Here is a 72,089-nt window from a genome sequence, read left to right as displayed (position 1 = left end):
GTGCTGTGACATTACGAAAGGATCATTGCATAAAATGTTAGAATCTAACATATTCTAATAATGTCAAGAATTTGGTATTCTTACACTTACGATAAGGATTAAGAGTTGTGAAATGAGTATCGTTGGAAATGTGTTCAATTGATCTATTTCACAAAGTATGGACCATAGGTAAACATAGTGTGCATGCTTGGAGCATGGGACAACTGTTGTTATAATTCAAGTAATAAGTTGATTATCCGAAACATTATACAATGAATAATGAGTAATTAATATGGTGATTAAATAAAAGGTGTTTTATTTATACTCAAGATTTTGGGACCATATAGGATTAGTGTTATTCTTGTGTTTCACTTCGCATGTTTTGACTTCCAAAATAATAAGATTATTTAAACTATCCACAGTCGATCATACTTTGGATGTAGGTATGAAAGAAGACTGTCATTAATTGGTTTGTAGATTGTCTAAGTGTTTAGACATAGCAAAGGTTTGCTGCAACGTTGATGAGTTCTCCTGAAATAAGATTTGAGTATTGGATTAAACCCATGATCACGTGAATCACTTCATGGATTTTATCACGAGTGATTAGTGAGACGATAATATCTTATATTCTTGAAACGGAGAGTTGTGAGTTGTAGTTTGCAAGTCGGTTGCACATTGACATATGTAAACGCACTAGTAACCTGGTGTTATAAAGCATATTGTATTGTGTGATTTGATGAGTAAGTACAAGAGAGCATTTTAGTCAAAGTTTATCCATTTCTTTTACCCTAAGAGGGATAAAAGCGATATTTGTGGGTCCCTCGATGATTTAGTGATGACACCATAAAGCGCTTGGCCAAGCCATGACTGATTTAATTTGTTCAATTAGTTAGTCGTCATAAATCAGAAATCGGGAAACAACACATGAAAAGAGAGAATGATTATAATCCATGTCTCATTTCATACGATATCTAGAACGGAGGAATATATGATCCCTTATCTAAAGGACGCGCTTCTGATAAGATCAGAGTTGACAGCGACTTTTGAAAGCTACGATTGCTAATCAGGTTCTGAAGTCGTACTTGCAAAATAGTTATTAGACTTATCCAAGTGGGAGACTGTTGGATTAGGTGTCTAAGCCCATAACTATTTTGGTATGTACTTGACCCGATTATGAGCATGGTCCTTTTGGGTTGCCTTCACTCATGCAACTTGATAGGATGACAAGAGGAGAGATAGTAGAATTTATTATATGAATAATAAATTCATACTCAAAATGGTTTTATTAATATATTATTTAGAAATCATATTATTTAATTAGTATTGATCAAAAATTAATTTGGTGATCAAAAGAGACTGATTAAATAAAGGGGACTGATATTGCAATTAATTGTTAGTTGCTAGTTGGGCTATGGATTCCTAATAGAAACAGATTGGACGAAATCTATTGAGAGTCCAAGAAGATTTCGTCCAAGGGCTTTCTAGATGAGCTCCATGGATTGCTTAAGCCCTAAGCAAGGAAATTAGGGTTTCCACCATAAAACCCTAATAGCCTCAACTATAAATAGATCCCTTAGCATATGGAAATCAACCCTATGCTTCTTGGAGTTGCCCTAGCCGATTTCCTCCTCTCTCCTAAGTCATCTTGTTGTATTGGGTGTTTGTGATTCCATTAGAGGTGCAACATTTGAGGCACTAAGCTTTCAAAGGTCAAGGAGTTCTTGTTATTACTACATAAAAAGTTGAGGTAATCATTCTAACTTGTTTATTATGTCTATTTCGAAATAAGCATGCTAGATTAGGGTTTATTGATTTGGTATTCAATGTTGTATGTTCAAATTAGAAAAACTTAGATCAAAGCAATTAGGGTTGCATGAACACCATAGGATTGATGTTATGCTCATAACCCATCAAGTTTGTGAGTGGAATAATCCCGTACATAAGGGTAAACCTGACATTCCAAAAACCCAAAGTTTGTCATAATTAGGTGGAAGACCATAAACGAGTTCAACTGGGGATTTGTTATTCAAAACTCTTAATGGTAATCAATTGATGACATGAGTTGCGACATCAATCCAAAACGAGGCAGGAATGTGGGCACCAAATAACATTGAAAGAAAAGGTCTTGTGGCATGCTTATGCTTACGTTCTGCCCTACCATTTTGTTGAGGTGTGTAGGGGCATGAAACTTGATATGAGTACCATTTTCAATTAACAAGATTTGTACTTGATTATATATAAATTCACCGCCACCGTCACTTTGAAATACTTTTAGTTTGGTAGAGAATTGAGTTTGTATAAAGGCTAGAAATGACTTTAGTACCTATAGAAACTCACTTTTGGCGTAAGAGGATAAAACCAAGTGAAGCATGAGAAGTCATCAATAAAAATTACATAATAACGAAACCCATCATTAGATATAACTGGTGTCGGTCCCCATAAATCATAATGAATCATATCTAAAACATGTAAATACTGTTTTGCATTAATATCAAATGATAACCAATGTTGTTTAGAAATTTGACAAGAAGAACAAACACCCGGTTTGGGTAAACTAAAAATCACAGATAAACAACCAGTCTTATTGAAAACAGAAATAGTATCATAATTCGCATGGCCTAATTTGGTATGCCATAATTCAAAATATGATTGTAGCTTAGATGAGGTAGCTAAGAGATCTTGGAATGTATGGTTGAGAACATAAATACGATGCTCATGTATACCTTTTCCCAGTATTTTCCATATCATTCCATCCTAGATATTGAAGAATTTGGGAGAAAACAAGACATCAATGGTATAATCATTTGAGAATTGGCTGACCATAAAGTAGCTTCTTTGCTAAAGAATATTACCATTACCGAAAACCACAAGAATATTTTTTGAAGGAATATGTGGTGAAATATGTGCGATTCCAATATGAGAAACGGGTAGAATATTACCATTACCGAAAACCACCTTTTCGTGTCCTGCATAGGGATGTGCTTGATCTAGATGGAACGTTGAGGGTGTCATATGAGCCATAGTGTGACATCCCCATTTTCATGGCCAATTTAAAACTTTTTATCTATGCTTATTTATTTCAGAGTATAAAACTTAATGCAGAATTTGTTCCAAAAACATAATATATTACTGAAGAAACATTTTTCATTTATATATACAACCTTAGGATGTCATCGTCAATACAGATACATAAGCATAAACATTGTCTTACAGAACTTATAACATTTATTTATACTAATGGACTACAAACTCTTCAAATCACTCATCATCCTTATGCCTTCGTACCGCTTCCTGTGATACAAAGAAACTGGGTGGGTCAGGCTTGGGGCCTGGTGAGCACATAGGGTTTTCAACCCACAATAATTAAGTTCTTTAATTATATAATTCACAACAAATATTTCACCCGATTACCCATTCCCGTTATTCTCACATACAGATCCTACAATACTAATCTCAAGGGACCTATCCTAAGGATCGTCATTATCAACGGGTAGACAATACTGCTTAGGGGATTCATTTAGAAATATATGTCAATAAGGCAACCATGGGAGGATAGAGTACATCAAATGTACAAATAGTTCATTAACACCTACAGGTTGCGAGCCTGCCAGTGTTTCCACCGGTTCATCAATAATCAAGTCCTCTTATCATCATCTCATCATTTTTATCACCCATCACTGCCCAATATGTTTTATATATGAAAATACATATAAAATTAAATCAAGTAATAAAAATATAATTCATCTAACACATATATCAAGGTTAACATATAATAGGCACACGTAACATTTAATCATCTACATACCTTATATCTATGTGTAAGTTGAAAGTAACTATTCACTCACTTGTTAAAGTGGATGAGTGGAAAGTTGGGCAGCGCTTTGCTTCAACACTTAGCCTTTCTTTTGATCTGACCTAGGTTCAATTATCACTAAGTCTTAGTTTATTATTTTTTATGACTAATGATTAGTCCAGATTCCTCAACAATCCCAATGTGTACATCAATATCTATAAAGTAAGGAGCAACCAGATAAGATCATATCGGAGGTAGGGTCTGTTTGGAAATCTCACTTTAAATACCTCACTAAATCTAGCGTAGACTTCACCCCCATAAGTAGTTCAATCAGTAATATGATTTGGAATCACTGAAAAATCTTATTTATAAATTCATAATAACGACTATAAATATAAATATAAGTTACTATGAAGACAATATAAGTGTAGCTTAACTTACAGAGATTTCCTGACAAAAGTCCGGAAATTGAATTGGTAGAACTCAGGATTACCGGGCTCTCAGGGACCTTAGGGCTTCGCCAAAATATCCTAAATACTCAGAGTTTTAGGGCTAAGGAAGTAGAAATTTTGAGAGAGAATTGGAGAGGTGTGGGGGAAAGAATGAGCAGAACAAGGCTATTTATAGGAAAAAAAATTTATAGGCGCATTGCGCCTCTTAGAGGTGCATGTTGTGCCCTTCGTACACGATGATCCATTCGCTTGCTGACACGTATCCCTCGTTGGCTGGTGTTACATGGCATCTTCTAGAAGGCCGGGTCACACCCATTTGCACGTGGCGCACTAGGGAAACTTCAAAATTTTGTAACTTCAAAAATCTGTAACTTCTTCATACAAACCCCGTTTTTGACTTTATTTATATCCACATGTAGCTATCGACGAGGTCTACAACTTTATTTAGACGTTGTTGACTAATTCTCACTTTATTTATTATTTATTATTTTAGAAGGCTTAGACTGCTAATCTCCATTTAAAATTCCTATATTTTTCATACGACATCCGTTCTCGATTGTATTTATATCGACAGACTCCTATTGACGAGATCTTCGACTCTCATTTAGATTGTTTCGGATACCAACCAACCGATCTAAAATTCGATTTATATGCTAACATAGCCGCGTTGAAACTTTGAAAAATCATAACTTCCTCGTATGAAGTCAGATTTAGACGTTCTTTATAGTTACACTCTCTGTTTTAAGATTAGTACGACTTTCGTTTAGATTGCTTAGGCTAATAGGCAACTTTTTAAAAATTTAGTATTGCGACGCACTTTGCCGTGTCGGGTTGAACATGAAACTTCAAACTATCATAACTTCTTTCTATGAAGTTAGATTTTTGCGTTCCTTATATCCTTGGAATCCTCACCACGACTACTTTAACTTTCATCAAGGCTATTTATCATAATTAATAATTTTTTTAATATTTTCTTTAGCCCTATTTATTAAGTTTTCGCCTAATATTATATACATATAATATAAGCACATAAATCATATAGATTTAAACAATTTCCTTTTATTTATTCACGTAAGGATTACAATTATGGACCAACGTTGGTTACATATTCTAATAATTCCTAGCGAGAAACACGAGTGTTACACTTATCTTCCCCTTAGGATGATTCCATCCTGGAATCATGCATCAGCAAACAAATATAGATAGCGACTCCTCACTTCGCTTTCTGTCTCCTAGGTGAGATTCGGCCATGCCATATGTTTCCATCGCACAAGCACCAATTCAACCATCTTATGTCGTAACTTCTTAATCTTTTGGTGAACAATCGCTTTGGGCTCTTCAATCAACCTCTTGTTTTCATCGATCCTCTTTTCTGAAAATGGAATTACATCCGAAACTTCTCCCGTTAACTTCCTCAAATAACACACATGAAAGGTTTTATGGATTCCTTCCAGTTCTTCTGGCAACTCCAGCTTGTAAGTTTGGTTTCTAATTCTCTGAAGAACTTTAAACTACCCAATGAATCTTGGACTCAACTTTCATCTCTTTCCAAATCTGATGAGTCCCTTCCATGGAGAGACTTTAAGAAACACTTGGTCTCCAATTTCAAACGTAATCAGTTGTCGATTCTTATCTACATATCTCTTTTGACGGTTTTGAGCTGTTAACATCCTTTATATGATCACTTTTAGTTTCTCGACGGTCTGATGAACAATCTCAGGACCCATAAACTCGTTCTCTCCAGCTTCAAGCCAGCAAGATAGTGTACGAAACTTCTGTCCGTACATTTCTTGATAAGGTGTCATCTTAATGCTCGAGTGGTAACTATTGCTGTAGGAAAATTCCACCAATGGTAGATGCTCATTCCAGTTACCCATAAACTCTAAGGTACAAGCTATCAGCTTATCTTCTAGTGTTTGAATCGTCCTTTTTCTTTAACCATCGGTCTGTGGATGGTAAGCGGAACCCAAACACATTTTTGCACCCATTTCTTCATGTAAACCCCACCAAAATTGAGAAGTAAAACGACTATCACGGTCTAAAACAACTGTCAAGCGAACAGTGTGGCATTCACTATCTCTTTCACATAAAATTTTACAAGCTATTCCATAGAACATCTCTCATTAGTTGCTATGAAATGCGCACTCTTCGTCAATCAGTCTATGATTACCCAAATCATGTTGTGGCCTTCCTTCGTTCTGGGCAATTTGGTCACAATATCCATGGTGATGTCTTCTTATTTACTTATGGGTACTGGTAAAGGTTCCAAATTCCTATATGGTTTTTGATGTTGCGCTTTAACTCTTACGCAGGTCACACACTCAGCCACATACTTTGCAATATCAAGCTTCATCATTGGCGACCAGTAATATGGTTTCAAATCCATATACATCTTAGTGTTGCCATGGTGAATAAAGTATATGGTTTTGTGAGACTCTTCCATGAGAATATCTCTTATACTTCCCATCTTTGGCACCCAAATTCTATTTTGGAATACCTTCAACCCATGGTTGTTTTTTCCGAACACTAATGTTTTGCCCAAATGTTCTTCCTTTCGGTTTTCTCCTTCCCATGCTTCTTCATGAGCTTTCTTGATACTTTCCACAATCATCGAGAAAATTTCAATTCTCAATGCTCTTGGCCTTTTCCTCTCTAGGTTTAATTTTCTACTCAAAGCATCCGCTATGACATTCGCTTTACCAGGGTGGTAAAGTATCTTTCAGTCATAATCCTTGAGTAATTCTATCCAAAGTCTTTGTCTCATATTCAAATCCTTTTGATCGAAGAGATACTAAAGACTCTTATGATTGGTGAAAAGCTTACACTTCGTGCCATAAAGATAATGTCTCCATATCTTTTGCACAAAAACCACCGCTGCTAACTCCAAATCATAAGTAGGGTAGTTATATTCATGCATTTTCAGATGTGTGGATGCATATGCTATCACTTTATCTCTCTGGGTAGAACACAACCTAACCCAACTCCATATGCATCACTATAAACTTCAAAGTCTTCAACTCCATCGGATACATCAATGATTGGTGCTTCACACAATCACTTCTTTAGCTTTTCAAAAGCTTCATCGTGCTTCTCACTCTATGTATTGGTAGCTCCTTTATGAGTCAAAGCTGGCAATGGAGCAGTTATTGAAGAAAATCCTTGGATAAACCTTCGGTAATATCTAGCTAATCCTAGAAAACTATAAATCTCAGTGGGACTTTTTAGTCATTCCCACTTCATTACAACTTCAATCTTCATTGGGTCAACCATTATGCCTTCTTGGTTAACCACATGACCCAAGAATTGCACCTATCAGATTCAAAAATCACATTTGGAGAACTTTGCATACAACTTCTCCTTCTTTAGAACTTTGAATACTTCTCATAAGTGTTTTCCATGCTCCTACTGGCTCTTTGAGTAAACCAAAATGTCATTGATGAACACTATTACAAATTTATCAAGGAAAGGTTTACAAAACCTATTCATCATATCCATAAATTTTTTTGGAGCATTGGTTAGTCCAAATAACATAACAAACAACTTGTAGTGTCCATATCTTGTTCTGAAACTTGTCTTGTCGACATCTTGCTCTCTTACCTTCAATTGGTGATACCATGATATGAGATCAATCTTCAAAAAGTAGCCTGCGACCTGCAATTGATCAAATAGATCATCTATCCTAGGAAATGAGTATTTATTCTTCACCGTCGCTTTATTCAGCTCTTTGTAATCTATGCACATCCTCAAGCTTCCATCCTTTTTCTTCACAAATAACATCAGAGCTCCCCAGGGTGAAGAATTAGGTCTAATGAAACCTTTGTCCAACAACTCCTGAAGTTGCATCATAAGCTCCTTCATCTCTGTCGGTGCTAGTCTGTAGGGTGCTTTCGATATTGGTGTTGTTCTGGGCAAGAAGTCTATCCGAAAATATACTTGTATATCAGGGGGCAATCCGGGAAGATCTTTGGGAAATACTTACAGAAAGTCACACACCACTGGTATCCTTTGCATCTCTTTTTTCTCCTTCTTCGCATCGATCACAAATTCCAGATATGTTGTACATCCTTTGGCCAAACACTTTCTGGCTTTTATCGTGGAGATAATTCTAGAATTTACTCGGCGTTTGTCCCCGTACACCAAAAATGATTTCCTTCCAGGAGGGTTTACTCTCACCATCTTCTTTCTACATAGTATCTCTACATCATTCACACTAAGCCAATCCATTCCTAATACTATGTCGAAACTGTTTAGCTCAAAGGGCAATAACTCTTTGTGAAACTTATTCCCATTTAGGTTGATGACAATGTTCTTCATGCATTTGCTAATAGGTACAAACTTTCCATTAGCTACTTTGACTATTAAGGCATTATCTAGTCTATCTACAAACAATGCTAGTCTTCTACCAAATTTATGATAGATAAATGAGTAGTTTGCTCCATAATCAACAAAATATTGGCATGCAAATCATTCACTAGAAAGGTACCTGAGTCGACATTTTCTTCTTCCTTTTTTGCTTCCAGAGTGATCTGGAATGTTCTCGCATTTGGCTTCAGCGGTACATTTGGCTTTGCATCCTCCTTCTTCTTCGGACAATCCTCCCCATAGTCGTAACACACTTTCGTGTTGAATGTTCACTCATTAGAGTAGTGAATGGTCCTTCCATATTTGTAACAAGCAAGGTTGTAAAAATCGCTCGGTGGTAGCTCGGCGGCTGACTGGGGTCAAGCGATTAATTGGTTTGGTGGAGATTAATTAGGGACCCTATTTTACTAATAAAACTATTTTAAAACTTAATATATCCTATGAAAAATAGTATTTGAAAATTTAAAATTTTGAAATATTTGTTATAATATTTGAAAATTTGAATAGTTAAAAATATAAAAATATGAAATTTTATAAATTTTGGTTTAGTATTTGAAAATTTGAATGTTTTAAAATATTACCGCCTAGGAGAGCCAAGGACCGCCTAGATCGAGTTTGACCGATATTGACCAATTTCCGCGAAGCACCCCTAATCGCAATCAGTTGCAAACTGCCTAGCGCCTAGGCGGCCACCTAGACTGATAGTTACAAAACTGGTAATAGGTCACTTCCTCACTACATCTTCCAAAGTGCTTATTGTTTCACTTCTTTCACTTCTCGCACCACTTCGCTTCCTTGTTTACCCTAAACTTCTTGTCATTGGGGCCAGTCTTTAAAAATATGCTTTTCTTTTTGGATCTTGAAGATCCCTCAAACTTCATATTTTCTCCTGACTCAACTCTCTCCAGATCATTCTCTCTTATTTGGGTCTCAACATTCTTAGCTGCCCAGATGACGGCTTTCAAGATGGTTGCTAACTTCACCGTTGGACCAAAATCTGCTGGTAGTCCACTAGCAAACTTGTTGATCTTGGAGAGTTCAATTGGAACCAAGTAAGGAACTAGCTTCATGTTTTCTGTAAAACTTGCAGCGTATTCGTTGACGCTCATCTTGTAACGCCCGTGTTTCTAGGCTAGACATTAATATTGACATAATAGTCTAGGTTAACCTTTGTAACTCATTAAGAAGAAATGAAAAGGAATTATGTGAAAATTATGTGTTTTATGCTTAATTATTAGGGTTTAATTAATTAAGAATAAAAATGAGCGTCGAAAATAAATATTAGATAAAGCCAATATCTATTAAGAAACTTGTAGTAGGCGTGACAAAGATTACGGATATATAAAGAATACCGAAATCCGAGTTATAACGAAGAAGTTATGACCTGTCGAAGTTTCACGACAAAACCGGCACGGTGCCGAATGTCGTAAAAAGTGAGTTTTTGATCAACTACTTTTTAGCATTGGTGATCTAAATGAAAGTCGTACTATTCGTTAAACCGAGAGTATGTATAAAAAGAATGCCTAAATCTGACTTCGTATGAGGAAATTATGATTTTTCGAAGTTTCAGCTTAGCAATAGACAGCTAAAAACTCGAATTTTAGATCGAGTGATTTTTAGCCGACACAACCTAAACGAGAATCGAAGGTATCGTAAATAGTAGTACAACGGTAAAAAGACAGACGAAAACGGACGTCGGATGAAGAAGTTATGAATTTTTAACGGATTTCCTGTCCTGGTCTGTTAAAAATAATAATATAAAAATTAAAGTCAAAATTAGCCAACGAAGTCTAAACGAAAGTTGTAGAGCGTAATTTTACCTACGCGTGCATATAAAGAACGTCAAAAACGAAGCTCGTATGCGAAAGTTATGGATTTTAGAAGTTTTGGCACGAAAATCGAGAAATTATTTCAAAATCCGAGAAATTTCGCATAGGCCACGTCACCTTCGCTGTATGAGTGACACGTGTCCGAAATCGGTGAGTCATGCGAGCCACGTGTCCGAAACCACTGAGTCATCCGAAGCGGTCCACTGAAAATCCGACGCGTGCCCCTTTCCTCGTGTCCGAGCCTTCGCAGGAGCTACGAGCCACCCACCTCGGACCCGGACTTTGGTCCAATCAGAAGCCTCCAGCGAGGCCCTCGCATGCACAGCCCACGTGCGAGCAGGTGCTGCCCTCTTCGGATCTGCTGCCGCGTGTCTCCTTCTCAGCCGTTGATCCTCGGTCTCGCACACTATAAATAGGAGGGTGCGAACCCTCCCGGCAAAAGTTGGAAAATTGGCAATTTTGGCCCCTTTTTCAATATTTTAGCTATTTTGACCTCCCCCGATGCCCCGAGATCATTTCCAACGCCCGGAACACGTCCCGGAGTTCCCGAGAAGCCCGGGAAATTTATTTTTTTCGGTTTCGAAGCCCGACCCTCGCAGAGCCCGGTTTCTCAATAAAACTCCCGGTTTTATTAGAAACGATCGTTTTAGGCAACGAAGTGCTGCCCGATTATCATTAAATCATGTGAGTGTGTAGTCACTTTCACCTTACACATATATATGAAGTATTTTCTTTAAAATACGTGCTATGTGTAATTATATTAATTGTTTATTTAAGGTGACTGTTGAATAGATGTTTTATACAAGTTTTAAATTGTATATGTATTTTTATCTACAAATATGTTGGGTAAAACATGGGTAGATGAATTAGATGATGTGTGATGAAATAAAAAGTGATGAAAGATATCGATGTTTAAGATGATCTACTCATCTAGCAGAGTATAGACAACGGCTACAGACTATTTTAGATAGTCCAGTGGAACGTTAGCAGACTCGTAATCGGTAGGTATGTTTGAACTATATGTTCATAAGGTGTTCTCGAACTATATGTTCATTAGGTGTTTTTGAACTATGTGTTCATCCGATAGTTCTTCTTTTTGACACTATTATGTGTCGGGGTACGGGAGCGTACGGGAGTACTTTATTAGTATGTTTCCTATACTTTTATTTTGAAGAGCTTTGGAGTATTCGTTTCTTTTATGAAGTGATCGGACGAGCTTCATTAGTCAGTATTTCCATTCTCGATGTCGGATAGGACGCGTCTGGAGGTTATATACCTCACGATATTCAGACCACAGCCTAGGCATTAGTCAGTATTTCCATTCTCGATGCCCGATAGGACGCGTCTGGAGGTTATATACCTCACGATATTCAGACCACAACCTAGGCATTAGTCAGCGTTTCCATTGCCGGATAGGGTGCGTCTGGGGGTTACATACCTCACGATATTCAGACCACAGCCTAGGCATTGATAACTACCCCTGACTTAATTGTCTTGTGGTTCTTTCTTTTACGAACAAAGGTTCGTGGTTAAACTTATTCCATTCATTTGATGTCTTCTTCGATCCTCGTTTGCTGCTAGGGAATTTCCGAAGCAGTTTCGTTAGTTGATTGTTTGTATCGATCCTTTAGGCTAGATCTAGTAAGATCACTGTATAGGATCAATATGTGGGGATCGACGTTGTTAGTGCTTGTAGTATAAACCTTGGGCAGCGATGGACTTCGTGCCTATTCCTTAGGATGAATCCTTAGGAATGAGTGATAGTTGATTCTTAGGGTAAATCCTTAAGAAATAAATAAGATAATGGGGATTGGGTAATTGGGTTGATTGTTTGATGTTTAAGCATAATAAATTTATTTATTGTGGGTTGAAAACCCTATATGCTCACCAGGCTTCCAAGCCTGACCCACTCAGCTTTTTATATTACAGGTAGTGGATCCTGAGCATAGTCGGATGATGATGAGTGATTTATGGATTATAGGCCAGTAGTTGTAAATAACTGTTGTAAGGCTTATAATGTCTTGTTTATGCTTTTGATCTGTATCGGAACATGACATCCCGAGGTTTTAATATAAAAGGAAATTATATATTTCTTAAAGAAAGGTTTTGATAAACTTTTATTATGTTTTGTTTTGGGGACCAATTCTGCAACATCTTTTAAAAGATTTCTCTGATTTTATTTTAAAAAGCATAAATTAAATCGGTCTTTTCTGGCCGAGAAATTAGGGGATGTCACACATCTTGTTGGGTTTTGTATACTACAACATCCTATGGTGCACATATAATACTAAATGCCTTGGATCTATGTTTTCTATAATTATACATGTAATAGTATTTCCAAAGCAATAAGCCTATAACTAACATGCAATTGACATAAACAATATAAAATGCTAGTTAGGATGACATACCTTTTATGTAGCTTGAAACCTTGTTGTATTTGGCTTGAAGAGCTTAGCCCCAACAGTGTGGATGCCTCAAATGGAATCACAACACACCATGGACAAAGGTGGCTCTTGAGAGAGAATCTCCATGCACCAAAAACGCCTCCATGAACTCCAAGAACATGTGTAGGCGTTTTTTTAGCTATAGAGCACATATTTATATGTAGGATTCCAAGGGTCATGGGTATAACCCAAATCCATACCCATGGGTTTTATGATCCATGGTTCATGTGGCCCAACTCTTTATGTATCCATACATAAACTTAGTCCAACATGGATCATAAGCCCAACACATATAAATATAACTAATTACCATAATTAGTCCCCATAGATTTAATTAGTCTCTTTTGATCATTAAATTAATTCCAAACTAATTCTTGATCAATACTAATTAAATCATATGATTTCATATTAATATATTAGAACTTATAATATATTAATAAATCATATATAACCTCTTCTCAAAAATCCATCCTAACAAATTGTCCTGATGATATGCAACCCAAATGGACCATGCTACTCACGGGTCGAGTACATACCAATAATAGTTATGGGCTTAGACATCTAATCCAACAGTCTCCCACTTGGATAAGTCTAAAACTATTATTGGAAATATGACTCCAAAATTCCGACTAGCAATCGTAGCTCTTAAAAGCCGCTGTCGAACTCTGACCTAGTCAATTACGTGTCCATTAGATAAGAGATCATATATTCCTCCATTCTAGATATCATATGGACTGAGACATGGATTATAATCATTCTCTCTGTCCATCTGTTGTTTCCTGATTTTTGATTTATGACGACCGACTAATTGAACAAATCAAATCAGTCCAGACCCAACCGAGCACTTAGGGTTGTCATCACTAAATCATCGAGGGGCCCACAAATATCGCTTTTATCCACATGGGGTAAAAGTAACGGATAAACTTCAACCCAAATTCTATCTTGTACTCACTCATCAAATTATACACAACGATATGTTTTGTAACATCCAAGTTACTGGTGCGTTTACATATGTCAATGTGCAACCGACTCGCAACTACAACTCACACGTCTCCATTTGAAGTATATAAGATATTATCATCTCATGATCACTCGTGATAAAATCCATGAAGTGATTCAAATGAGTGTGGGTTTAATCCAATACTCGAATCTTATTCTAGGAGCACTCATGAATACTGCAACTATGTCTAAAACATCTAGACATACTACAGACCCATTCATGACAGTCTTGCCTCAATACCTACTTCCAAAGTATGATCGACTGTGGACGGTTTGAATGACCTAGTTATTCGGGAAGTCAAAACATGCAAAGTGAAACAAAAGAATAATACTAATCCTATATGGCCCCAAAACTTTTGAGTCATATTGTTTACTCATTATTCATTGTATAATGTTTCAAATAATCAACTTAATACTTGAACTAAAATAATAGTTGTCCCATGCTACAAGGATGCACACTATGTTTACCTATGGTCCTTTCTTTGTGGAATAGATCAATTGAAAACATTTCAATGATGCTCATTTCACAATTCCAAATCCTTATGACAAATGTAAGAATACAAGATTCTTTGCCAATCTGTTAGATTCTAAACTTATATGCAATGATCCTCTTGTAATGACTATTCACAAAAGTCACAAAGACTTGGCAACATACATTACAAAGTATTCCAATGGAGAGTAATTCCATGGAAACGAAGTCTCACATTCAAAGTACATTCCTTTGAACATCCTTCTTGCATTAAGTTTTCTAATCTTACACAGATTTAAAGAATAACTTCCAATTATGGAAACATTTCCATATCCCATTTTGACTATCACTTCTGAACAAGAGTTGCCTCTTTTCAGAATATGTAAATATGGTCCTTCCAAAATTAACACTATACTTCCAACTGTCCATGAGTAACCAATCTTTGGTAAGCCTCAGATTGTCCTTGATAATTGCTTAATCATTTTAGTCATATACAGTTCTGGTCCTTTTTCCCTCTTAATGCCCTAGGCATTTGGAAAATTCAGAACACATAGAAATATTATAGCATATGCAATCGATCCTATACCCGAAGCATATGGGATACGATTCATAATGTCTCACATAAAAACATGATCCTAGACCAGTCTTTTGCTATAATTTTTTATGTTAGCCATGTTCTCAAAATTTAGACTATGAAGAGGGATGCCGTAATCATAATCGAATATTGAGAACGCAATTAATATTTCCATATATAGAATTTCCTTATGTTAAACCATTCCAACATAACATTCATATATATACTTGACTAAATTTGATTATAATCTCAATTTAAGCTTTTAGAATTGGAATGAAGTATAATTTCCTCTCCCTTAATTATAGCAAAACAACTTTTCAAACCCTGCAACTTTGCAAATTGAAACATTTGTTTTCAATAATTAACATTGCTAACTTGCAACACTTAACATAATAATCATGCTCCCACTAACATGATAATTATCTTCTTGTCAACATAGCACTTATGCTCCCACTAGCTTTGACATATAACCAGAAATCAACTGGACTTCTAGAAATCAATACTTTATTGACTTTCATTACCAAAGTTCAGGTTTCTGATATGAGATGTTTCGATAAGACTTTATCTAAGCTTCCCAAAATCATACACCTTTCCTTAGATAGCTCACATGTGTGTCTAAACAATTTTAGAACTATGAAAAGGGATGCCGTAATCATAGTCTCAAATGTTTAGACCTTTTCCATTGCTCACAATTCGAATTATGAAAAGGGATGCCGTAATCATAATTGAATTTGAGAATGCAAATATCACAATTTCTACCTCCTTAAAATCTTCTTAGTGAAAGCGTTTCCTCACCATCATTTTCATGAATCGAAGAGAAACCTTATGACACTTAGATTTTATGGTGTATGTGTTCCTATCCATATGAATTTGTCAAAAACATAACCCCAAGAGGAGGTTAGTGACAAATCCAAACTCATATGGACTGAACTCGTTCAATCTTAACTTCTTGCCACCTAGCAGCACAAGGGCCTACCATTGCTTCCAAGTAGTTATGCAAACAACTGAGAACTCATAGAACTCACATGCATAGTCAACTTTAACTGGAATGGGCACAAAAACAAAAATATGTCAACACAATAGGCTATAAACCTCAAGTTGTGTGCTAGTGATAAACAATACCCTTGATTAGTTCTTGAAACTTTTCAAGATCTTAAGACTCCCACTGACCTCTTGACATATAAGATTCTCTTGTCAAGAACCATTCCTTGACAAAGCAAATATTCAAGAGTTAGTGCGGATTCTTATCAAGACAAACACTTCACACAATTGGCCTTAGTTGGTCTTTGTTTTATCCAAAACATCACAACTCACCAATTTCAAATGTACAAGAGTAGAAAACATTTTACTCTACATTTGATAAGTGTTATAATCCTTTCTTAAGATTATGTCACTCGAGTTACAATCTTGGAGTATTACTCTAAGACTCAATTTTGGAACGAAGTATGATTCATCTTTTGATTTAACCATTTCAACAATTCACGATTCCTCTTCTTAGTCAAACAAATGCACTAAGATGTCCTTAGAGGATCAACTGTGATATGGTTTTTCATAATCATTAAGATGATCATAAACATGATACTCAAGTACTCTCCCATCTTTTCAGATTGGAGAAACTTTTTTCTTTCTGCCTAATTTGATTCTTCTCATTCGTCCAGCCATACATTGAAACTTTTCCAATGTTTCAGAATTATACTTAAACTTGTAAGCACAACCATATTTACTAAACTTTAGTAAATCATGACGAATAGTCTTATCGTTCTTTGTGGTGGACCGATCAGCGCACAACCAAGTGTACCCGATCTCCTAGTCCTTCACTTGACTCACATATACATGTGAACAAGGAATTAGTCTTAATTTCCCAAATATGAAAATTCTCATTCATCATACAATACAAGTTGCATGATTCCAAGTTTCTATCCAACTGAAACTTGGGTGATGAAAATCTTTCCTTATTTGGTAAATTATGACACTACCTCAAACGAAAGAATCAAATCCATTTTCCAATATTGCTATCAATGGAATCATATAAACAACAATTTTCACGAATGTCATTATAAGGATACTTAAAATAAATAAAATCAAAATTTTCCTTTTATTTTAAAATTGCGGAAAAGCTTATCCTTACAATGCAAATACATATGAAAACTATGTTGTTATCTATTCCTAAGCAATCTATCATAACTCTTAAGCAGCAGGTCAAAATTCTGATCTTCAAATCATGCGATTGAAATCCATCTTCGCGATCAGATTCAACATACTCTTCCTCTCCTTTTTCCGATTCTACAAAAATCAAAATGCGACCTAGTCACATCATGTAATAAAAATCTCCAAATAGGAACTTAATAGAGTTAGATATTGGACTTTACCTGAAGCATAGTCAAATTTTTTTGACTTTTACCATCCTAGTGAACTTTCAGGTAAATAAGGCAGCTTTGCAATCAATGCCCCTTCCTTTGGCAATAGAAACATATGGACTCTTTAGTAATGGTACATGGGACTATCTCAGACTTAGCCTTTCTCTTTACAATTTGGTCAACCGGGTTGACTATGGCCGATCCCTTTCCATTGGGAAGAGAAGACTTTTCTGGACTTCCAATGTTTCCAATATCAATGTCCATGAAAGTTTGGGAAGTAGATCTTCCAATCAAATTTGCTTTTACCAGTGCTCCAAATCATTTCTGATTCAGCAGCAACAAGCAAATATGTAAGATCGATAAGGGTCATGTCGTGGTCTGTCACATAGTAGTCCTTCAAAGAACCCGCTATATGACTTAGACAGTGATTTGAAGAACCCAGTCAACAGTCAACTTCCTTGAGACTTTGACACCCAACTCTCCCAGCCTGTCAATATGTGACTTCATCTCCAAGACGTGAGTGCATATAGACACTGTTTTCCAATAGGGATTGAGTGACCTTGAACTTTTCAAGAACTTGTGGGTTAGGGAGAATAATTGGAGGAGGTGGAGGAAGTGAAGTATGATTTCCAGTCTCATTAATGCACAATCAAGGGATTAATCTTTCACCTTGATCGCCATTTGGGATATCATCTTCATTAGGAAAGCTTTATCCAAAAGGATAAGGAAGACCATAGTTGTCATAACTAGACATCTATGAGGGAGAAATTCAAGTTTAGTTGATTTAAGTCCTTAATATAACACCCAATATGAAATATTAAGGCTAGGACCCAACACAGTATTATATAACTTGGAAGAGGGATGCCGTAATCCAATCTACAAAATATTTGAAGATAGGTAAATGACGATTTACAAATTTCCACCATGAAAAACAAAATCTAACATTAGGTTTTAAATGAATTGAAACTCCTAGATCTTTTAAGATTCATTGAACTATTCAATGGCATGGTTAAATCTCGATTGTGCCTTTCAAGTTTGCGACTGGGATTCCGAGGATCACAAACAAGGAGTGAATAACCATGCAAATTAACTTGGTACACTTAATGTTACAACCACCTAATCAATGTGCCGGTTAACCACACACGCTCCATTGATCTATGATTAACATCAAGCTACCCTTTGCCACACATTGTCATTCCCAGATTAGTGTGTCGGTTAACCACACATGCTCCACTAACGACTTAACAAGGTGCAAAGTGCAATTTCATGGGTTAGCACCAAATTCACATTTTCCTAAAGTAACTAAGATTGAGAATTTAATAAAGTTTAGTTACTTTATATTTATCATTATACTTTTAATGAAGGGAGAATTAATGTCCTATCCTACCCGTTCGGCTAACGACCCTCCACCAGTCAAGGAAGCGGTGGGTGAGAGTGGACACCCATTAAACTGCCATTTTATAGGCAGTAACCTTATACCCCCCATATAGACCGGCTTCGTGAATGAGGCATACTAACGGTAAGACTGACTTATTCTTATACATATATATAAGTATTAACGTTTAATATTATAATAGTATAAGGGTGTATTTTAAACATTTAAAATACTTGATGGTTTAATCTATTAATTAAACAATACTCTTAATTTAATTAAACTAAACCATGTCATTATGGAATTATTAATCTCCTTTAATTAAACACTTTAATTAATTTAATAAAGTCCATAAGGTTTGAATTTTAAACTTTTGAAATTCTAGGAGTTGGAATTAAAATATACATGGGGGGGGGGGGGGGTAACTTTACAAATTCCAAAACTTGAGGGCAAGTTTTGAAACTTTTCAAAACTCTTGGATTTTCATAACTTACGAGTTTAATATGGTTTTTATGGAAGACTTTTCAAGTTCCATAACTTGAGGACAAGTTATGGAAGACATAAAACTATTTTATGATGACATTAAAAATAGAGACTCTTACATTTTCATAACCTATGAGACTTAATGTGCTTTTAAAAGAAAAAAAAAACTCTTCATTTTCCATAACTTGAGGACAAGTTATGGAGTTCATAAAAACCATTAAGATCAAAAATACCAATTAACACAATAATCAAGTAATTTTTTTATAATCTAGATTAAACTCATAAGTAAAGATAATTCACATCAACAATTTTCAAGAACTTAGCTAATCACATAAACTAATACAAATCTTGAAACTTTGACAATTATCTTGTTTTTGGATGAGGAAAATTATTTTCATAATATAAAAAAACAAATTTTTATCAATAAAAAAATTTATAGTAATTATCCAAATCCAAATTAGGCCAAGAAATCCAAAAAATTTGTCAGGCCCGTCACCACCTCGTGGTAATTTTTACCACCTCGTGGTGATCAGGCAGGGTAAAAAAAATGATTTTTTAGCTTTGAAAAAATAACCAAGCATCAAATATAATAGAAAACAACCCATGGCTCTGATACTAGTGTTGAGTTTTGTATACTACAACATCCTATGGTGCACATATAACCCTAAATGCCTTGGATCTATGTTTTCTCTAATTATACATGTAATAGTATTTCCAAAGCAATAAGCCTATAACTAGCATGCAATTGACATAAACAATATAAAATGCTAGTTAGGATGACATACCTTTTATGTAGCTTGAAACCTTGTTGTATTTGGCTTGAAGAGCTTAGTACCAATACTGTGGATGCCTCAAATGAAATCACAACACACCATGGACAAAGGTGACTCTTGAGAGAGAATCTCCATGCACCAAAAACACCTCCATGAACTCCAAGAACATGTGTAGGCGTTTTTTAGCTATAGAGCACATATTTATATGTAGGATTCCAAGGGTCATGGGTATAACCCAAATCCATACCCATGGGTTTTATGATCCATGGTTCATGTGGCCTAACTCTTTATGTATCCATACATAAACTTAGTCCAACATGGATCATAAGCCCAACACATATAAATATAACTAATTACCATAATTAGTCCCCATAGATTTAATTAGTCTCTTTTGATCACTAAATTAATTCCAAACTAATTCTTGATCAATACTAATTAAATCATATGATTTCATATTAATATATTAGAACTTATAATATATTAATTAATCATATATAACCTCTTCTCAAGAGTCCATCCTAACAAATTGTCCTGATGATATGCAACCCAAATGGACCATGCTACTCTCGGGTCGAGTACATACCAATAATAGTTATGGGCTTAGACATCTAATCCAACACATCTTATTGGCTTCTCCTTTGGGAATGGTATCAGCCAATAACTTCCACCAGCTTAATACCCTAGTCTTTAGTTATCGGAATGTAAGGACAAACCTCTGTCTGTTGCTGCAGTCGCAACTCTCAAATACCATCTCCATCTCGGAGATCCAGTCCATGAATTCTAGTGGTGTTTGGGTTCCAGAGAAACTAGGTGGCTTGGATGCCATGAAGTCCTTAACTTGCACGCATGTCCATCGTTTCCTCCATCTGGTTGGTTTCTTCTAACCACACGCGGATCAACTTGACGAACAGTCCGTCTATAGTTTCCTTCCTCAGATCGTTCTTCATTCAGACCAGGTTACACAATAGGTGTCGTAGGTTCATCCCTATTCTCATGTTGGAGTCGTGTAGTCTCCTCCGTTTGTTGGTGTAGAGAGAAATGATGGTGGTGGTCGGAAATCTGATGGTGGATATTGGAAAGATGATATCGACATGTCTTTTCTTTTACATTCTTTCATTTATTTTCATATCTGACGTCATCTTTCTGATCATCATTATCTTTCCGGTCATCACTATAAGCGTTCCGATCAACACCACCATTTCTCTCTTTATCGATAGCAATAACCAAGAAAAGGCATGCCTATCCACTTCCACTTCTTTCTCTCTCTCTCTCTCTCTCTATATATATATATATATATACATATATATATATATATATATATATATATATATATATATGGGGAAAATCAATAGAAAATGCATAAAGGTTTGGAAACCCTAAAACCTAGAAAATCAATAGTAATACATAGATAAAAAAATACTTTAAGATATCTAATCTTTTTTTTGACTTTATAGGGCTAAACATCGCAGGTTTTGAAACAAATTCGCTGAAAAAAAAATTTGAATTTTTTTTTATAAAAAAGAATATATATATATATATATATATATATATATATATATATATATATATATATATATATATATATATATATATATATATATATATATATATATACTAGCCGTTACCCGCGCAAAGCGGCGGCGGCTAATAGCCTTTTTCGACAATATATTTCTTTTACAAAAATGTTATGTTCCAAAAGAAAGTACATGTCAAAGACAATTGAATCCAACTTTGACGCTATTTTTGACACGATACATCAAATAACCGATAAAAATAAACGGTTCAAGCCGACACAAAATATAAATTGTGTAAGTCGTGCAAACAAAAATAATAGAATTGTATAAGAATACATCAAATATGGAAATGTCTAAAAACACATAACTGCTAATACATCATTAATCTCGCAACACTTCTTTATATACCACGTTTGTTGTATAGACTCCATCACCTTTGGAATTTTCGTTAGGCTTCACTAACAATTTTGTATTTCCACGTGAGACCCCTCTGGACAATGCAACATAAAGTTGGCCATGCGAGAATACCGGGTCTGGAAGATAAATACCCACATTCGGAATTGTTTGTCCCTGGGCTTTATTGATTGTCATCGCAAAGCATAATCGAATAGGAAATTGTTTCCTCTTCAGCTTGAATGGGAACAAGTCATCATCAGACGGAGATAGTGGAAGCTTTGGCAAAAATATCCTCTTGCCAGCATGTTGACCAACAGCTATTTCTGCATCAATGACATTTTGCTGAAAGCTTTTGCATATCAATCGAGTGCCATTACACAATCCATTTGATGGGTCAATATTCCGTAACAGTATGATCGGGCATCTAATTTTCACCCGAAGATAATGAGGGGGTAAACCACTAACAGTGAGCGAGTTCAAGAATTCCAGCGGATAGAATCCATTTTTATCATCTATGGCTTCATCGATACTATAGTAAATTCTCTCTTCTCCATGGAATCGATCGATCAAGTAATCATTAATCTCATCGACACTATCATTTTTTGTGGATAATATTGCCCGCGAGATGATATAATCTGATTCAGACATATTAAATTCCAATGAGGGAAATACTGCATCAATCAAAGCATCCAATGATTTTTTTTATCAGTATATGGAATGACCATATCATCAGGGATGCGGATAAAGCTTCCGTCCACTGTTTCTTCAACTCCATCACCGACCCGTAATAGAAAGTTCGAGAACCACGGATCAGTTAGTGCTCTCATATTTATTGTTAACCGCAACTTTATAATCGAAGGCCAAAGAGGTGACATTCGTAGGCTGGAGTCTACAATTTGTGCACATGTTCCGCGTCTTACAACTGGCAAAACTTGTCTGAAATCGCCTCCCATAACCATTATCTTTCCACCAAAAGGGAGCGCCACTCCAGTGATATCTTGCATTGTCTGATCAACCGCCTCCACTGGCTGTCGCTTTATCATCGATGCTTCATCCCATATGATTATTTTTGCAAGCCGAAGTAGTTCAGCGGTACCGCTTTGTTTTTGGATGTTGCAGAATGAGTTATTCTTAGGATTTAGAGGAATTTTTAATCGCGAGTGAGCTGTCCTCCCCCCAAGCATGTTATTAGCTGCAACACCCGATGAAGCTGTAGCGAGTGCAATATGACCAAGTTTGCGGATATTAGCAAGTAAAGCTTTGTATAGATATGTTTTCCCCGTTCCACCAGGACCATCTATGAAGAACACTCCTGGACAATCAGTGCACACATGCTTCATGATCTCGTCATACGCATATTTTTGTTCAGGATTCAGAAAATCTTGCGCATGCAAATGGTCAGGTTCCACAACAATAGAGCACTCTTCTTGTACCTCGCGAAAAACTCCCGATTGTAAATTCAAGTCTGTATTTATAGCGGGAAGATCAAAATTTTCAAGCTTGTTACTCATAGATTGTAGGAATATGTTGATATCTGTGAGGACCATATTCTGCACTCGTTCAACATTGTCGTATTGTCGCCTATAATCTTCTGAGAGAGCATTGTAGTGGGAATTCCACAACTTTCGAACATCTCCAGGATCACAAAAAACCAATATCGTTGCAAACAGCCTTCTGAGAGAACTGGGAAATTGAAACAAGGATGCCTCTGCAAGACATTCTGATAAACTATCATCGGTTTCTATTAACCCTTTTTCTAGAGCCGCTTTTCGAAATATGGGATGTCTTACGTCATTGACTGTGTATAGATCTTCAAAACATGTAGGACCCCTAATATGACATAATAACACACGTAGGTAGTATCGCTCCCCTTCAGCAGGATTAGCATAAACCAAACGACCTACCGCTGGTGCTTGTTTTCGAGGATTCCATAGACGTGATTGGGTACTCCACGTGAAGTGTTTGGGAAAATCATTGTATAAGTACTTTCTTGCGCACAAGTTCTCTTTATTCATCTTGAAAAATGCGGTCAACATTGATATCTTATCTTTCTCCTTCTCAACAATGGATGTCATTGTATCAGCATCACTAAATCGAACCAGTTGTTGGTTCGGTAGATGCAGTTGCAAAGTGATCACATTAAGGTGGATTTGAGAAAGAGCAAAACTAAAAATTCGCCATGTTGCTTCCGAAGCAGAGACATAACGTGCATCTTGAAAACGTTTTATCTCATTGATAAGAACAGGCTGTGCATCTGGATCAATATGGATAACCTGTTTGTCATGACCCTTGTAAATATACTTAAAGACATATTTGACGGATGTTATACTCGAGCAAACCTCTACATTTAGAAGGCAGTTGAACATCATCAACAACTTTGGGTTATATGGAACAACCCATCTATTATCCATCATAATACCTTGTTTTTTCACCGCAATTCCAGTATCTCTCCTTCGATAAACAGGATATGCATCCTTTCCTTGCGTCGTAGTTTCATTGAATTGTCGAGGGTATCTAAAACGACATGTTGGTGGATCACCTTGCATGCAAGAACATTTTTCGTTTAACGTACCGCAAGGACCATGGATCATGTGTGATTTGACCAGATCGTGTAGTATCGGATACTTTGTCGGGTTTGGAATTTCAGCGCACACATACTTGTCATAATGGTCTGCATTGGTGAGCTTCCATTCAGGTGTCATTATCAAGAGAAAATGGGCATGTGGCAAACCACGTTTTTGGAACTCTATTACATAAACATAGGCGCCAACCTCGCCAAGGACGTGCCTCTTGAAGAGTTGTTCCTTAAGATCAAGTAACTTAGCACGAAAACTCTTGAAACCAGATCTGGTCTATCTTGAGCCGTCTGCGAATGAAGTAACTCATTTTGGATTTCAGGCCAATTTGGATTGCACGTTATTGTAAGGAATATATCAGGTTTCCCGCCATTTTGAACTAAAGCCATATCATCAAGAAACCGTCCTCGCATGTCACGAGGGCCTCCAATGAAACTTGTAGGCAAAACAACACGTCACCCAACCATACTTGGTTGATCCTCCCCGTCATTGATACAATCCACAACACCTTGGTATAACTCCGCTCTTATTTTGGATTGGGTTTTCTACAAAATTCCAAATGCGAAGTCTCAATCTTGATGTAGATATCTACCACAAATTGTTGGAACAATCTTCCTCCTAACATAATTAAGTTCAAGTTTGAACGAATCTGCAACTTATAACAGTAGTACTCCCGCATACTTACAGTTTTCCTACCGGTTCTTCCATCAGTCTCTACATAATGTTGACGATGAAAAAATTATATCAATGTACATGTTTGTGGAGCAAAAACGAGATTAAAAATTATGGTTATGCGTACCTTCTAGATCTTCCTCGATGATTTCGGTATCATTAACAATCTCATTGATCGAAACTCCTTGTCTTGGTATTTTATAATGCCATCCAGGCTCACCATTTGGGAAGAATAGAGGATAAGACAATGGATCATAACATGCCCAATAAGACTGAATTGTTGATGGTTTTTCAGACCTCCCATAAACTATAATACTTCTTTTATACGCGGTTATGTTGTCATTACCTTCAACCCAAATACCAGCAACCTGTGAAAGTATATTATTGAAAAAATATGATTGAAGCTGGCATGTCAAATGCATGGGTATATTTAATACGTGAAATGTTTCATTTCATTAAAAAAAGTGTGTACATAATTAATTTCAAACCTCAGATGTGGTTGGCCGATTGTACACTCTCTGGTCTAGTTCTATCGATGCATTTAAAGTGACTCTGTAATTGTCGAGCGGTCCTAAATCAGCAAGCCTACGAAATGTTGCAACGTATGGGTTTGTAGCAAGAACGTGAATCAAAATTTCAACAATTGGTTTATCAAGATTTTTCCATTGTAGTCTATGTGACATCTCAGCTTCGGCATCGTAAAAATACAATTGTAAGTACTTAGGTTCATCCTTCTTCCTTGGAACTAACTGATCGATTCTATGGTATATTCCTCCATTCACACAAAAAGTGTTTACCCCAGATGTCATGTCAGCCATTGATTTATCCACATCTACACCCATTGATGCAAATGAAAAGTTGGTGTTGTACGCACGTATATTTTTTCTAAACAATTTGCCTAATTCGGTTTCTACGGTGAAAAGACTGTGCAATTCGTTAGGAATAAAGGAGTCTGCCAACTTTTTCTTCCCATTCATGCAACAAAAACCAGGAGATTCAAACTGCAATCGTTTTGCTCCACAATATTTGCATATGTCATTGAACTTCACCACACGATGTTTTTTACGGATACCGGCAAAAACAAAAGCATATGGATCCTCTGGAACGCCACCATCTTGTACCGATGGAGTGGCATTGCCATGGGTACAACCTTGTGGATCTTTAGACATTTGATTCAAATAAAAAATATAAATATAAGATTAATTCAAGTACATAATAAAAGTATTAAGAATGAAATAAAAATTAACAAATAAATAAATTATAAAGAAATAAATACTAACTTGTTGATGTCGAATTTTGACTTAGTAATTCATCTCGTACTGACGAATTGACATTGCTCTCGGTTCTAGGAGATGCATTCGTAATATCCATTAAACTTCTATCTACGGTAGTCATATTAGTCAAATATGTTGTGTTTTGACTATTTCCTTCTTCGTTAGATATTCGTCTCATTTTGTTTTTCTCTTTTCGTCGTTCGTAACATGCCTTATTATATGCTTTTTTTTTTCTGCAACAATTTTTTTATATGAAAAATATATAACGATGAAATACTAATAACGATTGTACGTACGAAGCATACCTTTTGTATTTTCTGTATCAACTTGAATAACATTATTATGTTTATTTTCTTTACCATCAAACCTCATTGCAAACTGTAAAACCGACAACAAAAAATAATAAATACTTTATTTTTTCATGACAAATTCTATAAAGACTATTATTTATATATGAAATTTATTACTATATTAATTGAGCATAAATAGAATATATGATATTGTACATTTATTATTAAATCTATAATTGGAAAGATAAAATGTAAAATGATTGAATTTGATATTCTGTTAATGACAACAACAACTGAACACATTAGAACAACATATTTATATTCGACACACAAATAGTATAAATGAAACTCCTTAAATAGATAGTATTGACTTCATTTTGTTTTAAAAAAGGAAAAATTATATTGAATCGTAGGTAAACTGAATGTACTTTGCTAGTTATTGCAAGACATAGCCATGTACTTTGAGTTTTGAATAAAAATAAAAATAAATTACAAAAATCATAAACAAACAAGTGTCAGTTAAAAAACAAACATTGGTAGTTATTGCATTATCCAGCCAAATGGAAAGCACATTGTGTAATTGATTATTTTAGTTTTTTGGGAATTAAATGTTATTGTTACAATGATAATTGGAATTAGTATCAACCTTATTATTATGTTTATTTCCTTCTCATCAAACATCATCGCAAACTCTTCTAATGACAATATAATAATAAGTACATATACTTTTATAACAACTTTTGGTAAAAATTGTCAAACAAAGAAAGTAAAATTTATAATCTTAAAACGCACCAAAAATTCATATCACAAAATCCGCAAACAAATAAATACCAAAAAAACTATAAAAACAAATAAAAACCTTAAATCCCGCAAACAAATAACTACCACATACGACACACACAAATAACTACGGAAAAATTAAATATTTTCCCTATCTCTCATTCGAATCCTATCAGCTTCCGGCATTCTTGGATCTAACGTGACATCGGTTAATGCAGTTGAAACCAAAATATTATCTGTATGGACATGTATTATACAGTTAATAAGATATACTGAAATAATTTATTTATAAATAATTGAAACTATATATAATGTTGCACATAGTTAACTTACAAATATTTTCGTGGACCAACTTGACCCTAGAGACATAAATTATGGATTGATTGACAATTGCAAGATACATTTGTATCATAAGGCTCATCGGTACGTGATTGAACATCAACTTTATTGTATGCCCCCTATTCATTCAAACTAAATTTTGTTAAAAACATAATAATAATAATAATAATAATAATAATAATAATAATTGGTTAATGCATTTAAAGAAAATACATTATATTAGCATACTATTAATATTTTTATATATCTATATCTATATATAATCTTACATCTCATTTTGGATAAATAGTTCAAATGCATAGAATGGCCTCATTCGTCTTCCCCATACGATTTTTCCAACGACATCTACAATGCACCAAATTTAGTATTATTTAATTTGTCGTATGAAATATATAAAAAAACAATATATATATATATATATATATATATATATATATATATATAATCAAATATAGAAATGTACCTATCAACATTCTTCGACGGCTAAAATCTCTTGTGAGACTTGTGATAGAAGAACACAACGGATAAATTGGAAATGAATTGGCGATATCATTTCCCAAGAGAGTAAAAATGGTGTTACTCTTTATCAATATACCCCACTCGCCAAAGAAAATTTTATAATGTTGATATCTTGGGTGGTCTTTGTAAAAATGATCCATTCGGAAATGATTTAAGGAGATAACGCGTCCAACCAAATTCATGTTCAAAATTGACCTCAAAACCCGTGGGACAATTGCGATCATTTTGTCTCTCTGAGATATGTAATACAATAACAATATGTGAATTATAAATAGAACATTAAACAAATAATGTCATATTCATTTTATTGTATTAATACTTACGTTGCGATCAAGCAGCCAAATAAGAAGTCTATCATGTTCAACGTCGTCCCACACAAACAAAACTCGAACAGCTAGTATGTTCCACCATACGTGAACGTGTCGTAATACAGAAAAATCTCGAACAGTGGTATGACCATCCATTACTAAAATTTTCATGTCACTATGAAATACACATATGTATTGTTTTGTATAATTTGTTTTAACCATATACACATTTTTATAAATTATTCTTTTTATGTAATAATAAAAAAAATGATTTTTATTTAAAAGCCTAAATTTTTTTTATGTTTATGTGAAATATTTTAAATATTCACATTACATTATTATATTTAATTTAATGTAAGAATAAAAAAAAACTTCATATAATACGTATCAAAACTGTTTTTCCCTTAATATATATATTTTAATTATTGTTTCTATACATACGTTAATTTGTGAAGGCGTGAATATTTACCATTCATTATTTTTTTTTTATAATAATATAGGGTAATGTTCTTCTACCAAACCCTAAAGCCGACATAACCCTAAATTGCTTTTTCAGTTCTTACATCCGACATAACCCTAAATTGCTTTTTGACATTCAGAAAGGGGAATACGAAATGAACCGATTCATGAATTAAACACAACCATTTGAGTCGACGAAACTCTTCGTCTCTCTCTTGCCTCGTTTGTATAAATCAGTGATGCCATAAGACCGTATTTTCTCTATTACTCTCGTTATGCCCTAAATTCATATCTGCAGATCTGGTTATGCTTTCTACAAATTGAGAGATGCATTCATCGATTACATCTCGATTACTCTCGACTGAGGGTTTTATGGCTTTAAGTGTCGGCTTTAATTCATGATTACGAGCGAGATGTCGAGGGATCAGAAGAGGATCATTGGTCGGATAGTTACATGGAGATACAACAAAGGTAACTAAATTTATGAAGTTGTTTAAATGTAAATTTATTGTTCTTTAGCTTTGTGGATTTTATGGTGATTTTGTTTTTATAAATTAAGGTTGGAATTGGAGTATGGATTATTCTATTATATAAAATCATGTTACCAATCATAATACATACATATATATTACGTACATTATGTTTAATATTTCTATTATATATGATTTTTTTCAGGGAGAATCATTAACTTTGTAAGGGTAGAAACTAACTGCAACAAAGCTACGTTTACAAGTAAGTGTTATTTTCATGGTTTCAAAAAGTAAATCCTAAATTTCTTAGTCAATCAGATATGCTTAATTAACTAATAGTATAATAACAATAATATTGCTTAATCTTTGTGTAACTACTACTTAAACTCAATAGCAATTACAAGCAATTATGCAGTTCTTCGTTGCTAATACATATTACTTTAGTAACATATAATCTAATGGAAAAGAAACATACCTTTTTTTAATGCCTGTAGAATAGATCGTTGTTAAGAAGCCCTGTTGTTTATGCATGTGGAACAAAAAACACAGTTAATGAATATTGTGTATACATGAGTAAGTAAAAAATACAGTTTAAGAATATGGAAGACATACGTATGTGCAGACTGTGGAAATGGTGAGGGTGTTCTCTCTTTATCTGAATTACGAAATTTGTTTGTCAATGACAGACTATAATGCATCTACAATATGGATAGTATAAATATACAATCTAATATAATCTGTTAAAAGTTTGTTATGAATAGATAAGATGCAATTCATATATATGTGCATGAATATTCAAATATTGTTTTGAAAATTCATCATCTATTTGGATATACATAATCCTTTTATCTAATAAATAATCAAAATTTCCGTATTAATTTAACAAAAAAATCAATTTTCGTTTTTTTGCTGTTTAACATTGAAATGCATGGTGCTTTCTGAAATAACAATATTGTTTGGTAACAAAAGCTACTTGTAATTAACCTGAAAATATGTTATTTTCATTTTCTAATGACCTACTTACTGTTACACCAACGTCATTTATCTACAACTCAATATGAGTAGAACATCTTATCAATATAACCATTTTAGATATAACAGATGAATTTGACCACTAAATTCTTTTTTGTAAATGCCATTAAAGATAACTCTCTATTGTAGTAATGATTTAATTTGTGTAATATAGCATGGAAATAATATCATACTTTCATTTTTTTCTGTATATAATTTACTTTTAGAAATCACAGAATCCTACTTTCATTTTTTCTATTACCAAATTCTACTTTCAGTGTTTTATGCAATTAGGCGTCGTCCTTTAAAAGATGTTAATATGTTATATAAAAAATAAAAGTTTGATTCTATAATAAGCTATCATATATCACAACATCCTACTCTAATTTCATCTTGAATAAATATGTTTCCAAACATAGCTGATTATAATAATTTGAATGTACTTGGCTAGTTATTGCTATAATTAGCAATGTACTTCGGGTTTTATATAAAAATAAAAAATAATTGCAAAAAACAGATAGAAACAAGTGTCAAATAAAAAAGTACATTGCTAGTTATTGCGTTGTCTTACATTTATTGGATTGTCCTCCCAAATGGTTAGTACAATGCTATTTTGCATCCCTTTATTATGATATCCTAATCATTTTTTTATTGCAGGTGGTACTTGCCAACAAATATGATTACCCATAAATAGTTTTGCCGAGTATTAAGAGGAGATACTTCTTTTATTTGACCAACAAATAACACAAATAAAGATCCATAAATAAAAAGTATAGTTGTTCATTTTGGTTTAAAATAAATTCCAAACAGTTTGTTATTTAATATTTTTTTAAAATAGTAAATGTCATTAAAAAAAGAACCTGCTCCATAACCATTAGAATTCTGAAAAATCAATAAAAAACGACCTAAAACTTAAACAAAAACAATCCTAAGAAAGAAGACCCTAAAATGCGACACTAAGAAGAAAACTCTAATAAATAAAATACTTAGGTGTCCATGACTACATCATCTTCACCCCATAACAACATGATTTTCACTATCTTCCTCGTCATGAAGCTGATGAAATCTATTTCGTTTATGAATTGTGACACGGGGCCTCTTGGTTGGTCGGGTTGATGTTGTTAATGCTGTTGAATCTGTTGTATCAGTTGTTTCCACAGCTTTAACATCCAACTCTTGATCTTCAGAACTTAAAAGATCAACAACCTCATTCCATTTCCAGGTTTCCAACACTCTCTGTCTTTTCTTTTGTTTTTCGACCTTAAATTGTTAAAGCTTTTCTTGAACAGTTTCTTGTTGTTGCTTCTTGTTATCATTGCTAAAGTTCTGCATTATGGCTGATTGTGTATGATAAAATTAGTCTTAATTACAACAAAACAAATGAAAAAGAAAACAAATATACGAGAACATACCTTCTTGAAAGCTTGACATTTCTCGTCACAATCTACTTACAGTAGCGTACTTGGCTATTTATTGTAGTAGAATTAGTACCCATGTGTCAATATTTTCCCGCTCAAACTAAATTCTATCCCAAAATATAAGGAACCAACATATATAATCATTTAAAATCGGTATTATCTTTACAGCCATCAATATTTAAAAAAAAAGATTAATTGGAAAGATAAAATTTAAAAGGGTTAAATTAAAATTAATAATGTTATTTAAGTCATTATTAAATAGAAAATCTTCCAGGCTGTCAATAATTTCCCGCTAAAAAAGATTCTTTTCTGAGAAAAAATAAGTATTTAACTTATTGAGTAAATTACACGAATGGCCCCTGTGGTTTGGGGTAATTTGCACGTTTGGTCCCTAACTTATTTTTTAACTTAAAGGTCCCTACAATTTGTTTTTATTGCGTGCTTGGTTCCTGTGTCACCTAAAAAGACTATTTTGCCATTAATTTTTTAATTTATTTAAATAAGATATGGTAGACATAAAATAAAAAATCAAGGGCAAAATAGTATTTTTAGGTGAGACAGGACCAAGCACGCAACAAAAACAAACAATTGGGACTTTTCGAGTTAAAAAAATAAGTTAGGGACCAAATATGCAAATTACCCCAAACAATAGGGACCATTCGTGTAATTTACTCTAACTTATTTGGTATTTTAATAACAGAAATGACTCTACAAGTATCAATATGTTAAAAACATAATCTATAATTAGAAAGATAAAATGTAAAATGGTTGAATTCTATATTTTGTTAATCACAACAACAACTGAACACATTAAAGTAGCATATTGAAATTCATTTTGGTTTTAAAAAGGAAAAATTATATTGAATTGTAGGCAAATTGAATGTACTTTGGTAGTTATTGCAAGACATAGCCATGTACTTTGAGTTTTGGGTAAAAATAAAAATAAATTACAAAAATCAGAAACAAATAAGTGTCAGGTAAAAAACAAACATTAGTAGCTATTCATATTTTTATTGCTGGAGGTATTTGACAACAGAAGTGATTACTTAACTGTAATCACCTGGATATGAAGGAAGGAGATCAGATTTGTTGAGGATTATAAGGAGGTACTGCTTTTATTTGACCAAGACATAGCACAAATGAAGTCCCACAAATATATAGTATAGTAGTTCATTTTGGTTATCAGTAAATACAAGATTGATATTTAGGGAAATTGAATGTACATAGACAGTTGGGTTGACTTTGTTTTTTGGATAAAAAAATTGCAAAAAACATAAACAAACAAGTGTCAATGTTAGTAGTAATATATTTTAGTAGCTAATCATTTTTCAATTGCAGGTGATATTTACCAAAAGATATGAGTACTCAACTGTTATGACCCGCATATGAGAGAAGGAGATCTGATTTGATGAGGATTACAAGGAGGTACTACTCTTTATGCTATATACAACTACATAATTTTATAATCAAAAATATTACTTTTCTGGACAAATCGATCTTTATCAGCTTAACCATCTTTTGGGCACCTTTTGGATCAAGATTAAAAAATCACTCATAGATTTTTACAAACCAAACATCCCTTAAACCAGAAAATGTCAATCTTATTTTAAACAATCTACTTAAATACTAAAACATAAAAAATCCCTTCTCTTAGGTGTCTTTAACTGCATCATTCTCAACCCTGAATTTGCTGATTTTTTGGTTTCTCTTAATTGGTGGTGATAATGTTGTTGGTGTTGTTGAATCAACTGTATTAGCTGTTTCTGTAGCTTCATCATCCAATGGTTGATCTTTGGAACTCAAAACATCAATAACTTCATCCCATTTCCAGTTTTCTAATGCTCTCTTTCTTTTCCTCTGTCTCTCCATAATCCATTGATTCAGCATGAAGTGAACACATTCCACTTGTTCGTGAACCTCATCATCGGTTTAAACATTCATTCTAGCTGATTTGTATATTAATATTAGAATCAACAGTTATACAACATATATAAAATGAAATGAAAGAAAAATTATTAAGTAATACATTGATAACTGCTGGATTTTGGTATAAAAATTCTCTTTCTACCTCTTATTTTATCTTCTTTATTAGGATCAAACAAATCACTATCAGTGTTTGAAGTACAGTGCTTAATAAAGATAGAATCAACAGTTATACAACATATATAAAATGAAATGAAATAAAAATTATTAAATAATACATTGATGACTGCTGGATTTTGGTATAAAAATTCTCTTTCTACCCCTTATATTATCTTCTTTATTAGGATCAAACAAATCACTATCAGTGTTTGAAGTACAGTGCTTAATAAAGATAGAAGTACAATGCAATAATCAGGTAGATTTTTGAAGTATAATTCATGTGTTTGCAGCCATGGTGGAATCCCCATCTTTTATTAAAACCCATTTATAGATTTAAGCCTGAAAAAACAATTTTTTATAATAATTTCAAGTAATTGAGTTTAAGTTGTTATGAATGTACCTGTAGATATGATGAACTATGTAAGCTTTTAGTACCAGCCCTAGTAATGTTTTGATCTGCAGGTAAAAGACTTTTCAGGAAATAAAATTAATGTTTGATTGTCATTTTAATATAGATTTTGATTTTTTCTGAAAAGATGATTGTAATGATTGTATATGTACCATATGATTCTGCAATCTTGAAGGTTGTTGGCAACTGTTGGTGATGATCGATATTGTCCAGAGAAAAAAGTTGTATCTGTTTGATCTGCTTGTAAAAGTCGTGGGCAGGAACTGTAAAAGTCGTGGGCAGGTTCTTGGTGTTGATGATTGATTTTTTCCACAGAAGAAAGGAAGAAAGCATAGATAACGCCAAGAGGAAACTTTAGCCTTTTTTGCTCTTTTTCACAGTGTACAATTTATAATGCATGATTTGCTTAGATCCAAGAAAAAAGGACTGAAAACTTATCCCTAAAAGGAACTGGTATATGGGCCACGTGACAACTTTTAATTTAGATTTCAAAACTTATGTTGACTCATTCTAGTCAAAAATATGATTTTTTTTTTAAATTTTAAATCCTCTATATTGGGTAAGATAAGATGTATGTTTGAATGTTTCAATATTCATTTTACATTTGTACTTAATGCATTGTATTTTGTAATTTGTTGATAAATGTTTGTACATTGAGCTTAAAGGTTTGGACGTCTTAAATCTATTTTTAGAAATACTAAGGTTTGTATAATAAGATAGTATATATATATATATATATATATATATATATATATATATATAAATAATTTTGTGAGACCATGAGACCAAATCTAAAAATAATTTTAAAATGCAAAATAAAAGGAAAAATCGAAAAATTCTTTTTTTAATTATTATTTTCGGAACTTTAATTACCTAAAAAATAAAAAATAAATAAAAAAAATTACCGTTTTTTTTTTGAAAAATACGTGAAATATTCTAATAGAATATTACACTGTAAATATTCTAATATGATTTTTAGAATGTTAGAATATTATACTAGATTTCTCGGATATGTAGAATATTCTATTATTCTACTGGAATATGTAAAAAAAGTATTTTTTTTTTTGGTACTTTTTTTATTTTTTTTGGAAAATATAAATTCCGAAAAAAATATTTGAAATTTTTTTTTTGAAAATTTTCAATTATTTTACATTTTAAAAATGTTTTTTGTTTTATCTATCAAATGAATAGCTAGGATTGCGTCTCATGGTCTCACAAAATTAGGTTGTCTCACATTAACGTAACCCTATATATATATATATATATATATATATATATATATATATATATATATATATATATATATATATATATATATATATATATATATATATATATATATATATATATATATATATATTCAGCAATTTTATGAAAAAAGTAGCGATTTTTATGTTTGTAAACTAAAAAAAAATTTAGATATCTCAAAGTATTTTTTAATACATTTTTAGGGTTTTTTTTAGGTTTATGCATTTTCTATTGATTATATATATATATATATATATATATATATATATATATATATATATATATATATATATATATATATATATATATATATATATATATATATATATATTTTCAGCGATTTTATAAAAAAAGTAGCGATTTTTATGTTTGTAAACTAAAAAAAATTAGATATCTCAAAGTATTTTTTTATTACATTTTTAGGGTTTTTTAGGTTTATGCATTTTCTACTTATTTTCCATATATATATATATATATATATATATATATATATATATATATATATATATATATATATATATATATATATATATATATATATATTATCAATCTAAAAAGCCCTCAACGGTATGCCTTTTCTTGCTTATTGCATATGGATGGGTGTAAACATCACAATATCCAAACATGATTTAAATATGAATAAGTGAGTTACACACCACATGAGGCTATGCACACGAACATGCCCTTGAGTCGATGCATATAAACTTTCATGACTATATAGGCTGAGTAGTAACAGAATTTAAAAATATGTCACTGTGTTACACGCTACATCTTACACATGTGTTACCAAGTCAGCACAACTCAATAATTTTCTGTTTTATTCTTGATATAATCAGCTAGTAAAGAGTTTAAAACACAAAAAAAAATCCATGAAACATTATGCCAAGTTCAAATTTGATGAAGGAATTAGTGCATACTTAATTATTCCGTGAAACCATGCAATCTTAAACCATATTATGTTTTTGTAATAGCAGTTTGACAAAAGAGTAAAAATGTAGCTTTTTCTAGGAAAAATATACATAACCTAGAGAGAACAAATGATAATTATGATTAAGGAAATCATCAAACTTTGTTTCTAACATGATACTCTTTTTCCGAAAATGTTTGTCGGATTCTGGTTTGTATATAGACTACTAGGTGTGGAAACATGTTATTACATGTTATCACACCCAAATTGTCCAATTCATCATCCTAGTCACAATTTGGTGTTATAACACCAAATGTGGAAATGTGCAACACCAAATAACATAGGATAACACATACTATTTTCTATTTCTTTTTTTATTTTTTTTGGATGTTTTTAATTTCTATTATTCTAATTTATTTTATTTTTTTATTTACTTGATATATTTCTAATTTGTTTTATTTTTTTTATTTATGTCATATATCCATAAAAAAACATATAAATTAATAAAACATAATTTCATTACATAGTAATTTAAAAATACCATACAAACTTAAAAAAAACATTAAAAAGCAAAAAAAAAAAAAAAACATTGAACAAAAAACACACGATAATCCTAATAATTTAAAAAAAAACACCGACAAACTATTCTTAGTCCAAGTATTTGCTCTCGATCTTTGCCTTCATCCTCCGTATCACTTCAGCTCGTCTCGGTGGCAAATTTTCTTCGTTTGTCGTAAGAATTGTCAAATCCTTCGATATGCGATTTTGTTCGGCTTCTTGACGAAGGAAATCCAAATGCTCCCGTTGCAATTCATATCTTTTATTTGCGATTTCCGTGTGGGCGTCGAATATATTTTTTTTTTCATTTCCTCGTGCTCTCGAAGTCGACTTTCATTCTCCTGCGCATGTCATTGCGCGCACTTCGCTTTGTCGCGCCCCATCGGTCGTCGTGGCGGAGAGATTTCCTCGATGTCATAAACTCGTTCGGGATCTCATCGGTGTCCGCGTTGAGGTCGATGTTCGTGTGTCCGTCTGAAACGTCAACCAAACCCGAACCACGAGACCTCTTTGATTGTTGTTCCGATGATGTTTGCGTTTTCATCCATTTGGATCTTTCCTCACGATCTCCCAAACTTTTTCGTAGTCAAATATGTGACCCATTTGCACGTAATATTCCTCCCTCGCGGCTCTAAACACATCGAACTCATTAGCACCACTTTGACGTTGCGAATAAAGTTTGTTGTATATGGAATTGAATTTGGTGCACTTTTGGCTAATTTGAGTCCATATCGTTCCCCAAAGTTGGTTGTTTTGAAGTCCCGTACCAAGCCACCGCCAAGGCATGCTTTTCCTCCGGTGTCCACCATGTTGGAGGTGCTTCCGTTTGCTCCGCCCCGACAACGACCTATTTCTCTTTCTTTTTTGGTCTCCCTTGTTTTCCCGATGCTTTCTGACTACCCCCGGCTTGCGTCTCGACAACGGTTTCTTGCGTGGGTGGGGGTTGTGCGACTGTTTGTTGCATGGGACCGAATGTGTTAAAAAGGTTTTGTTGAATGTTTGCATTTTGTTGCATAAAAGGCGAGGTAGAGAATTGTAGTGGGGGTGAGGCGGGATTGAAAAAATTGTCGGAATATGGAAGTTGTGGTGAGTTCTGGGAGTTTAGAAGGTTCATGTATCCCTCGTATCCCGCAAAACCTAATGGAGTGGATGTGTTTGTGTTCGGAGGAGGAGTATTCGGGGATCCATAGTGGTTTTTTGTGTTTTGAATGATAAAAGAAATAGAGATAGATATAGAGAAATAGAAGTGTAGAATGATGTATATATGTATTGATATAGTTTAAAAAAAAAATAATTAGTAAATTTTTTTTTTGAATTTACCGTTTTTAAACGGTAATATTACCGTTTTTCAATGGATAAAGAAAGTGCAACGGTCGAAATATAGGCGTTATTACCATGGTAACGCGTCATCGCGTAACGCCTGATAACGGGAACGGGAGGCTGAGCGGTGTTTCCGCGTTATGACGCGGTTATGGGCGCTGCCACGTCAGCGTAACGCCATACCCGTATGCCGTTGCCCATACCGCACCGTCTTATATGATGTTTCTTATAAACATGTGTTATCTTTCATGGTGTTTACATCTTGAAATTTTTACCCATAGGCATGTAAGTATTTTTTCTTGATTTTCCATTACTTTGAGGTCGATCTTGTGGATCCAAATCCATATGGATTGTTGGAAATTTTAAAAAGGGGATGTATGGAATTCATTTGTAATACGATCGAGGACATTTTTAAGTTTCGTTGTTTCAATGAAAAGTTTACCATTCGGGTGTGAAATATGATCCCGAGGGGCTCACAAATGTACATATTGATATGAAACTGATATAGATTAAGCCAAAAGCCAAAAGTTTTTGTGTCTCTTTGTTGTAATAAGATATCCCCCATGTCTCTTGTTCTTTCTCCTCACTGCAATCGTCATGCAATTTGCATTCTGGATGCAGTAATCCACTGCCCGGCTTTTGCTTCGCTTTCCTGCCCACATTGTTCGTATTCTCCACATCATTGACTGCTTTCGTTGCCCTAAAACCAACAAAGAAACGTGTTCTTGCTTTGCTGCTTCGACTATAGTTGGACCCTTTTCCTTCCCTTGTCTCACTTCTATCTCAACTTTCACCTATTTTTCACAAAAAACCAAGGTACCTTCACTTATTTGTATGTTATATCACTTTCCATCTTTTTATGTTACTAATTTTCTTATTCACACCTTGAAAATTTTACCCGGTTGTAACATATTTTGCATTTTTTTTTTCTTACTAGAACATTATTTTGAAAAATATTTACAGTCATACTGATGTCGGATGGATATTTCAAAGTACAATGGTAGAAAAGGAAAACATAAAAGTAGAATATATAATAAACAAGTAAACAACTAAATCAAAGTATGTTGCTATCTGTTTGAGTTAACCCAATTAGGCATATGTAAATTATAGACATACATATGATCAAGTTCATAAATCATTGGGACTAACCTCTGGCCTCTTGATTTGAAGATTTTTCTTCATGGAGCAAAGATGTTCATAAACTCTTTGATTAACCTCCCCACTTGATTTACAGCCTGAAAATATTATAAAAAATATAAAAAAAAAAAAAAAAAAAAAAACCCATGAAATACGACTTTTTTTACCCCAAAAAAAAAATCTTTAAAAAGGCTTAAATTTTACCTAGTTTTGAAGCAGAGGCGACATGAAGGAGAATCACCGTGTCCTGATTTTGAACAGTATGAGTAAGCGCCCATTGAAGAGCACCTTTAGCTTCCATACTTGAATCAACTACCACCATCACCTTATTCCCACACCCATCATCGGTTTCCGTTTCTCCCTTCAACATCTCACGGCTGATATCAAAATTCAGTTCACCGCTGCTGTTTTCACTACCGGAAAACGCCACCGTCTTCACACCATCATTCAATCGACCCAAACTGTAGGATTTCTTGTGGCGTGGCGATGGTGAACGAACTTGAACACGAGCCCTCATTGAATTGAACCCACCGAGTTTGCTTTTCACCCTCATCATCTTCGGTACTGTTGAGACTGACAGACATTAAAAGTCCTTATATACCGATTCAAAGAGTTTAATTTCCTGTGTGTGTTTTCAATGGTGGGCCCTGTGTTTTCGAACGTGGACAGCATAAAGAGCTGGAAGGCTGTTTCTTGGTGATTTAATTATGCTCGTTGAATTTAAGGATATGATTCTTCCGTGGATGAAATCCAGATGTTGGTGATGTATTTAGCACTCAATTATGAGGGATTTGGGGATATTAAGGCGATCTGCAGGGACATATAGAATATGCTCGGTCAAATCTACATGCCACATACCTAAGTAGACGTGCAGAAGAGTATCCAATGGTTCATTAAACATGAAAGTACAAGGGTATATTTGTCATTTTCCTCGTGTGAAATTTATAACATGCTTGTTATTGTTATTTTTGTGTTGGACGTTATTTTTATGAATTAAAAAAAAATTGAGCAAGAGAGTAGTTTTTTTTTTAAGATTCTTGTTGTATCATTCGGTTTCGGGATGTTTCTTTGAAAACTCGAACTTTAAAATTTATCAAGAGAAGGTCTCAGCTTTAAATGATGAAGTTTGGACACTAAAGGAATGAAGTTTTGGGGCTAAGAATATAACGATTAAGACTTAAAGAGTTAGTTTTGGGATGGGAGCAATTTGGGTTTAAACTGTTTTGGGCCTTGATGGATCCGACTTTTCACGACGCAACAAAAGAGGTGTCACAGCGCAAAAGCTGGTGCAACCCAAACCCATGAAATTTAGGCTTTATCCCGTATTTAAAGGTGTCACCTCTATGCTTTTGGTCATTTGGCAGTCTCCAACCTCTAAGATCGTTCATTACCCTAACCCTAGCCTCCATGGTTGAGTTTGAGCATTTTCTTCCATTTTTGTGAAGCTTGAAGGTGGTAAAAGTGTTATTTGGTGCAAGGTGTTGTTCAAGTTCAAGATCCAACAAGTTTTCTCATCGTTGGACCTTAGTGAGCATAAAACTTTCACCTTTATGTTTTTATCTCATAGGTCTAAGTTTTGGATGAATTTGTGGTCATTTTAGCTCCAAATCCTTGTGTTCTTGGAGTTTGTTGAACTCTATAGTTCTTTAGTGTTATATTATGCTTTTGGACCTTTTTGTTGGAGAAAGAGGACTATACATGGGTTCTTTTGAGTCCATGCATAAGTTATGACCTCTTTGAGAGATTAGTGGAATTAAGATTTAAGATCTTCATTATGGTGTTGTCTAAATGGATAAAGTTGGAAACTTTATCCAGCAACTCCCCTGGGTAAATCAGATATGAAGTTGTGATCCTTGATCTGTAAGGAAGCACTTAATGAAAACTAGGACTCTGCCAGAAATCAATGCGCGATGAAGAGTTGCTCGCGGCGTGATCTTGGAACATGATCGCGACTATTTTGTCACGTAGCTTTTCACAGCGCGAGTGGTCCTTAATCTCGACGTGATCGTTGACCATTGACTTTCTGACTAGTTTGACTTTCGGTCAACCTGAGGATTTGAATAAGTAGACTGAGGTTTGACCTTTATTTGGTTTAGGAGGTGCGTGATGTGGATTCTACAAGGTTTCGAGTGTTGCTAGCCCAACTCTTTGCCTCATGTGAGTTTTCTCACTATATATATATATATATATATATATATATATATATGGATCCACTGTCTGTTAGTGTTGGGAATAATCCGAGATGACGAATGCGGAATATAATGAACAATCAAGAATCAATCACCATCATATGCAAGTAATCTGATAAAGGTTTTTGTGTATATTGATTATGACATGAACGTACAGAGAAAAATCCTAATCTGGTAAAAAGCTTACCTCAAAAGCTAACCTAATTATTATTTATAGGGAACAATAAATATATACCATAAATATAAAATCTATGTCTTAATATAAAAACAAATGCCTTAGAAGAGCTCGATTAAGAACTTCTACTGTAAAGGCACCGTAGGGAATCATAAAATGATTAACCATAAAAAGGCTTCCCTAAATAACTAAATATGCCAAATCAGTTTCAATATCTCAATACTCAACAATCTCCCCCTAGATGTTAAAACTGATGAAGATCACGATTTCCGATCTTCTTGGCATTTCTCCTTTTTGACTCAAAAATCATCAGCTTTCGTCCCTTTTTTTTATAAAGGTTAAAACTTTTCAAGACACTTTTGGTACCCATTTAAGATTCAAGAATGAAGTTGGTTTCTTGCACACCCATTTATTTGAAGAAAATTTGTCATCTTCTGAAAATAATACCCACCTTTTAGTTGGAAAACAAAAATTTCCATAAATTTCTTTAAACCAATTAATTCTCTTTTCTTTTCCTTCCAACTTCTAACATTATTATCTGAAGAAAAATGAGAATTATAGTTTCGTTGAACATGCTTGACTTCAATTTTCTCAACTTTTTCACAAGCATTAGGTACTTGTACATTGGGCATCCAAACCTTCTTTATTTTACTCTTGTTCTTCTTCCTCTTCATCATTTTCTTATTTCTAGGCTTCAGAAACAAATTGTGGATCTGAACAACCTTTTCACCATTCTGAATCTGAACATTAGAAGACTTTGACACACAAACTTTTGGAGTTTGATAAATCTGAATTTCTTGAAGCATTGGCTTTCTGTAAGGAATCATTCCTTCAAAAACATCATTAGAACATAAAGATTCAGATTGTAAAACTTCTGGAAAACATGAACCACTTGACTCCCCCTCAACAAGAACATCTGGAGTCATCTTTTCTTCAGAACCATGAAGAACATTATGAACTTCACCAAGAACATCATGAACTTCTTCTTTTTCTTTTTCAGCTCTTTTCATCTCCAAAATCTGTTTATTTTCTCGATCTAAATGTCCATAGATAATACGAAATTGTTCTACTATTCTCTCATTCTTTTGTAATTCACGTTCATTAACCATGAGTATTCATTTATTTTCACATCAACAAAAGAATTATATAACTCAGTAACATCCCTTAACGTAAAATCACCAAGAACATGAAATAAAGTTACTTTGTCTACACCATAGATTGGTTTAGTAACATTTAATCCAAATTACAAAATAAAAGATCCATTAGATCTTCAACAAGTGACAAAACTTGAAGAGAGAGAAAGTAGATCTGTTAAGAATTAGAGAGAGAAAACGGATCTGAGATGGTTTCTAGAGAGAGAAAATAGCTCTGAGACGAATTTTAGAGAGATAGAGTAGATCTGAACACACAAATTTGAATAAACACGAAAAATTTCCTCTAATTCTCTTCCAGAACACGATTCAAGAACAAATCAGATGAAATAATGAGTAGAAGATAACAGATATGAACAAGATTTTGCAATAAAACGAGGTATTAGACCTTTTCTTTTCAGAAAACTTACAAAATTTGAAGAACAAGGTGAGATTCATGATAAAAAAAATCGCCATAAACAAGATCGATTCTTGCAAAAATTGTTGAGATCTACAAGAACCCGCTCTGATACCAATTGTTGGGAATAATCAGAGATGACGAATGTGGAATATCATGAACAATCAAGAATCAATCACCATCATATGCAAGTAATCTGATAAAGGTTTTTGTGTATATTGATTATGACATGAACGTACAGAGAAAACCCCTAATCTGGTAAAAAACTTACCTCAAAAGCTAACCTAATGATTATTTATAGGGAACAATAAATATATACCATAAATATAAAATCTATGCCTTAATATAAAACCAATGCCTTAGAAGAGCTTGATTAAGAACTTCTACTGTAAAGGCACCGTAGGGAATCATAAAATGATTAACCCTAAAAAGGCTTCCCTAAATAACCAAATATGCCAAATCAGTTTCAATATCTCAAATACTTAACAATTAGGATGTAGATATGTTGTTGGGCAGGTAGACTTGTTTTGTTAGTTGTCTGTTGTTTGTTTATCTAATATATACTTTGACATATTATGTGTTAAGTTGAGGGCGGTCCAACTACGTGTTGTAGGCCAATATACCCAAGGCATACAGACTTTATGATGAAGACCAGGGGGTATTTATGTGCTGAAGGCCGGGGCGGAACAAATTTAAGTTGAGGGCCAATATTTGTGTGACTTATATAGTATTTTGGGGAACTCACTAAGCTTTGACTTACAATTGTTGATTAAATGTTTTCAGCCACTTCAGCAGATCGTGGAAAAGGCGAAGGTGTGACTGTGTACCCTCATTAGCAGCGTTCATGTTTTAAGACTCCACATTTATTTTGTTATACTATGATATTTGGGATTATGACATATTGAAAAAATGAATTTTTATCGATTTTATGATCTATGAAAATGGACATTTTATCTTACTTAAAAATGAAAAGTTTATTGCGAGAATATGGGACGTTACAAGTTTGTACTAGAGACCTGATTTGAGGGACTTGGATGAACACTCGTGTGATTCCAAACTCAAACTATTATAAATAGGAGGCCAAGCCTCATTCTTTCTCTCACAACTTCCTAAACTATCTCTCTCTCTCTCTCTCTCTCTCTCTCTTTCAATTTCTTTCGTTTTAGCCCATTTTCTCTTAGTTTTAGCCCTCGGTGAAGCCCTGCGATCCCTAAAGTAGTAGAAGCTTTGCCAGTGCAATTTCCTAACTTTTGTCAGGAAGAACCTCTGTCACGTCAAGGAATATCTAAGGTGTTAGGCGAAACTCTGCCCAGATCACAAGTCACCCACCGAAGTCAAGTGAGTGCATAGTACCTATCATGAACATGATTTAATATAATGAAACGTCCCAAAAACTTCATTTTTTATTTAATAAAATCAGTATTCCAAAACATCATCAATACAATCCAGATAAAATAAGTGTATCAAACATCATCTCAAATCAGAGTAAATCACATAATGCGGAACAAGGTGGTGTGTGCTCTGCAATCATCCCGAGCCCTTCCAGTTGGAACTAGAAGTACCTGAAACATAAACTGAAAACCGTAAGCACAAAGCTTAGTGAGTTCCCCCAAGATACCACATACCATACATATATAACAAATAACAGGCCTCGCCCAAAGAGTATAACGGGCCCTCCCTAAATCGCATAACGGGCCCCACCCACTAAGTACAATGGGCCCCGCCCAAACTCGTATAACGGGCCCCGCCTAATGAGTACAACAGGCACCGCCCTAACTCGCATAATGGGCCCCACCCACATACAATTCATTTAAGCATAACATATAATAACATACAGAATAACCATCAGGCCCCGCCCAGTAAGCATACAAACACATATACATACCAGTGTCACACAGACAACGAATATTCTAACATAACAGATCATGGATCGGCATTGGTGCCTTCGACCCGCTAAACATGGTGAGGAACCTCACCTCGAACTGCTAAATCACACTGAAAGATCTCTAGCTGCTGGTCCAACAGATCCCCGAGCTATCAATACCAAATAACATCCAATTAATAATTGGATTTCAATCCAAAACCATTAGTCGATAAACAGGGTAAAAAGACCATTTTACCCCTTACCTAGTTTGGTCCAAGACTAAGGCCCAAACTCATAATCCAAAAGGCCCAAATCCTAATTAGCTATCCAAGGCTCAATTCATGGCCCAATAACCAAAATAATCATACAAGGCCCAAACATGGCCCAATTTTCCAAATTGGGCCTAAGTCCCTTCCATGGGCCTTAATCCAAAGTCCAACATATTCTCAACCCCAAAACATAAGAATTCAGATGGCCCATAAGCCCTAAACATCTAGGACCAAAGAATGGCCCAAACTGAGGATCCAAGATTATGAAGCCCATCTGACTGAGTACGCAGGGTGTACTCAGTTGTACGCTAAACGTACATGCTTTAGGGCTTGTACGCCCATCGTAATACCCATACAACCATCTTCCATTTTTAAGCCTTAATCCATTAAGACATTGCTCCAAAACGTAGACCTGACTTCCTTGAGCTGGTTAATCACGTAAAGTTGCTAACTTTATGTTCATGTATGGCTAAATGAAGCTCTTAAAGCTCAAAAGGACTTAATAGATGACTTAATACATACATGTGACCATAAACCCCATAAAGCTTGCACCTTTATGCTTAAGAAACTCCTAATAAGCTCATATCTAAAAGATTAAGCCCTTTAAAAGTCCTAACTCATCAAACCAACCTAAAAAGGGACCAAAAGCATAAAAAATAAGACATGAAGAGATCTAAGCATGGAGAAGACAAGGTTTGAACTTGATACCTCTAAAAACTTGCAAAATGAGTGATGATTCTGGATCTCTAAACTTCCCACCAAGCAAAGTACCTTCTCCCTTCTTCAAATCCTTTAAGATAAGCAAAATAAGCACCAACTTCTTCTCAAAATATCAAGGATACAACAATGGAGGCTTAAGGTCGATTTTAGAGTTTAGAAGATATCGGGGCTGGTAAAGAGGCCAGCCCTAGAGACTTAAGGTCTTTATATAGGATACCACACCCTAAAATTAGGGTTTCTAATCTCTGAGTACGCTAAGCGTAACCCTCGTACGTCCAACGTACGAGGCCTCACATCTGCGACCATCATCACCTTAGTACACTAAGCGTACCATGTGGTACGCCCCGCGTACTAGCTTCTTAGCTAGTACGCTAAGCGTGCCATGTGGTACGCCCCGCGTACTGCTCCAAGGACCATTATTGCAACAAATTAAACTTAAAGGGCAATTAAGGAACATACCAAAATCCAAGTGTTATGATTCTCCCCCACTTGAATCAGACTTCGTCCTCGAAGTCCACTGCCCTGAATAACTCTGGATAGTGCTCCCTCATTTCATCTTCTGGCTCCCAAGTCCACTCTGAACCATTGTGGTGCTGCCATTGCACCTTCACCAACTCGATAACCTTGTTCTTCAAGGTTTCCTTCTTCCGATCCAGAATCGCCACCGGTCTCTTAATATAATTTAGGCGGTCATCCACATAAATATCCTCCAATGGTACCACTGCGGAATCATCCACTAAGGACTTCCAAAGCAGAGAGACATGGAACGTGCTATGAATCTGACTGAGCTCATCTGGAAGATCCAAGCGATAAGCAACTCGGCCCACCCGAGCCAAAACCCTGAAAGGACCAATATACCTGGTGTGACGCCCGTGTTTCCAGGCTAGGCATTAATATTGACATAATAGTCTAGGTTAACCTTTGTAACTCATTTTGAAGAAATAAAAAGGAATTATGTGAATATTATGTGAATTATGTGTTTTATGCTTAATTATTAGGATTTAATTAATTAAGAATAAAAATGAGCGTCGAAATAAATATTAGATAAAGCTGATATCTATTAAGAAAGTTGTAGTGGTCGTGACAAGGATTACGGATATATAAAGAATACCGAAATCCGAGTTATAACGAAGAAGTTATGACCTGTCGAAGTTTCGCGACAAAACCGGCACGGTGCCGAATGACGTAAAAAGTGAGTTTTTGACAAACTACTTCTTAGCCTTAGTGATCTAAATGAAAGTCGTAGTATTCATTAAACCGAGAGTATGCATAAAAAGAACGCCCAAATCTGACTTCGTATGAGGAAGTTATGATTTTTTTCTAAGTTTCAGCTTAGCAGTAGACAGCTAAAAACTCGAATTTTAGATCGAGTGATTTTTAGCCAACACAACCGAAACGAGAATCGAAGGTCTCGTCAATAGTAGTACAACGGTAAAAAGACAGACGAAAACGGACGTCAGATGAAGAAGTTATGAATTTTTAACGGATTTCCTGTCCCGGTCTGTTAAAAATAATAATATTAAAATTAAAGTCAAAATTTGCCGATGAAGTCTAAACGAAAGTTGTAGAGCGTAATGTTACCTACGCGTGCATATAAAGAACGTCAAAAACGGAGCCCGTATGCGAAAGTTATGGATTTTAGAAGTTCTGGCACAAAAATCAAGAAAAAATGCTAAATCCGAGGAATTTCGCATGGCCCAACTTTGGCCACGTCACCCGGAATCTCGCATGCATGCCACGTGCTCGTTGCTGATTCGACCGAAGGGAGGCCCAACCGAAGCAGGCCGCGTGTCGCCTCGTGTCCGAAGGAGCTTAGTCACCGATGCGCTGTGCAACCGAGAGTCCAACGCGTGCCCAGCTGACTCCTCGCATCCGAAGCCGCCTCACCTCGCACCGATGCATGTCGCACCAGCTGTTCGAGTTTCGCAGGCGCCACATCCCACCCCTCGAACCCTATACCTCGGTCCAATCAGAAGCAGACACATGAAGCCTCGCATGCGAGCCGCGTGTTCCCTTATCTGCCACCTTGGTCCGAAGCCTCCCCTATAAATAGAGGGGTGCGAGACCTCCCGGGGATAATTTAGAAAATTGTCATTTTACACCCCTAAACCCATATTTCTTCCATTCCAACTTCCCCCAAAGCCTCGATATTATACCAAACACCCGAAACACGTCCCGAAGTACCCGAAGACCCGAAAAATTTTATATTTTCGGTTTTGAAGCCCAACCCTCGCAGAGCCCGGTTTCTCAATAAAACTCCCGGTTTTATTAGAAACGATCGTTTTAGGAAACGAAGTGCTGCCCGATTATCATTAAATCAGGTGAGTGTGTAGTCACCTTCATCTTACACCTAGATATGAAGTATTTTCTATAAAATACGTGCTATGTGTAATTATATTAATTGTTTAATTGAGGTGACTGTTGAAAACCCTATATGCTCACCAGGCTTCCAAGCCTGACCCACTCAGCATTTTATATTACAGGTAGTGGACCCCGAGCATAGTCAGATGATGATGAGAGATTTTTGGATTATAGACCAGTAGTTGTAAATAACTGTTGTAAGGCTTATAATGTCTTGTTTATGCTTTTGATCTGTATCGGAACATGACATCCCGAGGTTTTGATATAAAATGAAAATATATATTTCTTAAAGAAAGGTTTTGATAAACTTTTATCATGTTATTTTTTGGGGACCAATTCCGCAACATCTTTTAAAAGGATTTCTCTGATTTTATTTTAAAAGCATAAATTAAATCGGTCTTTTCTGGCCGAGAAATTAGGGGATGTCACAGTTGGTATCAGAGCATTAGTTTAAGCGAACTAGGAATTTGTAGGATTTCTAGACTTAAACTTAGAATGCTAAGTGATGATCGTGAGATGAGTGTCTACCATATTTTAAGACACGAGCACTAGTATATTTTAGGAAAGATGCCTAAAATGCTTTTATGTGCTAAATGTTATATGTTTGCCATATATGATGTTATTTGTTCGGATCTATGGTCTGTTGCCGACCGGATCTGGAAACCTTATGTGTTCAGGATTCTAAGCGTATGACTACAATATTAGAACTAGCATGTAAACATTTCGAAGTGATAAGGAGATTTATACATCTATTGTAAATAAAGCTTTCCTATCTTAAATTCTCACCTAAGTACACCGAGCGTCTGCTTGAGTGTACCAAACGTTATGGTGAAGACTCGTAGAGAATTAAGTAAATGGAGGGCTTATGATAGTGAATGACACCTATCGGAAGATATCGTAAGAGTGGTATCTTGCCTTTAGAATGTGTCTGATAAAATAACGGAACGATTAAAGGAGTACGGTACATCTGAAGTACACCTTCGATTGGCAGGATAATGGAACGATTGGTGTAATTCTTGAAGTTGTCCCATCGTCTGGAATTTCCATCACCAACCAAGTTGAAGTAGAATTGATGATTGAAGATACGCATGGAAGAAGTCCTAGTAGAGTCTAGGAAAATTTTATGATTAATTGGACACATTCGTATGTGTTAAATTGTTTTGTGATTTTAGGACTTGGGGACTACGAGACAATACTTGGGACGAGTATGAGTAGGTGTGAATAGTAGTAGAGATCTATACTACTGGAAGCACAGGACTCACACTTGGATCAGGGAAAGTCACAAGGTTACCAAGGAGCTAGTAATTGATTCCGTCTTATTCTAGTCTGTCGTTACCATCGTTTCGGTAATGACTAAGAAGATGATTGTTATTCCGACCCTGGTGGTCATATCAAATTGAGTCCGACTACGATGAGTTTGTTACGTGGTTCAGAGAACCAAGTTCGATGTAGCATTTGACTTAAGCCAAATTAAAGTAAAGGATGATCAAAGCGATCAATAGAAGTATCGCGTTCGTTGTTAAAGAAGTTGCTAGTTAGAAATGATACGTGTTGAACTGTGATTGTATCACATTAGAACATGAAGGAAGGTATAGTCTGTTCTGGAATTTGTCCCTAAGAGACCTGAGTCTAAGCATTGCATTATATGATGAGAGATCATTAAAACATGAACCATCGGTCTGTTACAATAAATAAAGGAAAGTACTTATTCTAAGAAGAAGAAGGAGTCCTCAATAAGGATTTATTTTGTAACTCGAAGGTTACGATTGAAAGTCCAACATAGTACGAGGAGTAAATGCAAGATTGCGCACCGCCCGCAGTCAAGAAGTCTAAGAGTTAGATACTCGTTCAAAGGAACCTAGAAGTTACAACTATTACCTAGGATGAAGAGATAACATATGAAGTCATTATACAAGCCATGTCTTGTTAGTGTTTCCGAAAACGAAATTGAAGACTTCGTAGTCTCTAGTGACGCATCTGGAGTTGGGTTAGGTTGTGTTCTGACCCAAAGGGATAAAGTGATAGCGTATGCATCGAGGCAATTGAAAGAGCATGAAAAGAATTACCCCACTCATGATCTGGAGTTGGCAGCGGTAGTATTCGCCTTAAAGATATGTAGGCACTATCTTTATGGCACTAAATGCAAACTTTTCACTGATCATAAGAGTCTTCAATATCTCTTTAATCAGAAGGAATTGAACATGAGGCAACGACACTGGCTAGAATTACTCAAGGACTATGACTGTGAGATACTTTACCACCCTGGTAAAGCAAATGTTGTTGCTGATGCTCTCAGTCGGAAGGTAAATCTTGAAAAGAAAAGGCCAAGAGCGTTGAGAATTGAAGTTGTCTCGACAATTGTGGAAAGTATAAAGAAAGCTCAAGAGGAAGCTTTAGAGAAAAATGACCGAAAGGAAGAACGTTTGGGCAAAACGTTAGTGTTTGATACAAACGGTCAAGGATTGAAGGTATTCAAAGATAGGATTTGGGTACCTAAGACGGGAGGAGTAAGAGATCTTCTGATGGAAGAAGCTCACAAGACCATATACTCGATTCATCCCGGCAGTACAAAAATGTATAGGGATCTAAAACCTTATTACTGGTGGCCGACGATGAAGATTGATGTTGCTAAGTATGTGGCCGAGTGTGTAACATGTGCTAGGGTTAAGGCACAACATCAGAAACCATATGGGAGTTTAGAACCTTTGCCTGTACCCATGGGTAAATGGGAAGACATCACCATGGATTTTGTGACTAAACTGCCCAGAACAAGGAACGGTCACGACATGATTTGGGTGGTCGTTGATCGCTTCACTAAGAGTGCGCATTTCATAGCAGCCAACGAGAAATGGTCCGTGGATAAACTTGTGAATTCTTACGTGAAGGAAATTGGGAGGCTTCACGGTGTTCCGTTAACGATTGTATCAGATCGTGACAGCCGTTTTACCTCAAGGTTTTGGAGGAGTCTATAAGAGGAATTGGGTACCAAGTTGTGTTTGAGTATAGCTTACCATCCGCAAACCGATGGTCAGAGCGAACAAACAATTCAAACGTTGGAGGATATGCTGAGAGCATGTACCCTGGAATTCCAAGGTAACTGAGATGAACACTTACCTCTAGTAGAATTTTCCTATAATAATAGTTTCCACTCGAGCATCAAGATGGCACCTTATCACGCTTTGTATGGAGAAAAGTGTCGAACGCCGTCATGTTGGCTGGAAGCTAGGGAAAAGCAGTTTATGGGACCTGAAATAGTCCATCAGACTGCTGAAAAGTTGAAAGTGATTAGGGAAAGGATGTTAGCTGCTCAAGATCGTCAAAAGAGCTATGCTGACAAGAAAAGACAATCGATATCATTCGAAGTTGGAGATTCAGTTTTACTTAAAGTCTCGCCGTGGAAGGGACTTATAAGATTTGGTAAAAGGGGAAAATTGAGTCCAAGGTTTATTGGACCGTTTAAAGTTCTTCAGAGGATCGGGAATCAAGCTTACAAGCTAGAATTACCGGAAGAACTAGAGGGTATTCATAATACCTTTCATGTGTGTTATTTGAGAAAGTTCACGGGAGATGTGCCCGACATAATTCCCATTTCTGAATTAAGGTTGGATTAAAACAAGAGGTTAATTGAAGAACCAGAGGCAATCGTTGACCGTAAGACTAAGAAGTTGCGACGCAAGATGGTCGATTTAGTGCTTGTGCGATTGAAACATACGAATGGGCCAAATCTCACCTGTGAAAACGGAGAGTGGCATGATGAGTCGCTACCCGCATTTGTTTGCTGATGTGTGATTCTGGGGACGGAATCATCCTAAGAGGGAGAGAATTGTGACGCCCGTGTTTCCAGGCTAGGCATTAATATAGACATAATAGTCTAGGTTAACCTTTGTAACTCATTTTGAAGAAATAAAAAGGAATTATGTGAATATTATGTGAATTATGTGTTTTATGCTTAATTATTAGGATTTAATTAATTAAGAATAAAAATGAGCGTCGAAAATAAATATTAGATAAAGCTGATATCTATTAAGAAAGTTGTAGTGGTCGTGACAAGGATTACAAATATATAAAGAATACCGAAATCCGAGTTATAACGAAGAAGTTATGACCTGTCGAAGTTTCGCGACAAAACCGACACGGTGCCGAATGACGTAAAAAGTGAGTTTTTGACAAACTACTTTTTAGCCTTAGTGATCTAAATGAAAGTCGTAGTATTCATTAAACCGAGAGTATGCATAAAAAGAACGCCAAAATCTGACTTCGTATGAGGAAGTTATGATTTTTTTCTAAGTTTCAGCTTAGCAGTAGACAGCTAAAAACTCGAATTTTAGATCGAGTAATTTTTAGCCGACACAACCTAAACTAGAATTGAAGGTCTCGTCAATAGTAGTACAACGGTAAAAAGACAGACGAAAACGGACGTCGGATGAAAAAGTTATGAATTTTTAACGGATTTCCTGTCCCGGTCTGTTAAAAATAATAATATAAAAATTAAAGTCAAAATTTGCCAACGAAGTCTAAACGAAAGTTGTAGAGCGTAATTTTACCTACGCGTGCATATAAAGAACGTCAAAAATCAAGAAAAAATGCTAAATCCGAGGAATTTCGCATGGCCCAACTTCGGCCACGTCACCCGGAATCTCGCATGCATGCCACGTGCTCGTTGCTGATTCGACCGAAGGGAGGCCCAACCGAAGCAGGCCGCGTGTCGCCTCGTGTCCGAAGGAGCTTAGTCACCGATGCGTTGTGCAGCCGAGAGTCTGACGCGTGCCCAGGTGACTCCTCGCATCCGAAGCCGCCTCACCTCGCACCGACGCGTGTCGCACCAGCTGTCCGAGCTTCGCAGGCGCCACATCCCACCCCTCGGACCCAAGACCTCGGTCCAATCAGAAGCAGACACATGGAGCCTCGCATGCGAGCCGCGTGTTCCCTTATCTGCCACCTCGGTCCGAAGCCTCCCCTATAAATAGAGGGGTGCGAGACCTCCCGGGGATAATTTAGAAATTGTCATTTTACACCCTTAAACCCATATTTCTTCCATTCCAACTTCCCCCAAAGCCCCGGTATTATACCAAACACCCGAAACACGTCCCGAAGTACCCGAAGACCCGGAAAATTTTATCTTTTCGGTTTTGAAGCCCAACCCTCGCAGAGCCCGGTTTCTCAATAAAACTCCCGGTTTTATTAGAAACGATCGTTTTAGTAAACGAAGTGCTGCCCGATTATCATTAAATCAGGTGAGTGTGTAGTCACCTTCATCTTACACCTAGATATGAAGTATTTTCTATAAAATACGTGCTATGTGTAATTATATTAATTGTTTAATTGAGGTGGTTGTTGAATAGATGTTTTATACAAGTTTTAAACTGTATATGTATTTTATCTACAAATATGTTGGGTAAAACATGGGTAGAAGAAATAGCCGATGTGTGTTAAAATGATGAGAGGCCTCGATGTTATTGTGATCCAGTCATCTAGCGGAGTATGGATGACGACCACGGACTTTTCTAGACAGTCTAGTGGAATGCTGGCAGGCTCGCAACCTGTAGGTGTTAATGAGCTTGGGTGTTCATTTGCTGTACTCCATCCCCCAAATGGTTGCCTTATTTGACATAAATTGCTGGGAAAACCCCAAAGCAGTGTTGTCGCCCCGATGAAAATCCTTAGACTAGGTCCCTTGTGATAGATGTTTTAGGGATGTAAAGTGAGGATAACGGGAATGGGTAATCGGGTTATTGTTGTTTGATGAAATTAATAAATTTATTTATTGTGGGTTGAAAACCCTATATGCTCACCAGGCTTCCAAGCCTGACCCACTCAGCTTTTTATATTACAGGTAGTGGACCCCAAGCATAGTCGGATGATGATGAGAGATTTTTGGATTATAGGCCAGTAGTTGTAAATAACTGTTGTAAGGCTTATAATGTCTTGTTTATGATTTTGATCTGTATCGGAACATGACATCCCGAGGTTTGATATAAAATGAAAATATATATTTCTTAAAGAAAGGTTTTGATAAACTTTTATCATGTTTTGTTTTAGGGATCAATTCCGCAGCATCTTTTAAAAGGATTTCTCTGATTTTATTTTAAAAGCATAAATTAAATCGGTCTTTTCTGGCCGAGACAATTAGGGGATGTCACACCTGGGGCCCAACTTTCCCCACTTCCTGAACCGGATGACACCTTTCCATGGTGACACCTTCAGGAGAACTATATCTCCCCCTAGAATTCTAAATATGACCGGCGTCTGTCGACATAATTCTTCTCCTGACTCTAAGGTGTATGGAGCCTACTCCGAACCTGCTGAAGCAACTCAGTGGTCTTGAGTACCACCTCGGTACTCCCCATAACCCCCTGAACAACCTCGCCCCAACAAATCGGGGTCCTACACTTTCTCCCGTAGAGCAGCTCGAAAGGAGGTCGATCAATGCTGGCATGATAACCGTTGTTAAATGAAAATTCCACTAACGGAAGATGCGTATCCCAACTCACTCCCAAATCCAGAACACACACCCGCAGCATATCCTCTGGGGTCTGAATGGTCCGCTCATTCTGACCATCGGTTTACAGATGGAATGTTGTGCTGAAATGGAGACGAGTGCCCAACTCGTCATGAAACCTCTTCCATTACCTGAAAGTAAACCAGAACTCTATGTTCAAAACCACTGATACCGACACCCCATGCCGTGCCACAACCTTCCTGATATAAATCTCAGCCAACTTCTCTGCAAAAATACTCTCCTGAATCAGGATAAAATGCGCGCTCTTGGTCAAACGATCCACGATGACCCAAATCGAATCCACTTCACATGCAGTCCAGGGTAGCTTCATGATAAAAATCCATGGTAATATCTTCCCATTTCCATAAGGGAACCTCCAACGACTGCATCTTGTCGTGAGGTCGCTGATGCTCGGCCTTGACTTTCCTGCAAGTCAAGCACCGCTCCACATACCAGGCCACATCTCGCTTCATGCAGGGCCACCAATAATCAGGACGAAGATCCCTATACATCTTCGTCGCTCTGGGGTGAATGGAGAACCTAGACTAATGCACCTCCTCCATTAGAACCTGACACACCCCGCCCCAATATGGAACCCAAACCCGCCGATGCAGAGTCAACAATCCACGACTATCATAATCGAAATAATCCACCTGACCCACGATACACTCACTATTTCGATGCTCTTCCTTCATAGCCTCAACCTGAGCCTCAATAATCCGCTCCAACAACAGAGTAATTACGGTCATCCTCAAACATATGTCTCTAATCGGAGCCGCGATCGGCTTGCGTTTGAGAGCATCAGCCACCACATTGGCCTTCCCCTTGTGATAAAGGATCTCACAATCATAATCTTTCACCACATCCAACCATCGGCGCTGCCTCATATTCAGGTTTGGTTCATCCATCAAATACCTCAGGCTGTTGTTATCCGTGTAAACAGTACAACGAACCCCATAGAGGTAATGCCGCCAAATCTTGAGGGCGAAAACCACGGCCCCCAACTCCAAATCATGCTTTGGATAATTTTCCTCATGAGGCTTCAGCTACCTCGATGCGTAAGCGATCACGCGACCCCTCTGCATCAACACTGCCCCTAATCCTGTGATCGACGCATCGCAATATACCACAAAATCCTCAACACCCTCCGACAGGGTCAAAATCGTTGCCTCGCACAACCGCTGTCTCAAGGTCTCAAAAGCGGCCTGCTGCTCCGGCCCCCATCGAAATGAAACTGTCTTCTTTGTCAACCGGGTAAAAGGAACAACTATCTTGGAGAAATCCTGGATGAATCTCCGATAATAACCTGCCAAACCAAGAAATCTCTGAATCTCAGATGGAGACCTCAGAACCTCCCATTGCATCACGGCCTCGACCTTGTCCGGATCAACCAGAATGTCATTCTGGTTGACATGTTGCCTCAGAAACTGCACCTCGCGCAACCAGAACTCACACTTGGAGAACTTCGCGAAAAGTCTCTCCCTCCTCAATGTCTCTAGTACTCCCCTCAAGTGCTCCTCATGCTGCTCCTGAGTCTTGGAATAAACCAAGATATCATCGATGAATACAATCACAGACCGATCCAACATCGGTCTACACACGCGGTTCATGAGATTCATGAACGTGGTTGGAGAATTGGTGAGCCCAAAAGGTATCACCACGAACTCATAATGACCACAACGAGTCCGGAAAGTTGTCTTAAGCATATCCTCATCCCTAACCCGCACCTGATGATACCCCGATCGCAAATCAATCTTGGAGAACCAAGATACACCCTGAAGCCAGTCAAAAAGATCATCAATCCTCGGGAGTGGATAACGGTTCTTCACTGTTACCTTATTCAACTCCTGGTAATCAATGCACATACGATGAGACCCATCCTTCTTATTCACAAACAGGATCGGTGCTCCCCAAGGCGAACTGCTCGGTCGAATAAACCCATTGTCTAACAGCTCCTGTAGCTATGTAGATAACTCCTGCATCTCGGGAGGAGCCAACCCATACGGTGCTTTGGCTATCGGAGCCGCACCAGGAACCAGATCAATCCTGAACTCGACCTGCCTCTCCGGAGGCAGCCCAGGAAAATCCTCCGGGAACACATCCGGGTAATCCCGTACAATCGGCAGATCATCCATGATCGCCTTACCCTTATCCTGGGTATCCATAACATAGGTGACATAACCGGAACAACCCTGCTAAATGTAGCGTCTGCCCCTCGTTGCTGATCACAAAATCTGCCCACGCTGCAATCTCTCCCCATGAACCACTAACTCTCCCCCACTTCGGGTCTGAACCCAAACTAACTTCTGCTTACAATCGATCACTACCCCATTACGGGTCAACCAATCCATACCCGCAATAACCTTGTTCCCATGTAAAGGAATGGGAACCAAATCAACTGAATACTGCTCGTTGAATAACTGGAGAGTACAACCCCAAAGAAACCCTCGCAACCCGAACAGACCTATCATCAACAATCTCGACATCTAATGGATAATCCAGCTCCTCTAGAGCTCCAGCAAACCTATTACTAAGCGTAAGCGATACAAAACATTTGGTAGCCCCGGAATCAAACAATACCAAAGCAGAAATACCGTTCACGAGGAACCATCCTAAAATAAAACATATAATATAAGAAGCAATTCAATATAATTAAATAGATAAGGAAACGATACATACCCGTCACCACATCTGGTGCCGCGCGAGCCTCCTCGACTGTAAACTGAAAGGCCCTGCTCTTCACCACAGGTGCATCTGCTCGGCCCTGGCAGCCGTCAGTAATCCGAAGAGTTGCAGGAGCGGGTGCTGACACCGGTCCTGCTGCAGCCAAACTCAGACAATGGACCTGCTTGTGGCCCCTCTGGTTGTAATGAAAGCAAGTCAAATCAGATAACGGGGTTATGGTGGTGGTAGCAGTACAATCCCTGCTAATATGACCATTCCTGCCGCACTTGAAGCAGCCAGAACCACCTACCCTGCACGCCCCATCGTGAAACCTACCGTACTTGCCGCAGCGGCCTCGGCCCTGCTGGCCCTTCCCTCCCATATCAACAACCTTGGGCCTCTTGCCCAAACCCCCTGATACATGTACCTCATCTGGTTTCCTCTTCTTCTCCATATCAAGATCAATCTCTCTCTCTCTCTCTCTCTAGCCCTCGCTATCATATCCTCCAACGTCTTGGAGATGGATCGGCTCACAAACTGTTGAATGTCACTTATCAACATCTAATGATACTGAGCTTTGTTCATCTCCTCATCCGCCACATACCGCGGAAACAAAAGTGCTCTCTCCCGAAACATCACGGTGATCTCAGCCACCCTCTCAGTAGTCTGGCGGAGATCCTGAAACTCTCGTGCCAACTGCTGCACCTGAATCACTGGTGCGAACTCAACCCTGAACCTAATCACAAAATCATCCCAGGTCATCGAATCAATGGCCTCATCACCCACTGCGCCCCCGACCTCCTCCCACCAAATTTGTGCCCTCTCCTTTAGAAGACAGGAGACAAGTTTGGCCTTTGACCCCTCGGGGAAACTGCTGGTGCGGAAGGCATTAGCAACATCCTCTAACCACCTCCTGCTCGCTATCGGGTCCTTCGCCCCATGAAAATCCAGAGCTCCACATGCCCGGAACTCCCTAAAGGTCAAAGAGAGCGCCCCAACCAAGGCCACCATCTCAGAACAAAAGGCGCTCAACTGCTCATCCAGAATCTCCAGAATGCCCTCCTTGACCGTACCAAAGATCACAGGAGCTTGCTCAAGAATGCAACACGTAATATCAGACGAGATGAACTCCCTAGCCTGATCATCTAGCTGCTCGACTCCAAAACCTGAGCCTGAGCCCTCACCAGCACCAGAACTGCCAACGAGTCTGCCTCGCAATGTCACCATACTGAAAATAGACCATATAAACCATCATAATACGTATCAAATTATATTTATCGAGGGATCACAAACTCCACAAGCTTCCTAGTTTCATCGCAACTCTCCTTGAATCGAGTACAAATCCTCTACTTCCAGCAGTACGAGCCCATACTACCTTCCACATTTATCAGTTCTTTCCTCAAGGATTGCCTTGACTCTACCAAGTCACTTTATATCCATACAACTTCCCCTCTCAGATAAGGCTCCCAACACTAGATCTCATCCTAGGTTTTCCTAGGGAAAACTCCACACCACTCTCCGCCATCAGCTGCAGAAGGAACTCCTGCTAACTTCCTTTATCTAGCTCACGAATACAATTACACATTATTAAAACCAGATAATTCTTCGAATGAAAGGTCTCACACTACAACGATTGGACTCAAACAAGAGTTGTGCAATAGAGTTAAAACCTAACCTTCTAAAATTATTTAGTTCCCATAATATGTAACTTAGCATATTCGCTTACTAGTTAGCTGAAGCAAGTAAGAACTTCTAAAAGCACAAAGCAAGCAGCATTCGAGAATCAAGTAACCAGAATCAAGCATCACCTAATCAGGCCATCCTATCACTAACTAATCAGTACTAACATGCAAGTCTAATAGCTCATACAATAGGCATACAAAGGCATCTCTCCTAGCATTCTATCATCCAAAAACTGAGTAGATCATTAGCCCTAACTAGCATGTGATTCACAGTTCAAATCATATCAGATAACATGTATGGGTATTTTGGGAAAACTTACTTGAGCTCGACTGATTGCATGCACCACAACCTTTCTTGTCTTAGAAAACTCTATTTTTATAATACATTTCTTTTTGAAAAACTTTACCAAATCCTCAGTTTGAGTTCAGACACACCCGAGAGTATGTCCGAATCCCTCAAACCAAGGCTCTCATACTAACTTGAAAATCCCAAAAATAAGACCCAAAAATTTCATTTTTTATTTAATAAAATCAATATTCCAAAACATCATCAATACAATCCAGATAAAATAAGTGTATCAAACATCATCTCAAATCAGAGTAAATCACATAATGCGGAACAAGGTAGTGTGTGCTCTGCAATCATCCCGAGCTCTTCCTTTTGGAACTAGAAGTACCCGAAACATAAACTAAAAACCGTAAGAACAAAGCTTAGTGAGTTCCCCCAAGATACCACATACCATACATATATAACAAATAACGGGCCCCGCCCAAAGAGTATAACGGGCCCCGCCCTAACTCGTATAACGGGCCCCACCCACTGAGTATAATGGGCCCCATCCAAACTCGCATAACGGGCCCCGCCCAATGAGTATAGCAGGCCCCGCCCTAACTAGCACAACAGGCCCGCCCACATACAATTCATTTAAGCATAACAGATAATAGCATACAGAATAACCATCGGGCCACGCCCAGTAAGCATACAAGCACATATACATACCAGTGTCACATAGAAAACGAGTATTGTAACACTCTAAAGTTTCAAAACAAAATTTTCATTTTTAAACGTTCACACAAAACATACTTTAAACATTTCCCATGTCAAATTGAATTTTTATCAAACATAAAACATCATACATTTGTTTGTCAAATATCCCAGAATCCACATAAACTAAAATCATCAAGCTGGTGTGTACAATCATTTTGGCGCCTTCCTGCGATCCTGAGATGTACCTGAAACACTTTTTACACAAACACTGTAAGCACGAAGCTTAGTGAGTTCCCCAAAATACCATATACACAATAATTAGCCTCTCATGCCTATATCTCGATAAGGACCCTCCAGTTATATGTCTCAGTGAAGACCCTCCGGTCTCACGTCTCGGTATGGACCCTCCGGTCATAGCTCAACATATACACAGAATAATATAACAACATAAGTCACAAAGACAAGATGCATAACAACGCATAACTCGGTATAAGAAAATAAGACCCTCCGGCCAATAACACGAATAAGACCCTCCAGTCAGTAACACGATCAAGACCCTCCGGTCACACATAAATTACCACTCAAGTAAGTAAAGTGAGAAGACTCACCTCATGAAGTAAAGCAAGTAAATCCCACACCCGAACTGCCGGTCTAGACTCCGCCTAACATATGTCACATATATCTCTAATTAAAATTTGATATCAACAATCCTCAAAATGTTGGCTAAGTCTCTCTACTAAACCTCAGAAGGGTAAAAGACCATTTTACCCCTCTGTGGCCTCCGAAGTCCACAACTTGACGAAAACCCTAAAAGTCAACAGAAGTCAACACCCAGCGCGTACGCTGGGCGTACAGCTCTCTACGATGGGCATACAACTGGCCATGCATGCATCGGGGTGGACTCAGCGCTACGTTGCACGTAACTAGGGTACGCACGGCGTACGTCCCAGACTTCCTCTTTTCACTCTTCTGGTCTTAATCCGTTAAGACAATTGCTAATACTACAGATCTGGGCTGATTAAAGTCCATTATTTCATAAAGTTGGTGACTTTAAGCCTTAGCATGGCTGAACAAGTCTAAAACTCATAAACTCTAATCCTTTACTCACAAAGGTCCACATATCTCATGCATGGAGAGATCTTGACGACCAAGATCTTATTTTTATGAATCTAAACGTCTAAAAACACATAAAAGGACAAGTATTATGCTCTGGAGTTCACCAAACTCATAAAGCTTTAAGCTTGAGACATAAAACCCTAAAAATGGACCAAAACATGCACTAATCAAACAATGAGAAAGCTTTGAGCTTGATACCTCTAAATGATGCTCCAACCACAGAGAAACTCAGATCCAAAAGCTTGGACACAAACTCTTCTTCCTTCAAGGCTCCTTTTTCACAAAATAAATCCATAAGAACACTCCATAAGCCACAAATGCTCACACAAGCTATGGAAATGGGATTTAGGGTTTAAGGGGAGTTGGAGGCTGGAAATGAGGCCATCATGTTCCTTAAATAGGGACACACAAGATAATTAGGGTTTTTACTCTGAGCCTAGTACGCCCAGTGTACCCTCTGGTACGCCCCACGTACTAGGTGACCTCCGTATTCATGATACGCACACGAGTACGTTGAGCGTACACATTCGTACGCCCCGCGTACTCAACTACCACCTTTTCTCAAATAAGGACTAATCTTGACAATGCAATAAAAGTTATGGTCATCGATGCATACCTTATTTCGGGATGTTACAATTCTACCCCACTAGGATCAGACTTCTCCCTCGAAGTCATCCTCTAGAAACAGCTCCGGGTAGTGCTCGTGCATCTCATACTCCGGCTCCCAAGTCCACTCCGAACCTTTACGATGTTGCCACTGAACTTTAACCAGGTGCACCTCCTTGTTCCTTAAGGTCCTTACTTTCCTATCCAATATTGCTACTGGTCTCTCGATATAGTTCAAGCGATCATCAACCTTAATATCATCTAAGGGCACCACTGTTGTCTCGTCGGCTACACACTTCCTCAGCTGGGATACATGGAATGTGTTATGAATCTGGATCAAATCCTTAGACAGCTCTAGCCGATAAGCTACCTTCCTCACCCGGGTAATCACCCTGAAAGGACCAATGAATCGAGGGGCCAGCTTGCCCCGCTTCTTGAATCGGATCACCCCTTTCCATGGGGATACCTTCAGGAGAACAAAGTCGCCAACCTGGAACACTAACTCGGAATGCCTTCGATCTGCATAACTCTTCTGAAGACTCTGGGCCGTCAGCAACCTCTGTCTAACCTGCTGGATTTTCTCTGTCATCTTGAGCACTATCTCGGTGCTACCCATCACTCTCTATCTGACCTCCCCTCAACAGATAGGAGTCCGATATCTCCTCCTATATAAAAGCTCAAAGGGACGCATCCCAATGCTGGAGTGATGGATGTTGTTGTATGAAAACTCATCCAAGGGTAGATAGGAATCCCAACTCCCACCAAAGTCCATAACACAAGCGCGTAACATATCCTCGAGCGTCTGAATCATTCGCTCACTCTGCCTGTCTATCTGTGGATGGTATGCGGTGCTAAAATGTAGCCGGTTACCCAACTCCTCATGAAATTTCTTCCAGAACCTAGAAGTAAAACGCAAATCACGGTCAGACGCTATTGATGTCGGCACTCCGTTCCGAGCTACCACCTCTTTAATGTAGACCTCAACTAGCTTCTCCGCAGAAAAGTTCTTACTTATAGCCAGGAACTGAGCACTCTTTGTCAATCGGTCCACAATCACCCAGATCGTATCCACACCCCTCGCAGTCCTCGGCAATTTGGTAATAAAATCCTTGGAGATATGTTCCCACTTCCATAGAGGAACCTCCAGAGGCTGCAACTTGCCATGAGGGCACTGGTGCTCTGCCTTGACCTTGCGGCAGGTCAAACACCTCTCAACTATCCATGCCACATCTCTCTTCATACATGGCCACCAATAATCGTGTTTCAAATCTAAGTACATCTTCGTGGCCCTAGGGTGAATGGAAAACCTCGACTTATGGGCCTCCTCCATCAAAGTCTGTCGAGCTCCACCCGTATATGGCACCCATATCCGCCCATGGTAGGTCATAAGCCCTCGACCATCCATCTCAAACTCAGAAATCTGCCCGATCACCCATTCTCTCTTACGGTTCTCTGGTCTCATGGCCACCGCTTGGGCCTCTCGGATGACATATAAGACTGGAGTCATCACCGTCATCCTCATACACACGTCTCGAATCGGAGCACTCGCTGCTCTACGAATCAGGGCATCAGTTACCATATTATCCTTTCCTGGATGATACAAAATCTCACAATCGTAGTCCTTCACTACATCCAACCACCTCCTTTGTCTCACATTCAGGTTGGGTTGATCCATAAGGTACCTCAGGCTCTTATGGTCCGTGTATATGGTACATCGAACACCATAGAGGTAGTGACGCGAAATCTTGAGGGCGAATGCCACAACCCCCAACTCCAAATCGTGGGTGAGATATCTCATCTTGTGAGGCTTCAGCTGCCTCGACGCATATGCTATCACGTTCCCTATCTGCATCAACATAGCACCCAATCCTGATATGGATGCATCAAAGTAGACTACGAAGTACTCTACTCCCTCCGGGAGAGCTAACACTGGAGCCTCACACAACCTCTGATGAAGAGTCTCGAATGATACCTGCTGCTCAGGCCCCCAAGTAAAAACGACATTCTTCCGGGTTAACTTGGTGAGAGGGACAACAATCTTGGAGAAATCTCTGATAAATCTCCGATAATAACCTGGCAGGCCAAGAAAACTTCTGATCTCGGATGGGGTTCTCGGCACCTCACAATGAATAACTGCCTCAATTTTGGCCGGGTTAACCAAAATTCCGTTCTGGTTAATGAGATGTCCTAACAACTGAACCTCTCATAACCAGAAATCACACTTGGAGAATTTGGCATAAAGCCTCTCCATCCTCAACACTCTCAGAATCTCCCGAAGATGTTCCTTATGCTATTCCCTGGACTTCGAGTATACAAAAATATCGTCAATGAACACGATCACCGACCAGTCTAACGTGGGCCTACACACCTGGTTCATGAGGTCCATGAACGTTGCCGGTGCGTTGGTGAGCCCGAAAGGCATCACCACAAACTCATAATGCCCATAACGGGTCCGAAAGGTCGTTTTCTGAATATCCTCCTCGCGGAACCTCATGTGATGATATCTAGATCTCAAATCAATCTTAAAAAACCAAGACCCTCCCGACAACTGATCAAATAAGTTGTCGATCCTTGGCAAATGATAGTGGTTCTTAACCGTCAACTTGTTCAACTCTCGGTAATCGATGCACATCCGGTGTGAACCATCCTTCTTGTTGACAAAAAGGATCAGCGCTCCCCGGGGTGAACTACTCGGCCGAATAAAACTCTTCCCAAACGGCTCCTAAAGCTGCGAGGATAACTCCTGCATCTCAGGCGGCACAAGACGATACGGTGCCTTGGCAATAGGCGCCGCCCCCATAACCAAATCGATCCGGAACTCCACCTGCCTCTCAGGAGGCACACCCGGAAAATCCTCGGGAAAAATATCCGGGAAATCACATACAACTGGAACATCGGAAACATAAATCAACCTCTCCTTGACAATCCGAGTGTCCACTACATAAGCTAAGAAGCCCATACATCCATGCTGCAGACTCTGTCTCGCCCTGGCGGTGGAGCAGAAAGCTGATCCCGATCTAGTTCCCTCGCCAAAAACAGTAAGTACTGTTGGATTAATGTCTAAGTCCATAACTATAATTGGTAAGACTTGACCCGACCCGACATGGTCCATTTGGGTTGCATGGCATCATGCATTTGGATAGACTATAATGAGAGAAATAACACTTAAGGTTGGTTAATATATTATAAGTTCTAATATATATTAATAAGGTTATTTAATTAGTATTGATCAAGAATTAATTTGGAATTAATTAAGTGATCAAAAGGAGACTAATTAAATATATGGGTTGATTGTGTAAATCATTCATTCTTATATATGTGGGCTTGTGATCCAAGATTCCTTATGTTGGACTAAGTCCATGGGGTGACCCATGGATACTCCATGGAGGTTAAAATCCATGGAGCATAAGGAATGGGTAAAGTTATGAGTTACATGGTGTAACCCTAATAGCCACCATATAAAAGAATCCCATGGCTCAAGAAATCGGGCACTAATGTGTGAGTGTGAGGGCTAGACGATTTCAAGGAGTGTTCAAGTTTCTCTCAAGTTATTCCAAGTGTATTTGGTGTTGTGTGAACCATTTGAGGTGTCACACTTGGGGCACTAGGCACTCAAGCTTCATGAAGACATTCTACATCAAAGAGGTATGTATTCTATCTTGTTATATTTATTATTTTGTATGCTAGATTAGGATAATACCTTGGATGTTCATAATTGTATGTATAATAGAGAAAACATAGATCCAAGGTATTTAGGGTTGCATGTACACTTAGGAGTGTTAGAATGCTCATAACCCAACAGTGGTGTCAGAGCCTGGTTTGTTTTCTTGTTATACTTTCAAAAGTAGCTGAAAAATCGAGTTGGATGCATATATTCGATTGTTTTGGCTGGAATTGGACTAGGAACATTACCCTAAGATGTTTTTGTAAACTTGTTTTTGATGTGGTAATGTTCATGCTAATCCAATTTCTAAGATAATTGTCATAATTTCAAGATTTGTATTAGTTTGTATGTTCATGCTAATTTCTTGAAGATTGATGATTTGAATTATCTTGTTCTTATGAGGTTCTTAAATTAATAGAAAAGTTGTGTGAAATAGTTGTTTTCAATCCATTTTAATCTAAGAGTTGATTCCAAAGTGTGTTTTTGTAACTTGTCCTCAAGTTATATGAAAAGTCACATTTAAGAATCATAAAACTCATAAAAGTTGGCAAAGGTTACAAAATGAAGAGTCTAGTTCTAATTAAATGGTTTTATGACTCCATAACTTGTCCTCAAGTTATGGAGGTTCAAGAGTCTCTTCATTAAATTAAAAAAAAAGTGTAACCTTAATTAGTTCCATAAGTTACAATAAAAAAAAGTTATTTTTTTTTATTAATTAGTTTAAAGTCTTCCATAACTTGTCCTCAAGTTATGGAACTTGAAGAGTTTTTTTTTAATTAAAACTACTTTAAACTCATAAGTTATGGAATTAATTAGTTTTGAATAGTTTCAAAACTTGCCCTCAAGTTTTGGAATTTGAAAAGTTTTCACTTATGAATACTTTAATTCCAAGTTAGCCCTTAGAATTTTAAAAGTTAAAATTCAACCCTTATACTTTATAATATTATAAGTTAATAATATTTATATATATGTATAAGAGTAAAGTCAGTCTTACCGTTAGTAGGCCTCATTCACGAAGCCGGTCTATAAGGGGGGTATAAGGTTACTGCCTATAAAATGGAAGTTTAATGGGTGTCCACTCTCACCCACCGCTTCCTTGACTGGTGGAGGGTCGTTAGCCGAACGGTAGGACAAGGACTATAATTCTCCTTTCATTAAAAGTATTAATGATAAATACTAAGTAACTAAACTCTTATTAATACCCAATCTTAGTTACTTAGAAAAATGTGAATTTGGTGCTAACCCATGAAATTACACTTTGCACTTTGCTTAAGTCGTTAGTGGAGCGTGTGTGGTTAACCGGCACACTAACCTGGACTTAACAAGGTAGGCAAAGGGTAACTTAATATTTATCATAGTATCGGTAGAGCGTGTGTGGTTAACCGGCACACTGATTAAGGGGTAAATATTAAGGGTACCAAGTATATTTGCATGGTTATTCACACCTTGTTTTGTGATCCTCGACATCCCAGTCACAAAACCTGAAGGGCACACTCGAGATTGAAACATGCCTTTGAACAGTTCAATGAATCTCAAAGATCTAGGACTTTCAAATCCAATTAAAACCTAATAAATTATTTCGTTTTTCATGGTGGAAATTGGTGAATCGTCATTCACCTACCTTCAAATATTTTATAGCTTGGATTACGGCATCCCTCTTCTAAGTTATAAAATAGTTTGTTGGGTCCTAGCCTTAATATTTCATATTGGGTGTCATATTAAGGACTTTAAATCAACTATCTTGAATATCTCCCAAAAAGATGTCTGGTCTAGACATTTATGATCTTCCCAAATCTCTTGAAACAAGCTTTCCTAAATGAAGATGATGTCCCATGGATATCATACTTCTTTCACCTCCTCCAATTATTCTCCCTAACCCACAAGTTCCTAAAAAGTTTAAGGTCACTCAAGCCCTATTGGCAAGGCAAGGTCTAGGTGTGATCACATCTTAGAGATGTAGTCACATATTGACAAGCCGGAAGAGTTGGGTGTCAAAGTCTTGAGAAAGTTGGTGGCTCAACTACTTTCTAAGTCACATAGTGAGTTCTTTTGGGAATCCTATGAAACAGACTAAGACAAGACCCTTAATGATCTTATCTATTTTCTAAGATCAACTTCCTAAAACGCTATGGACATTGACAATGATGACATTGGATATCCAGTAAAGCTCTCTCTTCCCAATGGAAAGGGATCGGCCATAGTCAACTCGGTTGACCCAATGGTAAAGAGAGAGGCGAAGTCTGAGATAGTCCCATTATCAAGGGTCCATAGGTAACTATTGCCAAAGGAAGGGGCATTGGTTACGAAGCTGCCAAATTTACCTAAGGATGTTAAAGTCAATAAGTTTGGCTCTACTTCAGGTAAAGTCCATTGTCTAACTCTATTAAGTACATGCTGATTCTGATCGCGAAGATGGATTTCAATCGCATGGTTCGGTGATCAGAATTTTGGGCTATTACTTAAGAGTTATGATATTTATATTGCTTAGGAATAGATAACAACAAGGTTTTCATATGGATTGTAAGGATAAGTTTTTCCGCAAAGTTTTAAAATAAAAGAAAAAGGTTTTGATTTTATTTATTTTAAGTATCCTTACAATGGCATTTGTGAAAAGTTGTTGCTTATAAGATTCCATTGATAGCAATATTAGAAAAATGGATTTGATTCTTTCGGTTGTGGTAGTGTCTAATATTACCAAATAAGGAAAGATTCTCATCACCCAAGGTTCAATTGGACCGAAACTTGGAATCATGCAAGTTGTATAGTATGATGAATGAGAACTTTCAACTTGGAAAATTAAGACTAATTCCTTATGTGAATAAGGAAAGGACTAAGGGATCGAGTACACATTCTTGTGCACTGGTCAAGTCCACCACAAAAGATCAAGAAGACTATTCGTCATGATTTACTTAAGTTCAGTAAATATGGTTATACTTATAAGTTTAAGTATAAGTCTGTAGCGTTGGAGAAGTTTCAATGTGAGACAGAACGAATAAGAAGAATCAAAGTATGGCAGAAAGATAAAAGTTTCTCAAATCTGAAAAGATGGGAGAGTACTTTAGTATCATGTTTATGATCATCTTAATGATTAAGATACCATATCACAATTGGTCCTCTAAAGTCATCTTAGTGCATTCTTATGATTAAGAAGAGGAGTCATGAATTGTTGAAATGGTTAAATCAAAAAGATGAGTCATACTTCGTTCCAAAACAATTCTTAGAGTCATACTCCAAGATTGTAACTTGAGTGACATATCTTAAAGAGGGTTTGTTAACACTAGTCAAATGTAAGAGTAAAAGGTTATATACTCTTGTACATTTGAAATTGGTAAGTTGTGATGTTTTGGATAAAACAGAGACTAACTTAGGCCAATTGTGTAAAGTGTTAGTCTTGATAAAGAATCCGCACTATCTCTTGAATATTTGACCAAGGGAGTCTTATATGTCAAGAGGACAGTGGGAGTCTTAAAGCTCTTGAAAGTTTCAAGACTTAATCAAGAATAAAACCTAAAGTCCTTCACTAGCACACGACTTGAGGTTTATAACCTATCGTGTTGAAATTTTTGTGCCTATTCAAGTTGGCTTTGCATAGGAGTTCTGAGAGTTCTCAATTGGTTGCACAACTACTTGGAAGCAATGGCAGGCACCTGAGCTGCCAAATGGCAAGAATTTAAGATTGCACAAGTTTAATCAATATGAGTTTGGATTTGTCACTAACCTTGTCTTGTGATTATGGTTTTGACAAATTCACATGGATAAGAACACATACACTATTAAATCTAAGTGTCATAAGGTTTCTCTCCGATTCATGAAAATGATGGTGAGGAAACACTTTCACTAAGTAGATTTTAGCTAGATAGCAATTGCGATATTTGCATTCTCAAAGTCGTTAGTGGAGCGTGTGTGGTTTACCGGCACACTAACATGGACTTGTGAGAAGTGGCAAAGGTCTAAACAATTGAGACTATGATTACGACATCCCTTTTCATAGTTCTAAAATTGTTTAGACACACATGTCAGCTATCTAAGAGAGGTGTATGATTTTGATAAAGTTTTATCAAAACAATCTAGTATCAGAAATCTGAACTTTGGTAAGAAAGTCAGCTGATTTCTGAGTACATGTCAAAGCTAGTGGGAGCATAAGTGTTATGCTAATAATCATCATGTTAGTGGGAGCATGATAATTATGACAAAGGTTGCAAGTTAGCAATGTTAATTATAGAAAACAAAAGTTTCAATTCGTGAGGTTGCAGGGGTTGAAAAAGTTGTTTTGCTATAATTAAGGGAGAGGAAATTATACTTCATTTCAATTCTAAAAGCTTAGATTGAGATTTTAATCGTATTTAATCAAGGATATATATATGAATTTCATGTTGGAATGGCTCAACATAAGGAAATTCTATATATGGGTCCATTATTTGCGTTCTAAAATTCGATTATGATTACGGCATCCCTTTTCATAATCTGAATTTTGAGAACTTGGCAAATTGAAATGGAAATATTATAGCAAAAGACTGGTTTAGTCTTTATGTGAGACATCATGAATCGTGTCCCATATGCTTCGGATATAGGATCGATTACATGTGCTATATTCATCCCTTCTAAAATTTTCCAAATGCCTGGAGCATTATGAAGGGAAAAGGTCTAGAATTGGATATGACTAAAATGATTAAGCAATTGTCGAGGACAATCTGAGGTTTACCAAAGATTGGTTGCTCAAGGACAGTTGGATGTATAATGTTAATTCTGGAAGGACCATATTGACATAATCTGTAAGGAGGCAACTCTTGTTCAGAAGTGATAGTCAAAATGGAATATGGAAATGTTTCAAAGTTAGAAATTATTCAATCTGTGTAAGATTAGGAAACTTAATGAAAGAAGGATGTTTCCAAGGAGCTTATCTCCTTTGGAATGCTCTGTAATGATTGTTGTCAAGTCTTTCTGACTTTGTGCATAATCATTAAGAGGATCAATGCATATAAGTTTAGAATCTAACAGATTTCAGTAAATGGCATGAATTTGGAATTCTTGCATTTGCAGTAAGGATTTGGGACTGTGAAAAGAGGATCATTGGACTGATGTTCAATTGATCTATTTTACAAAGTAAAGATCATAGACAAACATAGTATGCATACTTGGTGTATGGCATGACTAGTGTTTAGAAAACATAGTGTACATGCTTGGAGCATGGGACAACTATTGTTTTAAATTCAAGTATAAAGTTGATAAAACCGAAACAATGAATAATGAGTAATCAGTATGGTGATAAATAAAAGTGTTTATTTATATTCATAGGGTTTGATACCATATTTGATTCATTTATTCTTGTGTTTCACTTTGCATGTTTTGACTTCCAGAATAACTAAGTCGCTCTTCCTGAATGATTAAGTTATTCAAACCATCCACAGTCGGTCATATGTTGGAAGTAGATATGAATCAAGACTGTCATGGGTTGGTTTGTAGAGGTCCAAGTTGGTGGACAAAGTGGTGCTACAACACTCATGAGTGCTCATAAATTCTGAGTATTGGATTCAACCCGCGCTCATTTGAATCACTTCATGGATTTTATCACGAGTGATCATGAGACGATAATATCTTATATTCTTCAAACCTAGAGATATGAGTTGTTACTATGAGTTGGTTATACATTGATTGCACGAAAACGCATTGGTAACTCGATGTTATAAAACGTGCCTTTGTGTATGATTCAACAAGTAGTAGAACAAGCCATATGAGTCGAAGTTTATCCATTCCTTTTACCTTCGGGATAAAAGCGATATCTGTGGGCCCCTCGATGATTTAAAGATGATACATGTGAGTGCTTGGCCAAGCCAGGACTGATTTGATTTGTTCAATCAGTCAGTCATCATGAATCGGAAATCGGGAAACAACAAATGGACAGAGAGAATGATTGATAATCTATGTCTCAGTCCATATGATATCTAGAATGGAGGAATATATGATCCCTTATCTAATGGACAAGTCATTGACAAAGGTCAGAGTTCATCGACAAGGTTAGAGTTCGACAGAAGCTTTTGAGAGCTACGATTGCTGATCGGTTCCTGAAGTCATACGCAATAATAGTTTTAGACTTATCCAAGTGGGAGACTGTTGGATTAATGTCTAAGTCCATAACTATAATTGGTAAGACTTGACCCGACCCGGCAGGGT

General features: G+C 36.8%; 3 protein-coding genes and 2 long non-coding RNA genes across 8 annotated transcripts; 1 reads left to right on the top strand and 4 right to left on the bottom strand.

Moving 5' to 3' along the window:
- Positions 1–21,781: 21,781 nt before the first annotated feature.
- Positions 21,782–22,444, bottom strand: LOC145112348 (uncharacterized). The gene has a single exon (XM_079048522.1). It carries the CDS (start codon positions 22,442–22,444, stop codon positions 21,782–21,784), a length of 663 nt encoding a protein of 220 aa, XP_078904648.1.
- A 32-nt stretch (positions 22,445–22,476) lies between these two features.
- Positions 22,477–24,498, bottom strand: LOC145112341 (uncharacterized). Its single transcript, XM_079048516.1, has one exon. It carries the CDS (start codon positions 24,496–24,498, stop codon positions 22,477–22,479), a length of 2,022 nt encoding a protein of 673 aa, XP_078904642.1.
- A 4,544-nt stretch (positions 24,499–29,042) lies between these two features.
- LOC145159234 (uncharacterized) lies at positions 29,043–34,942 on the top strand. 4 transcript variants are annotated; one of them, XR_013737603.1, is made up of 7 exons: positions 29,043–29,484; positions 29,689–29,745; positions 31,152–33,018; positions 33,251–33,337; positions 34,180–34,250; positions 34,401–34,456; positions 34,579–34,942. It is a non-coding gene; the product is annotated as an uncharacterized LOC145159234 (long non-coding RNA). The 4 variants fall into 4 exon arrangements; XR_013737635.1 differs by lacking the exon at positions 34,180–34,250; XR_013737582.1 differs by lacking the exons at positions 34,180–34,250; positions 34,401–34,456 and having other exon boundaries at positions 29,044–29,484.
- On the bottom strand, positions 33,472–34,667 carry LOC145159366 (uncharacterized). The gene is made up of 3 exons (XR_013737677.1): positions 34,556–34,667; positions 34,395–34,464; positions 33,472–33,858 (listed from the first exon to the last, which is right to left on the bottom strand). It is a non-coding gene; the product is annotated as an uncharacterized LOC145159366 (long non-coding RNA).
- Positions 34,943–38,796: 3,854 nt separating the features above from the next.
- LOC145159155 (uncharacterized) lies at positions 38,797–40,392 on the bottom strand. Its single transcript, XM_079078104.1, has 3 exons — positions 39,778–40,392; positions 39,586–39,671; positions 38,797–39,230 (listed from the first exon to the last, which is right to left on the bottom strand). The coding sequence occupies exons 1-3, from the start codon at positions 40,127–40,129 to the stop codon at positions 38,946–38,948; spliced, it is 723 nt and encodes a 240-aa protein (XP_078934230.1). The 5' UTR covers positions 40,130–40,392; the 3' UTR covers positions 38,797–38,945.
- Between the last annotated feature and the right edge of the window lie 31,697 nt (positions 40,393–72,089).

The sequence above is a fragment of the Lactuca virosa genome, chromosome 1, assembly GCF_052849685.1.
Source record: "Lactuca virosa cultivar CGN04683 chromosome 1, Lactuca_virosa_CGN04683_v6, whole genome shotgun sequence".
NCBI classification, from domain to species: domain Eukaryota; kingdom Viridiplantae; phylum Streptophyta; class Magnoliopsida; order Asterales; family Asteraceae; genus Lactuca; species Lactuca virosa.
Note: the sequence above shows the minus strand (reverse complement) of the source record. Positions and strands in the feature narration are given on the sequence as shown.

Coding starts and splice junctions, on each gene's coding strand:
- LOC145112348 (XM_079048522.1), bottom strand. CDS start 22,444: ATGTCTGAATCAGATTATATCATCTCGCGGGCAATATTATCCACAAAA.
- LOC145112341 (XM_079048516.1), bottom strand. CDS start 24,498: ATGACACCTGAATGGAAGCTCACCAATGCAGACCATTATGACAAGTAT.
- LOC145159155 (XM_079078104.1), bottom strand. CDS start 40,129: ATGATGAGGGTGAAAAGCAAACTCGGTGGGTTCAATTCAATGAGGGCT. Junction 39,672..39,777: donor CGCCTCTGCTTCAAAACTAG/GTAAAATTTAAG, acceptor TAATATTTTCAG/GCTGTAAATCAAGTGGGGAG. Junction 39,231..39,585: donor TTCAAATCAAGAGGCCAGAG/GTTAGTCCCAAT, acceptor TGTGAAAAATAG/GTGAAAGTTGAGATAGAAGT.